At 43.8% G+C, this 69,303-nt stretch overlaps 1 protein-coding gene across 2 annotated transcripts; it reads left to right on the top strand.

Moving 5' to 3' along the window:
- Window positions 1-11,324: 11,324 nt before the first annotated feature.
- On the top strand, window positions 11,325-50,907 carry Mtmr6 (myotubularin related protein 6). 2 transcript variants are annotated; one of them, XM_057786317.1, is made up of 15 exons: window positions 11,325-11,462; window positions 26,648-26,764; window positions 28,694-28,856; window positions 31,202-31,359; window positions 34,607-34,735; window positions 38,735-38,869; window positions 39,859-39,972; window positions 41,179-41,311; window positions 42,149-42,258; window positions 42,610-42,735; window positions 45,152-45,201; window positions 45,567-45,767; window positions 46,890-47,021; window positions 47,633-47,759; window positions 48,837-50,907. In XM_057786317.1, exons 1-15 carry the CDS (start codon window positions 11,439-11,441, stop codon window positions 49,083-49,085), a joined length of 1,968 nt encoding a protein of 655 aa, XP_057642300.1. In that variant the 5' UTR covers window positions 11,325-11,438; the 3' UTR covers window positions 49,086-50,907. The 2 variants fall into 2 exon arrangements, with proteins under 2 accessions (XP_057642300.1, XP_057642299.1); XM_057786316.1 differs by lacking the exon at window positions 39,859-39,972.
- The last annotated feature ends 18,396 nt before the right edge of the window (window positions 50,908-69,303 follow it).

Raw genomic sequence — 69,303 nt, 5'->3', positions numbered from 1 at the left:
CCCAAGGGCAGTTTCTTTCCGCACAGTTGGGAAGGACTTTGGTCACCTCATATTCCTTCAAGGGGGCATCTGGGTTTCGTTGGGTGTCATTGCACCCCATATAAAAGGGTGTGTATTTTCTGATGGTCCGGAAACCCACGGGTTTTAATTCACACACGCTTCCGGCCAGATCCTCTCCTGATGCCCCCTACTCGCTCACGCTGTGCCTCCGGAGGGGCTCTCGAGCGGCGTTGCACTCCCTGTCTCCGCTGCCACTCTGGGGGTGTGGCGGTTGCCATTCTTGGGGACCTTCCCTGGTGGCTGCTTCGTGGTCGCGTGGTTTTCCCACACCTTGGGCTATCTACTGGAGGAAGTGCAAAGTGGAAAATACCGCAACAGAAACGTACTGTCTAAGAATGTTCGGGGACCTGGTGTAACGTGAGCACCAAGAAAAGCTTCCTAGAGGTGGTCTAGAGGCGCCGCCATCATGATGTGGCTCTTAGCTCTCCGTCAGAAGTTGGCGTGTTGTTCCTGCAAATGCTTTGCCTACCTGCAGGGTCACATTCAACGAAGCTGATCCCATCATCCCATCCCTCAGATTTATTCTAAAGCACAATCTACCACGGTTGTACTCTGAACAAAAACTCACAAGCCTCCAGATCTAGCACTCAGTGCCCTCTATATGACAAATTCTTGAAACTTCCTTTCTTACAACTCAATCATAATTCAGCACTTCTTTTGTGTTAACCGTGGGCATTGCGACCTGCAGTGGACTGAATTAGGGCATCATCCAAATCCATAGTATAGTCCTATCCTGTCCCCCAAATACTTATTTTAAGGGTATATAGGCTAAGAATACACCAAAACCAAGATGTCAGCACAAACATTTATTTGTCCCAGTGGGACAGAGGACAGGAAACAAGAGACAAAGACAGAATATAGACAAGGGAGAAGGGAAAAGGCATAAGGAAGAGGGGCAGGAATATTTGTTCCGGAGTGGGACAAAGAACTGGCTCTGAACAGAGAGGAGACAGCATGGCCCATAGAAAAATTGCGGTTTATAAAGGTAAAAGGGGAAACACCGGGTTAGGATGAGCTGTTTAATTTTAATTGGACATGTTAATTAGATGAGCCAAACGGGGCTTTGATTGCTGGACTTCAGTACTTTGACAAATAGACCTTGGTGGTCAGCTTTAGGAGGAGGAAGTGACCAGATAAGGAAACAGACTTTATGGCTAGCTTTCTAAATGTAATGTAGGGGTTTTTAGCAAGGCAGAGGGAGAGAAGGGCAAGGCGAGCCAGAGTCACGTGCTCCAGTGGGCTAGTGTCCCTTCCCTTACAATGTTAACGTGCTGTTCCTCATCATTTCTCTTTGGTAGGTGATTAAAGTTAGATGACATCAGGTGTGTTTTGCGTATGATGAGATTAGTACCCTCTAAGATTACAGAACTCTCCACCTTGGGAGGGGCTTTCTGAAAGGCAGGAATAAGACCATTTGCAGGAACTCAATCTGTGGGCACCTTGATCTTAGTCTTTCAAACTCGAACGCAGTGAGAAGCAAGTATTTTACCACTCTGGTATATTGCATTTGTAAGAACACATTTAGTTACAGTAGCCCAAGCATACTAACATACCATCTATGCCTTGAAAGAGGGGTCCCATAGACTACCAAAACGAAAAGGGCTATTGCCATTTTCTCTTGGTTACTCACCAGAAGTAGTGGTAAGACCCTGTTGGAGAAGATCACACACACGCACGCACACACACACACACACACACACACACACACACACACTTAGATCACAGGATATGAAGGAATAAAGCGGGTACTGACCTGAAAATTTCCTCCCTGCCGGCTAGTGTACATAGTGCCAGAAGGTGCTTTGCAGTCTACTAAGTGAGAAAAAAAAATCATCAACAGTTTCTCAGCCGTGAACCATGCAAGATACAAGAACTAACCTGGCAAGATACTTCTATTGGTACAGTAGTGGCATGAAGGATATAGGGGTAACCAGTCCCTTCTGCTTGAATTTAACATGCAATCCATAGGGTGGAACTCATGCCTGACACTAAAACTGGCCAAGAACCCATGGTTGGCCAAGAGGATAATCTGATATTATGTTGCTAACCAGGCATAGTATCAAACTGCCTTCTAATGCCTAGTTCTGTTTTCAAAGATTAGTGCAGCACTCGATCTTCATCAGAGAGGCTTAATTTTGCAGCAGACAGAAATTAGCATAGACCTGCAGTAGAGTGGAGAAAATGAGTGGTGTTGAAATGCATACTCCTAAATAAGATATTTATATTATCCACCCCCCCACACACACGTAGCTCAGAGAACATCTTGAAGGAGGGGACAGAAAGATAAGAGATGGGTTTAGGAAGGTTGGCTTCTAGACAGGTAAGATCCATTACACTCAGTGGATATGGTTAGCCACACAAGACCTACACAAGATCAAGCAGCCAAAATGCCAGTGCAGGTGAGAGAAGGGCTCGTGAAGTCCTGCTCCTAGCTAGGCAGTTTTGGCAGTTGATAATTTCTGGGGTAGAAGAGTCGGTTTTCTTCAGAGAAGTGCCCTCTATTAGAGCACCCGTGCTCCAGTGTGTGGTCTACACATGCACACAAAGAGAGCGCTGACTGAACTCACTAAGCTGTAAAGTTGGGAGCATGTGGTGGTGGAGGATATTGAAGGAGTTGAACGTGGAATGGGGGGTAGTATGACCTAAACACATTGTCTACATGTATGAAATTATCAAAGAATGAATAAAAATTTATGTTAGAGGAAAAGTAAATAGCACTTGAAACAAAAGTGATAATAGAAATGATTTTTTTTTTAAAGAAAAGGGACGTGAACTGGTACAGGGAAAAATCATAGCTGCTGAAATGGAGAAAACAAATAGTTATTATGTGTTTAAATTCTAGAGAACACCATAGCTAGAGGGTAGGGTAGTGGGACGTCTGTCTTACAATTGAGAATATTTCCTTTTGACTGAAAAAAAAACTTTAAAGATGAGTACATATTTTCATAGAAAGATAGTCTCTTTAATTCTCAAATGTTCTCTTTCCAAAGCTTGAAGATACCAACATAAAATTAGCAAGAGCAACATGTCTGGCACTTAGGACACATGATCAGTGGGAAGAGTTGATTATGTTAAAATATAGTAGAGATGAATAAGTTCATGATTAGAAAAACTGGCTGTGGGCGTATTGGAACAGTCAGTTGTTGTGGAATATGGGTTTAAGATGTGCTACTTTCTTATATGCTGTGGAATATTTGTTTCAATGATGCAAAGATGTGTTGCATTCTTTTATCTACATTTGTTTAACTCTGTGAAGCTGAGTTACTTTGCCTGTCTAAAACACCTGACTGGTCTAATAAAGAGCTGACTGGCCAGTATCTAGGCAGGAGAAAGGACTGGCGAGACTGGCAGGCAGAGAGAATACATAGGAAAATCTAGGAAAAAGAAAGGGAAGATCAAGAAAAAGAGGAGAGGAAGTCACCAGGGACCAGTCACACAGCCACACAGTCAGTCATGGGGTAAGAAGGAAAGAAAAAGATATAAATAAAGAAAGTTAAAAAGCCCAGGGGCAAACTGTAGTTAAAGAGAAATAGAATAATTTAAGTTAGAAAAGCTGGCTAGAAACAAGTCAAGCTAAGGCCGGGCATTCATAAGTACAGATATGTCTCCATGTATTTCTTTGTGAGCTGGGTGGCAGCCCCCGCCCAAAGAAAACAAACAAAAAACAACTACACTCAGTAATCTGTAAATCTATAACTTTAAAATTCAAAGTTTACTGAAAATTTCAACCTAACTCGAATAAAAGGTTTTGCAGAAGGAGGAGAAGGAGAAGAAGTAGAAAAAGAAGAAAAGCTGTGCTTTCAGATGAGCCCTCCAAGTTAACAAGAGACTTATTCTTTCAACTTAATAAAATTTTCAGATATTCTTGTTTGATGTATGGCAAAGTTCAGTTATTCTACAGTGATAAGTGGCCCCATATTCCACCGAGACTCAGGGTGTAGACAAAAACAACCTGGAATGTTTGATCAGAGGTATTACCTATGGCATGCTACCAGGAACAGCAAACTTAAAAAGTCCTGTCTCCATTACTTGAACTTTGTTTTAAGCAGAATGATTTTCTGGCCTCTCATATTACCAATAGATGGAACTTTAATAGGGGTTTTGAAAAGCAAGTCAATATAGAATGTCTTATAAGAACACAGGCTCTGGAGTCAGGCTGTCTGGCTTTCTGCCTTGACTCTTGGCTTTTTCTACTCTGTCATATCAGACAACTTACTTCATTGTATTTCAGCTTTGTCATCTTTGAAATAAGAGAACTAACAGCACTTGCCCCATAACACTGAAATGATACTTAGTGTCTTTTCTGTCACCTAATTTTTTTAAAGGTTTATTTATTTATTATGTAGTATATAGTGTTTTATCTGCACATATGCCTGCAGGCCAGAAGAGGGCACCAGATCTCATTATAGATGGTTGTGAGCCACCATGTGGTTGCTGGGAATTGAACTTAGGACCTTTGGAAGGTTAGCCAGTGCTCTTAACCACTGAGCCATCTCTCCATCCCTCCTGTCACCTTATAATCACAGCAGACATTAGCTAACATCAGGATTACTGCCTGATCATTTGGAAGAGAGAAAATGGGAACTGTCATGAAGTAAGAGGGAGAAGGTGAAAAGCAGAGAAGAGATTGAGATAGAATCAAAACAGCATGAAAAGTTTCCTTGTGGGAGTCTTGCTATATGTTTATGTGCTATGCAGTGGAATTCACCTTTCTGTATTCTCCTCATTTCCATTCTTTGCAGAGCAGGGGGGGTGGCACATGTGTGCCACAGGACATGTATAGAGGTTCTGGGGATTTAACTCGGATTGTTAAATTTTTGTTGCAAGTGCTTTCTGCATTGAGCCACCTAAAAGTACCACTTTCTAACTACGAATGCGAAACTGCTGAGTTAGAAACCTTGAAGGGCATGGAGCAGGCCTCTTCCACCTCTCCACTGGTGCCCTCTAGGGCAGGAAGGAGGACTTTGTTGTGTGGGCTTCTCTGGCACACTGCAGCTGGCTTGGATCCACTAGGTGTCAGTGGTATTATGCCAACCTCCCCAGCCAAGACAACAAAAACACCTTCAGATTTCACCTCCCATGGAAAGAAAATGCTCCTAAATGGTGTCAGAGGAATTACAAAAATTGCCCGTGGTTCTGCTTGCAACCCCTACAAACTATTTTACGGTCTCGTTGAACTTACTGTACTGTGCCTAGCCTTTTGTTCCTGTAGAAATACATCATCGCCGGTTGAGAGAGAGTGAGCTTATGTGTATGAGGTGTGTGTGAGGGGGGAATGCACACACGGAGGCCGGAGGCAGGCATCAGGTGACCACCTCTATCACTCTTACCTCGTTCCTCTGAGGTAAGATTTATCACTGGACTTGAAGGTGGTGTTTTTCGGTGAGGCTGGCAGTCAGCAGACCTTGGCCATCCTGTCTTCATCTGCCCTCAGCTTTGGGTCTACCACATCTGACTTTGATGTGGGTGCTGAAAGCTGAGCTCTGCTTCACAGCGGCGAGTGCTTTTAACTGCTAAGCCACCAATCACCTCTCCAGCCCCAGCCCACCCCCCTACTCCCCCTACAGATCCCCTGCCCCCCACCCCCGCAGCCCTCCTCCCCAGGATCAGTTTTAATGGGTGTCTACCCTAACGTTTGAATGAATGCACTGCAGTTATGAGGAAATGAGGGATTTGTTTCAAATAAAACTACAGTGTCTTATTTCTTTGAAGTAAATCCTAGGGGGTAGTAGAATTGCTTCTCAAACTGAAATGCAAGTGTTTTGGACCAACTGGCTGGGTCCTTTAAATTGACCTGTGCAGACAGATTTTTCTCTGGGCTGCCAACTCACAAAAAGACATGGAGACTTATTAATTATGAAAGCTTGGCCTATGACTTAGGCTTGTCCTGTTAGTTCTTATAACTTAAATTAACCTATTTATATTAATTTACATTTTGCCTCATGTCTTTTTACCTCTTTTGCATTTCCTGTTTCCATGTCCTCTGGCAGCTCTCTTCTGCCTAGATTTATTCTCATATTCTCTCTCTCTCTCTCTCTCTCTCTCTCTCTCTCTCTCTCTCTCTCTCTCTGCCCTCTGCCTGGAAGTACCACCTAACCTCCTGCCTTTTTGACCATTCAGCTCTTTATTAAATCAATCAGAAGGCGCCTTGGCAAAGACACATCTTCACAGTGTACAAAAAGGTTATTCCACCACAGACCTGTGTAGAAATCCTGGAGTGAGCGGGAACAAGCTGGTCTTCTGACAGCCTGTGTAGCCCTCAGCGTCTGATAGCTGAGGACAACTTGGTGAAAGCCTCCGCAGGCAGGAGACACTAAGAGTTAAGTTTCCATGCAGGCTTCAGGTACTGGCATGCAAAGCTGTGTAATTGTCACAGTTCTGGGATGAGCCTAGAAGTAGGGCCCTTTAGCTCCAAAGCCACAGAGAAACCCTGTCTCAAAAAAAAAAAAAAAAAAAAAAGTTATACATTTATGTATGCGGGTGTTTTGACTGCCTGTATGTGTGTACCCCACATGCCTGTGGGGGTCAGAAAAGGCTATTAGATCCCTAAGAACTGGAGTTAGAGATGGTTATAAGCTGTCATGTGGCTGCTGGGAATTGAACCAGGGTCCTCTGAAAGAGCAACCAGTTCTCTTAATTGCTGAGCTACCTTTCCGGCCCCATTTAAATTATTTTTAACTGTTTGAGGAACTCTTTCTCTGGGGAGACATAAACAAATGTCTGCCTCTTCCTTACAGGACACCAACAACAAACCCGAGTGTGATTCCACCAAAGTCTAACCTGACAAACCAGTGAGCGAATTACTTACAGAGCATGGGCGACCCCAGTGCTGCTTCTCATGTTCCCAGCAGCTCTCGCCTCCTACTTCCCCAGATGCACAGATGAAGTCCCTCTGTCAGTGAACCTTCTCACACTACATACTCCAGCATGTCTGGAGACTTGAGACCATGTGCAATTAGGGCAGAAACATACAACAAATGACAATAGGAGGGACTGGAGGGACTGGCTGGAATCTCATGGGCCCATGACCCTCCTTGGTCCTTCCTCCGTTGAGGGCTTGTCAACAGGCCTGAGTGTGCAAGCATTACAGCTGCCCTGATGAAGATGTTAGCTCTTAAGCTCTGAGGATACCGCCCACAGCAGCACTGACTTACTGCGCTTTAAATGTCCACATAGCAAGCAATGCATTTTAAAGGGAGATGACCATGACCATGGTGAAATGAAGAACGGGAAAGGAGAAGAAAAGATAACGCTGAATTCAGCATCTGGACATTTGCCCAATGATGTGCTAGCGACTTTTAAAAAGGGATTTTAAAAAAGTCTGCATAGAAAATGGCAGTGTTAATGGGGGGGAGGTGGTATGAATGATAGCCTCTCACTTCAGAGAAAGCACCAATGACAGACCAAGGTTACAGTTCCACCCAAGTAGAGTGTGGGGCACCAGTGAGTTTTTTGGGCTTCTTTACATGTTGTGTGATATTTTGATCGCATTCTGACAATAAAATTTGCTTTAAATCAAAGGATGGAGTTAGCCACTAGCTGACCAAAATTAACCATAGAGGTTTTGGAGGAATGGGGACAGATAGGAGACAGGAAGTAGTAATGCACGGCTGAGAGAGGGTGGAGGAACGAAATAGGTCACTGATGGCTCCTCTGCCATTCTCTGATCGTTCAGGTTCTTACCCCGATATCTGACTCCTGCTTTTTTATTAAAAATAATTAGATCAAGGCTACACTTACAGGAGCCTGGGTGGAGGTTGAGCGACATGAATATGATGTGGAGGATCCCCAAAAAGCTGCACTGACGATACCCCCTTTCCAGCTGGCCTTCCACACTCTATGCTCCAGCACCACCAAGACTAGCAGTGGGGCCAGAATTACATACAACTGAGATGAAGAAGAGAAAGAAGTGGCTGGACCCTGAGCTGAGGGTCTGACCACTCTCCACCCCCTTTTCCTCCAAGAGGGTCCCTTGCATGTATCACGACTGCCCTGATTAGGATGGTAATCACAGTTGTGCTCAGAGGCCAGCATTCTCCTACGACAGCCTTTTATTGTATAGTGGTATTAGGCTCTGAGTACATTTTATGTGGTCTTTGCTGCCAAGTAGCAGGATGCAACTCTGACAGGCTTTTAGATAAGGCTGAACATTGATATAAGATGCTACATAAGATGCTACCTAAGTGCCTTTTTTTTTTTTATTTGAGAGACATTTGGTAGGGCAGGAGGTAACTGATAACTGATGGCTTATCAGTTAGGAGCACATGCTGCTCTTGCAGATGACCAGCTTGCAGTGCAAGTCAAAGGCTCACAGCCTCCTGCAGCCCCAGTTCCAGGGACCCAACACCCTCTTCCGATCCTCTCTGACACCTTCATATCTGTGGTGTCTACTCACACAGACAAACACATATACATAAACACAAAATCATAAAAAGAAGGTTGTCAGAATTTTACTAATAAATAACAGGACTTCAATCAACTTGATGTTAAAAATAAGAACAGCTGGGTAATGGTAGCACATACCTTTAGTCCCAGCACTTGGGAGGCAGAGGCAGGTGGATCTCTGTGAGTTTGATGCTAGCCTGGTCTACAGAGTGAGTTCCAGGACAGCCAGGGCTGCACACAAAGAAACCCTATCTTAAAAAATCAAACCAAAAACAAAACACCCCCCAAAAAGTGGGAAGAACAATCTTTTTAAATGAGAAATTTACATTTTTGCCACAGATTGTTATATATGATGAATACAAGTTGATGGGCAGGAGTTGGAAATGCCATATTCTTGGATATAAATGAAGGCTTAAAGAGATAAAAACAACTCTCAAAGAGAGTAAAAGTTTATTCTAGAGCTAGGTATGTGTCCAAGGAACACAGGCCCAGGTTACCCCAAATACCATAAGTAGAAAGAATGTTATAAATCAAGCCATTTTGCAGTTAGGTCGGTGGAAACATCCGAAGGGCAGCATACAGCCAGGCAGACTGGGCTGTGCTTTGGTGTCAGGTGCTCTCTGATGACAGTATCGGCCTTGGGTTGGTGGTAGCTAGGGTTCGTTTGTACATCCTAAATGGATAAATGCATCAGATATAATGGTGTCAGGTCACACACAAAAATGGGCAATCAGTAGATTATTTGTTGGGAGCAGTGAACCCCCAGGTCCTGGATTTCTTATACACAACTTGTTTTCCTCTCCTCTGAGACAGCCTGCAGCTGCTCTGAGCATGAGACCCTCAGAAGTTCCTGATGGCAGGAGAGTGGTTTCTGGTGGGTTTGGCTGGGGCGTGGCTATCAGTAAGGATCCCTATATAAGCAGCTCTAGTACACAATAATGGGGACATTTCCTGTTTCAAGGATGACCCGGGTCTCTGTCTGTGTGTCTTTGTGTGTTTAAATCTCCAGGCCCTTGCCCGAGGCTTGGGAATGGTCCTGCAGTGCAGGCACCACAATACAGGAGTAGTACCATATTGTCATATAGTACAGGCGGGCAGTACAATATTTTTAGGGGGCTAAAGACCGCTCATGTTAATTTGGCTGCCACCTCTAAATCAGGTCTGGTTATGTGGCTAGATTCTTACTGAGAATAATTTCATTTCTGCCAAACATTAACTTAATGGCACCTCCCTAAGACTCAAATTATTAAAAGTATCACTTAAGGAGAAAATGAACACAAACCAAAACCAAACAAAAATGTATTGATTGATTCTGGTTTAAGGGTGGCCTGTTTAAAAATCTTTTTAAAACTTTCCTCTTATGACCCATTTTAGCAGAAAAATTGTTGTCCTTGGTTATATAGGCATGTTAAAATAGGTGTACAAATCAGACATTTGCTGATCATATTTTTGTTTGTTCTTTACAGTCTCGCTGTGTGGGTCTGGGTGGCTTGAGACTTAAAGAGAACCACCTGCCTCTACCTTTAGAGCGCTGGGATTAAAGGCATGCCCCAACACACCGGAGCATAAATTGTTTCTTAAAAGGACTAAAAGAGAGATGGGTATGTTTTTCTAATGCAGCTCAAACCAAAGATACACCAATTTGATAAGTGCTAAAGAATGATAACAGGAAAATATAAAAAAATTTCGCTTTCTGTAGTTAAATCACTGTTTCTGTAAGAGCAGAACATTTTGTACAAACGTGAAAACACTTCAATTCATAACATATAGAGATGAAATCTGAGCAGAGGCACTACACTCGGGGTTACTGGCATGAACGGAGTCCACAAAGAGAAGTAATGCCAGAAACAGCTGTATCCTTCGGATTGACTGCATATTTGGTTTTTAATTAAGTTTTGGTCAGCTAACCCCCACCCACGCACAGTTTTTTTGTTTTGTTTTTTCGAGACAGGGTTTCTCTGTGTTGCTTTGGCAGTTTTAAAAGCGTTGGTTTAATTGAAGAGTCTTTTGCAGAAGGCAGCCAGAGGAGCAAGGGTTTACAACTATTAGGAAGTTAAACTGTTTATCCCCAGCTACCTTTGCTTATTTACGGGAAAACAAAACATCAGGAAAGTTTCCAATACAAACTTCACTGATAAACCATCTCTCCGGCCCTGAAAAAAAATGTCTTTCAAATAAAAAAAAAAAAAGCCATTCATGTAGCATCTTTTTTTTTTTTTTTTTTTTGGTTTTTCGAGACAGGGTTTCTCTGTGGCTTTGGAGCCTGTCCTGGAACTAGCTCTTGTAGACCAGGCTGGTCTCGAACTCACAGAGATCCGCCTGCCTCTGCCTCCCGAGTGCTGGGATTAAAGGCATGCGCCACCACCGCCCGGCTTTCATGTAGCATCTTAAGTCAAAGCACAGACGTGTCTACAAACCTCTAAGCGTTATATCCTAACTCTTGGCAACAGAGATCAAATAAAATGTACTCAAATTTAATACTAATAACCGTAATAGATTTTAATAGTTCATTACATCAGCCCAGTGCCCCGTGCGTTTCTAAACGTGATTTAAACTGGCATGGTGATGGAGTTCAGAAACATCCAGTCTCTCCCTTACTGGCCAATTCCTTTCGGACTGATCTTCAAACCTAGAAATGTCTTCTAGCCCCTTAGGGACCCAGCTTTGTTGGTCTTTGGCTGAACAGGGGTCGGCCTTGTCAATGTCAGTCCTCCACCAGGGAGGGCGCTGTAAAATCTGCCACGGCTGCGACCCTGCCAGCGCCCATCTCGGTTGGAGACGCTCTGCTCGCAGCCAGGATCCCCTCGGTGGTTGGGGTTTGCGGAAGTGTTTCTAGGCGACAGCGCTCGCGGACGACGCCTGCGCAGTGGTCGCCGCCGGCGGGCTGGCTGACGCTGGCGGGTTGAGGGAGTTCCTGCCGGTGGCTGTCACCGCCCCGTTTCTCTCCCGATGGTGCGCTCCTGAAGCCAGCTGCCTGCGGGCGTCGCCCCGTGATGGAGCACATCCGGACGACCAAGGTAGCCGACGGAGATCCTCGCGGCCGCCGGGGTCCGTCGGGCGGAGGCGGGCGGGCAGTTTAGGGGTGCGGGGCCTCAGCTGCGGGCCGGCAGTTTGGGGGTGCGGAGGCCGTGAGGATGGCGCAGGCGCCTTGGCAGAGGTGCTTGGGGAGTCGACGGACGGTGGCTGCCCAGCGAGCTCCACTCTCTTGGGCAAGATTGGGGCTGCTTTTTACTTTGGGGTTTCGGCCGATCGCCGACTGGCTCGCCCCCGGCCGGGTGGCTCCTACATCATGTGTCGGGTGAACTGGCCATACTCTAGCTTACGTGCCTCGCCCGCTCATTCGGGGTGCTAATGTTAGAGCGTCCGAGCCCGCTCACTTTTCCAGTCCGCCAGTCACTTAGATCTGGTGCTTCTATGCTTCCAACTTTAGGCATTGTCCTAAGTGTCGGGAGCCAGCTTGACAGCAGTTATGCAGGAGGGGAAAGGCTGTGTCATATTGTAAAAGGTCCATGGAATTTCCCCATAACTGAGCTTGTCAAGTCCGTGCTTCATTTTTCTGTGTGAAAGGAATTTAGACAATGAACGATTTTTTAAAAAATGATTTTTGTTTTAAGTTTAAAAACTAAAATGACACCGGACTGTTACCAACAATGTGTTAGCCAAACTCCAGCTTCATAAGGGACCAATAAGTTTAAATATCATTTTAAGATGGGAAAATTAACTCTCCTGGCTTTACCAAAGCCATACCAGTCACTTGCTAGCTGTCCTAAAGGTCTTAAAGTTACAGGTCATTTGGGAACAAGCTGAATTATCTTCACTGTTCTGCAAAACATTTCACAGCTCTCTATGTTGTGGATAACATAACAGGGACTGTTGTTAGGACTTATTTTGGAGTTTGCCTAACCAGTTTGTAGTAAAATTGGAAGTGCTGATAATTCAGTCCTTTTCCAAGACTTTTATTTTTCTTTAACAAAATAATTGGAGAGGTTAAGCTGCTGACATTTAAAATCTGAAACGGAAAGGTGATTAGATACCCAATAGAAGGCGCTAAGGTAGGGGAGAGAACAGTGGGCATGAGAACCAGTTCTTGTCCCCATCACAGGGCTCTAGCAGCTGTTGGCGCAGAAACTGCCTTCTACTCTATGAACCTCATTGCAGCTCTCATTTGCTTGCTGCTATGAATCACACACACACACACAGTGAAAGCACACTGAATCCACTGAGCAGAACATGCCCTATCTCTAAGTGAATGGCGAGAGTCAACACTGGTGAAAAAATCTCGATGATTCGCTTTATTATTTAAGAAATGCCCTCCTTCAGTTTATGATTGATAAATATCTCTGGCTTTGGGGTGTGTGTGTGTGTGTAACTGGAGCTTTTATGATCTTGAAGACTGTTCTTGATTAAGCCTGACTTTTCATGGCTGGCCCATGCTGGCGTTAGGTAGGCTGCTTTTGCTGGTGTTTGGATAAGGGTCCTTTAAGGTCTTTTTAAAAGCTAAGAGCTTTTTCGCTGGCTTCCTACTGAAGTTGCTTCTCAGGGGAGCTCCTTTGTCACTGTGTGTGATTGTTGTGGCATCCAGTCACTTCTCTGGAATAATCTTAAGTGGGTGTATGTGGACTACAGTGGAACAGAAGTTTGCTAGGTACTATTGTGTACACACTTGACTGACACTAGGCAGACCACAGCAAGATCAACACGAACCTTGCCATGTAGCCTGATACTGTATATATATCATAGAGACTGTACCATTACCGTAAGTACTTGTTTGGAAAAAGAGCATATTCTTACACGATTGCTTTGAACATAGCCAACATTTTTATTTTTGATATGTGTAGTTTTCATCTAGACATATTTAATTTGCTGCAAAAAAAATTGTATTTCAAAGCTGGAAATAGATTGCTGTTTTCAACTCTGCTGTGTAGTTTAGTTAGCTTGGTCCGAAATTGTTTGTAGAGCCGTCAAGATGGCTCAGTGGGTAAAGGCGCCTGCCGCCAAACCTGATAACCTGAACTGGTTCTCCAGAACCCACGTGGTGGAAGGAGAGAACCGATGTCTGAAAGTGGCCCTTTGACCTCCACACATGGCCTGTGCTTGCCCACCCTGCCCCACCCCAAGTAAAAGTAATAAACATTTTTAATTGGCTATAATGCTGTATGACTGTTTAGTGATGTTTTATGTTGTTTAACAGCTGTTTTTGAAAAGTTATAGTTACCTTTTGTTGGCAATTATATCAGTGGACACAGTTATGTAATATTATCATAATTCCCCAATGTTGACATTTTACAAATATGTTAATTCATTAGATATTATGACTATGGTGGTTCCTTTTAATTATCAACATGCCACAGTATAGAATCACTTGGGGAGGGAGGCCCAATGAGGGACTGCCTGGATCATGTTGGCCTGGGAACACGAGGGACAGCCTGGAGCATGTTTGGCCTGGGAACATGGTTGTTCCAGTGAGGGACTGCCTGGATCATGTTGGCTTGATAACATGCTTGTGAGGGGTTTTGTTTTTTCCTAATTGATTTTTTTTTTCTTAATTGGGTTGGGGTAAGAGGTCCATCCTGATGTGGGTAGCAGCATTTTGTGGTCTGGGTTCTGAATGCATAAAGTAGAGAAAGTAAGGGAACAGCTTTCGTGCATTTATTTTCTCTCACTTAAGCCCCTGCTCCTGTGACTTCCCAACAATGGTGGGTTGTGACCTGGAATTTTAAGCCAAATCAACCCTTGCTTCATGTCAGAGTATTTTATCACAGTGACAGAAATGGAACTAGAATAGTCACTGATTTAAGAAAGGACCCTGGCAGTGGTTTTAGAGTCTCCATTTGTAGAGAAGGAAGACATTGATGAGTTTGGATGACCTGCTAGGTTAGCTACATACAGTATGGCAGTCAGAGTTTAAACTGATGTCTTATTTCAAAAGCTAGGTATGCTTTTCCCAGAATGAATAGTTTTAATAAAATTGTTAAATTAGTATTCACTTAGGAAATAATGGCTAAAAGGATTTCCTTTTTAAATTTATAATAAGTAATAGTTTTATATTCTTGTTTTTTCATCATTTAGAGTTATTATTTGCTTTGTGGTCTGCTATTAGAGATTAGTTTTTTAGCTGAGTACTAATTAAATAATTTACTAGCTCCAAAATTCAGTGTTAAGTATGTTGCCCTATTTTTGTCACATTTGCCTCGAAACAGTGTCTCTCACTGAACCAGAAGCTCAACCTTTCAGACAGGCTGGCTGAGCTCCTTTGGTCTCCTGTCTGGCTCCCCCAAGGCTGGGGCCACAGGCATGCGTGACCGTGAAACTTTTTAAGTGGGTGCTGGAAATTCATACTGATGTGGGATGTCCTGTACATGTATTGCTTTTATTAGTTGATGAATAAAGCTGTTTTGGCCAATGGCTTAGCAGAGCAAGGCCTGGCAGGAAATCTGAACAGAGATGTAGAGAAAGAGTAGGCGGAGTCAGAGAGATACCATGTAGTTGCTGAAGGAGACAGACACCGGACCCTTACCAATAAGCCACAGCCTCATGCCGATATGCCGATACACACAGGTAAAGAGAAATGGGTTAATTTAAGATGTAAGAGTTAGTTAGTAAGAAGCCTGAGCTAATAGGCTAAGCAGTGTTGTAATTAATATAGTTTTTGTGTGATTTTTTTGGATCCGGGTGGTTGGCAACAAAAGAGCAGTCTGTTTACAAAATGGTGCCCACATGGGGCTTGAACCGACAACCCCGAGACTGTCTTGTGCTCAGTTACTTGTGCTTGCAGAACAAGTGCTCTTACCCACTGAGCTATCTACCCAGCCGTGCAACCTTAAGGTTTTTTTTATTAGATTTATTTTTTATTTTATTTTTGTGGCACCATCCAGCTGGACTTTATTACTGGTGATGTACTGATGCTAATTATGTGACAGCCGCACCTATTTAACAAATGAAGAAGTCAGGCTGGCCGAAGGAAACACAGTGAACCATAATCGAAGGCTTAGATCTAGAATCCTGATTAGCAAGTACCGTCCTCTGCAAGTCTCAGCTAGAGGCTCCAGATTGGGAAATGACTACTGGCAGGGATGAGGGCAATCCGGAATGTAATTAGTTAAGACCTCCTGGAAACGTAAAAAAATCAATCTAATAAAAATATTTTTTTGAGAATCTCATACATAAGTACTGTATTTGTTTACATAAGCTTTACCCTTCCTTCCAGCTTCTTTCATCCCCCTCCAGTTCCTCCTTTGCCCCATACTCCCAAATTCATGGCCTTCCTATTGTGTGGGGGAGGAGAGAGGGGAGCAGAGAAAAATGTATAGCACAGTAAAAAAAAAGATTTATTTCTTTTACGTGTGAATGTTTGCCCACATATATATTTGTGCACCATGTGTATGCTTGGTGCCCAAGGAGGCCAAGAGGGTTGGATTTCCTGGAACTGGAATTACTGATGGTTGTGAAATGCCATGTGGGTAATGGGCACTGACTCTGGGTCATCTATAAGAGCAACAATGCCCTTACCCCATGGCCCATCTCTCTAGTCCCCAGTTGTGTTTGAAGATTTATTTTTATGTGTATGAGTGCTTTGCCTGCATAGATGTATGTGTTCCACGTGCATGCCTGGTGCCCACAGAGGTCATGTCCTTGAACGGGAGTTAGGGATGAGTGTGGGCAACCGTGTGAACGCTGGGAACCAAAGCCTAGGTCCTCTGTAGGGGCCACAAGTGCTCTTAACCCCAAGCCAGTTCTCCAGCCCCTGAGATCTTAGATTTTGAGACACATTTGAACACTTGCCCCAAGCAGGACACCATTTTGTCTGTCTTTAGTACTATCCCATGTTACAGGTGAGAAACCTACAGTTTGTCAGATTAACTCATCCTGTATCAGCTGTCTGAGAATTATTGGCTCACTGGTTGCTGATAGGCGCTGGGTTCTGCGAGCCAGGTCTTTCTTTTTTTTTTTTTTAATTTTTTTTAATGATTTATTTATCTTTATTTTATGTGCATTGGTGTAAAGGTGTCAGATCCCCTGGAACTGGATTTTTCAGACAGTTGTGAGCTGCCATGTGGGTGATGGGAATTGAACCCGGGTCCTCTGGAAGAGCAGTCAGTGCTCTTAACCGCTGAGCCATTTCTCCATCCCGAGCCAGGTCTTTCTTACAAGGCCTCTCTAACTACCACAGTCACCTGCATAACACAATAGTTACCCAGTGAAGAGGTTAGAGTGTGGGGGCAGGGCAGGGCAGGGCAGCTGAGTAGGGGTGGAGACCGAGAGATGCACGAGACCAGCTAGGCAGCAAGGTTTTGTGTAGTAACCAGTTAGTCTGGAGGTTGTTGAGTGAGGGGAGAGGCTGAGGGAGAGAAGCAGGTGTGGATGTCTAGGTAATCATTGAGAGTCTGTGTAAGAACCCTTTGAGACTCCGTAGAAAAGAGGAGTGTTAGGGCCCAGGGACCCGCAGACAGGTGCATGCCAAAGTCAGGTTGCTGTGAGTGAGATGGCCAGAGAGCTTCGTCCTTGCCCTAACTCCCTTCTCTGTGCCCACTGTGCCCTCTCTGCCGTCTGCTCCGGCCAGGCACTGTCCTACACACTAGGAAACAAGGCCGATGGCAGCGAACTGCACAGACAAAAGCTGCTCTGAGAAAATGTATTTTGAATCAGGAGAGACAACAATAAGTAGAGTTGATGGATCGGGTCTACGCTGCGTTAGGTGGTGGACAATGTGGGAGAGCAAATGAAGCAAGCAGGGACTCTGGAGGTTACCGGGGCGCTGTGGGATGGACAACAGAAATCAGAAGGGTGGGGGGGGGGCAGCAGAGGCAACAACGTTCCCCTTTGCCAGCCTTTGCTGGCCTCGTAGCTAAGAACTAGTTAGTGAGGAAGCCAGAGCGGGGTCGGTAAAGGAGGTTTCTATAGAGTATTAAAATTGGGGGAGGGCAAGCTACTGTAAAACCTTTTTAAGTTTTTAAAGTTGTGTGTATGTGTGTGTGTGTGTGTGAGAGAGAGAGATGAGCACTGCAGTGTATGTATAGAAGTCAAAGGACAACTTTCAGGAGATGTCTCTTCTACCCTTCTCTTCAACCATGGTCCTGAGGATTGAACTCTGGTCATCAGGCTTGGCAGCAAGTGACTTTACCCATGGAGCCACCTCTATAAACCACTGCTTTCTCTCAGAGAAAGGAAGTTCTGTGCTCAACACTGCAGAAGAGCAAAGTGAAATAGAACTGAAAAGTCCCCACTAGACTTATGATCCGAGACTGCTCTTTCCTGTCTTATGAAGTCCGTAATTGCTTTACTGGTAATTTACACTGCCAGTCCTAGCAACTGAGGACACAGAATCGAAGAGGCGGTACCTCACTTAATGTCTGCCGCGTACACACCAGCATAATGTCCTCTTCCTTTCCTACGTCTAGTTCTGCATAAGATGTCTGTGGAACAGTCTGAATGTCTTAGGAGCAGTCTGGCTGGAGGGAGGGAGCAGAGTCCTCCCAGTAGCTAACTGTGGTCTGTGCGCTGGAGCCATTGCCCACAGTGTAGCATAGCTAAGAGTAGCCACAGTTCTTGGTCGCAGAAGTTTGGTCGAAGGAGGCCCTTGGTCCCTTCCCGTCACAGAGAAGGAAGAACAGGCGTTTGAACTTCTTCTACTATAATTTTCTGTTTGTGATGGCCTGTGTTTTTATCTCCAGTGTCTTAATCAGCTGAGTTTGAATTTCTCCTCTAGGCCCTCAGCCTGTAGTTGGCAACAGTTCAGTTAAGTAACGTGGCTGGCACTTATTGCCTCTGGACAAAGTGACCACACCTTCCAGTTTCTTTCTCCTTGCCCCATTACTTTTTCATTCTTTTTCCATTACCTTTTCCCCACTTACTTTTTGCTTTCTAAGGGTCCTGATGCTGTTTTTATGATGCTTCAGTGGTAGTGACCTAAAATAGTTGTAGCTTCCAAAACAGGTACCTTCAGGCGCCCCCAAGAAAAGCTGGGTACTTCCTCCCAGGGCGGGGAAATGGAAAGGAACAGCTGGGCCCTAGTCCGGCTTGTAATTTGTATGCTGATGATTATAGCAGGGAAAATGGTGCACTTCTGTCTTTTGGAGGCCGATTTGCAGCAAAGGACAGAATGATGAGTGTGTTTCCTATAGACCACTCTTATATTCTCCATAACTTTAAGCAGAAAGTAAATATTTTGGCTTAACTTCAGAGTAAATGTCTCCATTTGTAACATCTGTATGCCAAGATGCTGTAGAACCTGCTGGTTATATGTCATTATTTTCACCATTGTAGTCTCTGGTCTGAACGTAACCTGGCCCTTACTAAGGTAGCTATTAACTCTCCATCATCAACCATACTCAAGACTGGCTGTTCTCTGACTCACTTTCCCTTCTCGGTGCCCATTCTGACAAGCTTAAAGGCGACACTAATGAATAAACAAGATTCTTCAGTTTCTCCTTCCTGACATCAGTTTTGCCGTTAGACCAGAATTATCAGACCTCTCTGGTCTGCTTATTTCAGGCCCGATTGTCGCCCTCATCCACACCTGCAGTTCCTTAGTCTCTGATGGTTACCCCGCCCAGCCCAGCGTTTCCCCTCCCTGTTGACACTGGGGCGCTTAAAAGCCGGTTTGTGTTCCTCCATCAGATAAAACGCTGTTGTGGCTCCTCCATCAACAATTCTGTTTGCTCTTCATTACAGCTTAATTAATTAAGTACTAAATTTGCTTTTTAAAAACAAATTATTTTGTGTGTGGGGTGGGTAGGATGAGGAATATATGCTGTGGTACACATTTGCCAGGCATGTGTGTGAAGGTCAAAGAACAACTTGTGCCAGTTCACTCCTTCCACCATGTGTGGGCCTAGGAATTGGCTTCAGCTGGGCATGTCTGCAGAGAAGCAAGCATCTTTACTTGCTGGCCCCTGAATTTGCTCCTTAAACACCATGTACAGTTTTCTTTTCTCTTTTTGAGCTTAGGTAAAATGAGGACATGCAGGCCACAGGCCGCCTTACCAGATAACTGTTGTAATTTTGCAAAGGTTTGTTTCATTTATTTTATTGCCTCTACTTGTAGGACACCCAGGGTATAATACTTGGCATTTACTATATAACCTGTTCCTCCCTTAGTAATAGTTGCTTTTGTGTTACAGGCGAGGGAATGAGACCCAGATGGGTTAGCCTTGAGTTAATAGCCCATAGATTTTTACTGAGAGACCCATTAAGTACCCTTTCTTTAATACTGTGTATTTATGTACATGTTCAGGGACATATGTCTGTGTGTATGTTTAAAGAATTATTTATTATGTATACAGTGTTCTGCCTGCATGTTTGCCTGCAGGCCAGAAGAGGGCACCAGATTTCATTATGGATGGTTGTGAGCCACCATATGGTTGCTGGGAAATGAACTCAGGACCTCTGGAAGAGCAGTCAGTGCTCTTAACCGCTGAGCCATCTCTCCAGCACCCCCAGCAGTGGTGAGAGGCTCGTTGCCCCAGCCCAGTGGTGCCCAGCCTGGTGGAGCTGCCCCAGCTGAGAGAGACTTTGGGAATACTGTGTCTGTAGTGGCTGCTCCGGAATTGCCATCAGCCAGACGGCTGCTGTGGCTATCTTGTATAATGACTATCTTTGCTAGGGCATTTTCCAGATTATTGATATCATATTTGTGCTATGTCCATGCCAGTTGCAAATGAGAGTTTGGGTGATTGCTCAGGTAGCTAATTGTCTCCGTCATATATTGCTTGCTTTGGAAGCTGCTTGGTTGTACTTCCTGCCTGCTCAAGTAATATTATCTCCATTCTAGGCCTTCAATGGGGTTGAAGATAAGATAGTCATAATTACCACCCTCTTATGATCTAGCCAAGCCATTTCCTATAGAAGACTTAGACTCCTTAGGATAGAATGTTTATTAAAACATTTAACATATGCTCCTTGCTTAATATTGTTTTTGCTGATTGTAATTCTAATTATACTTGATATCTGTTCCTAGTATATATAGTTTTATATTGGGTTTGAAACTCTTATTTAAACAAAAGGTGGAGGTGCTGTGAGAGTACATTCTACTGCTTGAGCCAATAGCCTTTAAGATACCAGCCCACTTGGGTGTGGTTTCTGATACTCTAAAAGCAGTTGTAAAGCATGTGCCTGCTCTCTTGCTTCCAGCTCCTGCTTCTGGCTGCTAGACTCGGCTCCTGTTGGTGCAGAGGACTGTTGTCTAGGACAGTGATCTATAAGTTTTCCCCTTAAATAAAAAACCCTTTTATTATTCATAATTCTGAACTGGTGTGGGATTATTTTGTGACTTCCATCATCAGGTGTTGTGTTACATCTGCCATTTGCTTTTCCCTTATGAGAAGTAAGTTCTCAGTGGCAGTTCATCTAGGTCAGTAAACTTTCGTTGTATCAAACATTATTCTAGCCTTTTGGAGGGACTCAGAAGGAAAAAGGAGGCAGTGATTGCTCTGAGATACTTTCTAGTTTTAGTGGGAGAGACAGGCACTGGAAGAGGCGGTCATCTTAGTTCTGTCAGTACTCTGATATTGGTGGGAGGAACAGTACTTGAGTGGGTGAGCGGATGAGTCAGGAAGTCAGTAGGGTGATTTCCAGTGCTGGCGACTTGACAAGGATGGCATAACATAAGTCACGTGTGAAATGCAGAATTAGGGTTGTGTTTGTGAGGGGACGAAGGGGAATCAGCCATTTGTGACTCCTAAGATGTTCAAGTGCAGACAACATAATGCCAGGCCAAGTGCTATAGTTCAGGAGTGAACCCACACAAGGTTGGAACATCTGTCCTGGTTAGCAGCTAGCTGCTGCTAGTTGTGTGTCGGTAGTAAGTCCCCACTGGGCTTGTGAAAATGAAAATAATGGAATGCAAGAATTTATCATACTACTATGTCAGGAAATAAATATTCTGTTTTGTTTTGTTTTGTTTTTTTGAGACAGGGTCTCTCTGTAGCTATGGACCTGTCTTGGGACTTACTCTGTAGATCAGGCTGGCCTCGAACTCACAGAGATCTGCCCGTGTCTGCCTCCTGAGTGCTGGGATTAAAGGTGTGTGCCACCACTGCCCGGTGAGGAAATATTTTTACGTGTATAGCAAACAGTAAGAACTCGGAGGATTCAGTCAGAGTTTGGGGAGTCATTAGCAAATAGATTTGCTAATGATATAGTGATAATATAATATAATGGTAATGGATAAGATTCATATGGGGAATGGACCCTTAGCTGCTCAAGGCAAGGTGTGCCTGTAATGTCTCAATCCCAGGTCTCAGGAGTCTGCATCAAGAAGATGGAAAGGTCCAATGTAACCTTGGCTACGTAGGAAAACTATTCCTGTACCCTCCAAAAAGGAAAATGAGCCTGCGAGCAAAAGTAATAGTGAATAGTAGGTGTAATCTTTATCTGGGTGAATAAGATGCTTCCTATCTTTCTTCTTCCCTCAATTTGAAACTGGCTGTTGATGCACACTAGTTTCCATAGAGACACATGCAGCACTTCCCTGAGTCCGGCACGGCAGGAGGCACAACATAGGATGTATTAGTCCATACTGGGAATGCAGAGCTGCGGGTAGTTAAACTGGAGTGGAAACTGTGGGATTGTCTCCCTCACAGACAAGCTTTGCAAGAAATTGTACCGAATATGAAAAAAAAATGACAGTTTAAGACTGGAGTTAGAGAAGCATTTCTGTCTTTAGACTGGAGTTAGAGAAGCATTTCTGTCTTTAGACTGGAGTTAGAGAAGCATTTCTGTCTTTAGACTGGAGTTAGAGAAGCATTTCTGTCTTTAGACTGGAGTTAGAGAAGCATTTCTGTCTTTAGACTGGAGTTAGAGAAGCATTTCTGTCTTTAGACTGGAGTTAGAGAAGCATTTCTGTCTTTAGACTGGAGTTAGAGAAGCATTTCTGTCTTTAGCTTCACACGGGCTTCCTTTAAAGCAGACTTCCTGTTTGCTCATAGCCATACCCTTTAAAACCCTGTTTTATTTTCTCTGAGGAGCTCTTTGAAGTACTCCAGTCATTGATCTTCCAGTGGTGTTGATACTTTTTAGCTCCATGCATGTTCACTACCGCTCTTGTGAAAGGAAGTGAGGTAAGAGAGAGCCTGCCCTGAGAGCCCACTGTGGTCTGGTCTTGGTTGCCAGCTCTTGACAGTTGGAGAGGAATGTTTATCTTTAAAGGTATATAAATTAAAGTTTCAGTTTTCAGTGTGAGAAAATGAAGCCATATTAATAACATGATTAATAAAAGCCCAGAGACAGAAATTGGGGTTCAGCTTGAAGGTCAGAAGAGCAAAACAGCTGGCCACTGGCTCTTACCTCTACCTCAGTCTGAAATGGCGATCCTACCTCCAGGAACCTCAGAATGAGACTGGGCCTGAGAGCTATCTCCTCCCATTTTATATTCCTCTCTAGTGCCGGGATTAAAGGTGTGCACCACTACCGCCCGGTTTCTTTGGCAAACTTGTATGGCTACTGGGATTAAAGGGATGTGTCACCACTGCCTGGTCTGTAAGACTGATCAGTGTGGCTCTTTTACTCTTTGAACTCCAGCAAGCTTTATTTATTAAAATACAAATGAAATATCACTACACATATTTTTTACTTAAGAAAGAAATTGCCTAGACAGTTAAAGAAATGTTGACCTTTAGGAGAAATCTTCATGGAGCACAAAACTTTCTTACCACCCCCTCCCCATACATTGTTCTTAAACCCCTGATCCTCCTTCCTCAGTCGCTCCAGGGCACTGCCACACCTGGTTTTCCTGTGTTCTTGACAGTCTATGTAAAATGATCACTTGTTATATGTCAGATCCACTGTCAGACCTGAGTTGCATGTTAGATCATATCTCTCAGTTTCCAGTGGGAAGTATCCACAATAAGTTTATTGTCTTAATCACACAAATAAAGTATTGTATTAAACATTTTTTTTTTTTTTTTCGGTTTTTCGAGACAGGGTTTCTCTGTAGCTTTGGTGCCCGTCCCGGAACTAGCTCTTGTAGACCAGGCTGGCCTCGAACTCCCAGAGATCCGCCTGCCTCTGCCTCCCGAGTGCTGGGATTAAAGGCGTGCGCCACCACCGCCCGGCTTGTATTAAACATTTTTAATTACATTGAAGTTTTGACTCATTTGAACAGTGGTATTATAAGTGCTCATTCTTCGTGGAAGAAAATTCTAGAGAGTGAAGAAGGGTGAGATGATCAGCCTTCTGAGTGGTGGCTATTGATTAATCACTTCATAATGGGAGTGTATTGTTCTTGAGCTGGTAGGAGAACAGTAAACATGTCAGGGAAGTATAGAATTAATGATATAATGGTGAGCTCTCTGGTCTGAAGATCTACACAATGTCAATGACAGTCCACAACCTCCTGTGAGAGAGCTGTACATTAAAAGCTTATGTTTTTCCTATAAGATGGATGACATTAAATTTTAAAGTTATAGTCTCCTGACTAGTCCCAGTTCCACTCTGCACTCCTATAGCAGCGCTCTCTCTCTCTCTCTCTCTCTCTCTCTCTCTCTCTCTCTCTCTCTCTCTCTCTCTCTGTGTGTGTGTGTGTGTATACACCAGTATTAATAGACATGAATGCTGTTATACTTCTGTATAACATATTGTGGATCTCAGCATCCTGGATACCATAGGAAGCCAATGCAACTTAGGATAGTTTGTGTTAGAGAACTGAGCAAAGAGACAAGGTGACATAAGTAACAAATTAACTTTCTAAGTAAGAGTTACTTTTGGTGGTAGGGCATTGGTGAGTCTAGGATAGGCTTGTCACTGGACTGAGTGGAAGAGAGTCTTGTAGGAGAGCAAGAGCCAGAGCTGGCTGCACAGCAGCCATGTCTGTGCCGCAGGGAGAATATAGAGCATAAGCTGGAGCTTGCAAACAGTGGTTTCTTGGTTTAATTTGCCCAGTCGTATACTTCTGGAACTTTATATGATGAATAGTGTTGTGTGACAAAACTTCCTGAGGAGACACTACATACATCTCAGCTCAGATAGGGAGCCCACAACAGACCAAAGTACAGGATACCCCCGAAGTCCAACTTGGTGAACCATGAGTTTTATTGTACTTACAGCAATGTAAGTGAAGGATTACTCATAACATCTTACATGGCTCCAAGACAGCTGCATCACCAAACCTGTTGTAGGAGGCTGCTGTTTGTTCCCGGCTGCTCAGCCCTGAAATAACCACACAGGAACTGTATTAATTGAATCACTGCTTGGCTCATTCGCTCTAGCTTCTTATTGGCTAGCTCTTACATCTTAATTTTACCCATTTCTACTCATTTGTGTATTGCCACCTGGCTGTGGCTTACTGGCAAGGTTCCGGCATGTCTGTTCGCAGCAGTGGCTACATGGCATCTCTTGACTCTGCCTTCTTCTCCCAGCATTCAGTTTAGTTTTCCCCTCCTAGCTCTATTCTACCCTATCACAGGCCAAGGCAGATTCTTTATTCATTAATCAATAAAAGTAACACATATACAGAAGGATCTCCCACACCAAAAGCCCATCCCAACACTGGTCACATTACATAAAAGTTGGTACCTGGAACACACTGCACAACCTGCATGCAGCTCAACAGGTTGGAGAGTGCCCATTTTTTGTTTTTGAGACAGGGTTTCTCTGTGTAGCCTTGCCTGTCCTGGAACTTGCTCTGTAGTTGCTTTGTAGACTAGGCTGGCCTCAAGCTCATAGAGATCTGCTTGTCTCTGCTTCTCAGTGCTGGGATTAAAGGTGTGTGCCACCACTGTCCAGCTGAGAGTGTCCCTTCTAAGCGGTTTGGTTGATCTAAACCTTTTTGAGCCAGCTCAGCTGGTTTCTAGTCTCTACTTCTTTCAGGCAGAGGATCTGGGCACAGAGTCTGCTTTGTAGCTTGACTTGTCTGAAGAGTGACTCTCAGCAACTTTATTGCTTACTCTGGAAGGGAGGGGCTTAGTGAATCTGGTCAGTTTCAGGGACTTCCTGAAGCTCTTTTGAGTTGTTTACCTTCTTGATTAAGGAGAATGAGAATGTTTCAATCTTGGAGGAAATTGCTGCACAACAGATACTCCTTGGCAACACATACAGTAAAATGGGCTTTTAGATGTGAAAAGTACTTTGCTCACACAATGCACACTTCTTGTATATTAGTGTTGGTGTTTCTTAAAATCTTCCCTGGTTTGCATTGGCATCTAAATAATATCTGTGTTGCTTGTGACTTTTTTGTGTTCTTCCAAGGACAGATGAAATTTTACCCTGAATATTAATCAACTAACTTCTTGTGTTTGGGGACAAAGAAGAGGAAAAAAACATAATGATGCATGCTGTTTCTGGGCTTAGAAAAATTTCATTTATATTGCTGAAAGGACCTCAGAATTGGGACAAGACACCCCAAGACCAAGTTCTCAGCACAAAGGAGATTTATTTGCTTCAGAGAGTCAGAGGACAGGGAGTAAGAGACAAAGACAGGAGATAGAAGAAGAGGGAGCAAGGGGAAGAGGGCAGGGATATTTGTCCCAGAGGGACAAAGGACTGCCTCTGGTTAGATATAGAAGAGACAGATATAGGCAAATGGCAGTTTATAAAGTTAAACAGGGAAACCCTGTGTTCGGATGAGTTCGTTAATTTTAATTGGACATGTTAATTAGGGTAGTCAAAGGGGGCTTTGATTGCTGGACCTTGGTGGTCAGCCTCAGTAGAAGGAAGTGGCCAAATAAGGGAATGGACCTTGGTGGCTAGCTTTAGGAATGTAATCTAATGGTTTAGCAAGGTAGAGGAAATGGGGGAAGGGCAAGGCCTGCCAGAGCCCTGTTTGCCATGCTCAGGCCTACTAGAGCCCTTCAGCTACTGTCCTGGTGAGCCTGATTGTCCACTTTGCACAGGGTAGGGCCATCCACATGGAGGAATTGCCAGGATGAGATGGCTCTGTGGTCATGTCTTTCAGTCTTGATTGTTAATTGATGTAGAAGGGCCCAGCACACTGTGGGCAGCACCATTCCTTGGGCAGATGGTATTGGGCTGTGTAAGCAAGCCAGCTAAGTCAGCCTGGAAGCATGCGAGCAAGCTAGCTAGCAGCGTTTCTCCGTGGCTTCTGCTTCAGGTTTCTGCCCTGATTTCCCTCAGTGGTGGACTTTGACCTAGAACTTTGACCAAATAAACCTGTTTCTCCCCTATGTTGCTTTTGGTCAGTGTTTTGGTCAGCAACAGAAATAAAAATAATTATATTTGAAATGAAAAATAACATCTTTTTCTTTCTTAGGTTGAACAAGTGAAGTTACTTGACCGGTTTAGTACCAACAACAAGTCACTGACGGGAACCCTGTATCTTACGGCCACACATCTGTTATTTATTGACACTCAGCAAAAAGAAACCTGGGTAAGGTGGACCTTAGCAGGACTGTCTACTGTCGCAGTAACAATGGGCTAACGGCTGTTTAATCACTGGTTATTTATCTTAACCAATTTTTTTTGTTAGTTTTGCTTTTGTTTTTGCACAGGGTCTTGCTAAATGGCCCAGGCTGTCCTTGAATTTGCAGTCTATCAACTTCTGGAGAGCTGGGATTACAGGCCTGTGCTACCACTCACAGATCAATCAAATTTTTTCTTCTCAAGTGACTTCTGCCTCCCTTTTATAGGTCGTTTATGTCATTTGTAATATGGAATTATGTAGAATATTAGACTTTTTTAACATCTGTAAAAAATGCCTCTTTCTTCCTTTAGTTTTTTTTAGAAGTCTAGGTAATGTTTGTGCACATTAATAATCATATGGATTGTATAGCATATTCTATAGCATTTTAATGCCAGATTACAACTAGGAGATTTATTTTTGGGGATCAAAGGGGGCTTTTGATTGCTGGATTTCAATTCTCAGAAGGAGGAAATAACTAAATATTACAGAATAATGTTTACAGTATTAAATATTTAAGTACAGTAATTAAATACAGTAGCTAAACATTGCAGAATAGTTATATAAATAATACATATATGCAGGTTCCTGACTTTTTTTTTCCTTTTGGTTTTTCGAGACAGGGTTTTTCTGTGTAGCATTGGAGCCTGTCCCGAAAATTGCTCTGTAGACTAAGCTGGCCTCAAACTCACAAAGATTTGCCTGTCTCTGTCTCCTGAGTGCTGGGATTAAAGGTGTGCACCACCATTACCTGTCCTGACATTTTTGATATCTTGGTGAAGATGGATTATTGCAAGGAGAGAAGGGAAGGGAATGGCAGACCGAGTGTTTGTGCTTGACACCTCTCTGTGAAGGGCGTGGTATCTATCACTCATCGTGGAACACTTTTGTGAATGTTAAATAAGAGAAAATAGGCAAAGCATCTGTTAAAGTAGCAGCTCAGTAAATCCCAGCTGTTCTTAGCCTTTTCTAAGCAGCAGAACTAAGATGAGATGTCGTGTCTGCCTCCCAGGGAACCACAGACACCTGCGGAACAGCTCAGAGTACGCAGGCTCTTGTTTTCTCTTGTAGAGTTGGCCATCGTTGACGCGTGAGTGCAGTGAGTAAGATAAAGCGTTATCAGATTGAGGGACAGTGAAGAGATGCTGCTGCTCCCCTCTCCTCTGTCTCTCCTGCCTACACTGTCGTAACAGTGTAGCCCACTGGTCTCTCTTGGGGTCTGTGTAGCAGGAGCACTGTGGTCCTAGAAGCAGCCTTTCTGACGCTGGGCCCTTTTTCTCTCTGTACAGATAGGCTTTTCTTTTACACTCACATGATGTCAGGCCCCTTTGTCGCTCTCCAGAAATGATCTGGGGTCTTAGCTGGGATCCTAATTTAGAACTGCTGGAGCTCTTCTGTGACTGAGTTTTTATTGTTCAGGAACCTAAAACCTCTTCTCCAGAAGTTTTTCTTTAAATGTTTTAAGTGGCTAGGCATGGTATTGAGAAAGAGTAAAATTTCTTAGTAGCGAACAAAGTGTCAGTAGCAGTGGAGATGATCTTATGTTTTCAAAATGCCATCAAGCCATAGTCTATAGTGAGACTTTTTTATTCATACACTTGGTAAACATTAAAATTTTTGAGGTGCTTGGGCTGGAAACCAGGACCTTGTGCATGCCAGGTAGGCATTCTGCTGCTGAACTGTGCCCCAGCTCCTCATCCAGCCAGCATATACTGACATGGAAGAAAAAATAGCAAAAATGACAACATAGTCTTGGCTCAGGCATCAAGTCATCAAAATGTGTGAAGTATGATAGCACATAGCATTTGAGGTGTCATTGGAACATTCACATGTATGCACTCGGGAGAAGAGCATGTGTCAGCGCTTTGTGTGTTGATGATGCGGGTGTTTGTGCCGTAGATACTACACCACCATATTGCCTCTGTGGAGAAACTTGCTCTCACCACTTCTGGATGCCCACTCGTGATTCAGTGCAAGAACTTCAGGATTGTGCATTTCATTGTTCCCAGGGAAAGAGATTGCCATGATATCTATAACTCTCTGCTGCAACTGTCAAAACAAGGTATGTGCTTCTTAGAGAGCCAAGCTCTCAATCTCAACTGAGAGGGGTTTTCCAGCGTACTTTAAGGTTATTAATGTTAAGGTAACATTATAGTTACGTTGTATGTACTGTCAACCCCCTCAGTGGTCTAGAAATACCCCACAATGGTTTAGAAATAACAAAAACAATTGCTTTGAACTGTAAGAATAGTGTCCAATGAAGGAACAATATTAAGGGAAGATTTTTATATAATACAGCCTAATGTTACTTTAGATTATATTATTAGATTATATTAGCACTTTGTGTGTGCCCATTTGCCAGCACATGTGTGCATGTGTGTATGGAGGCCAGGGTCCAGTGCCTTTACTTAGGAGACATCCGCTTTGTTGTTTGAGACAGTCATTTGGGACCTGGGACTTGCCAGTCTAGGTGAAGCTGGCTTGCTGCAAGCTCCGCCTTTCCAGCACTGGGTTCCAGCCATGTGCTACCACACCTGGCCTTTCACCTGGGTGCTGGGGATTGAACTCAGGTCTTCTTGTTTTCATAGAAAGCACTTTACTGACCAACCTACCTCCCTAGCTGCTCCTTGTGTTTTAAATGTGGGTGTTCTCTATTAATGAAAGCGGTATTACTAAATGGGAAGTCCCAGAAGGTCATGGTCCTCTAGCAGCAGTGGCTAGGGTGGTGTAGATGTATCAGAGACAAGAGTGAATCCTGTGTTAGTAGATGGAGGGCTGGGAAGGATAGGAGCCCTAAATATGAATCTTAGCATTACCCAGGCCTAGGGCTCTGAAGGCTTCTATGTTGGGGTCCAGCCTTGACGGGGCTTGCATCTTCCAGGGTAGGGACGACTGGATTAGAAAAATTAGGAAGGAAGGACAGAGATACAAAAGGAGTGTAGAGACAAGATAGTACCAGGAGAGCTATCCAGTGAATACTGAATACGTCCGCATTTATTCTCCATATGCTTATACACTCCAATCCAAAAAGGGGGTGGGGAAGAAGGCAAAAGACTGCTTTAACATGACACAAAGGACAAACTAAACAATTTCTTGCTTCAGTACTTGAAATATCAAGCAACTATATCCTTTAGTTTAAGTATTCTGTTAGGCAGGATATGTAATAACCAGTTAGACCAAGTATTCTGTAGGTAGCCACTTCCTGGCTCAAGTCTCTGTCATATCCTTGAAGGAATAGAACGGAGCAGATCCACATCTATGGACCATCTTAATATCCAAAACACCAAGTAACCACACCCTAGGTCAGGAGATCTTGTTTGTAGCCGCTCCTTACATCAGACTTCTTCTCAATGACTTGAAAGAACAAGAGTAGGCCTAAGCTCTCTGACCTTCAGTCAGGTGGAGCAGACCCCCTTCTGTGGGCCCCACACTTCTGCCCCCAGCATGACTTGGGTTACTTGTTAGCATGGATTTCAGTTTAGATGGAGGCCCTCATGAGTGGCCTAGGAGCAGGTCCATGTTCTCTCTGAGCGCACAGAGTCTGATACATTCCATTGTCCTAGTGGAATCAAGGTGTATGTATATAACAGAAATAGCTATGTGCCGATGGCCTTGCTGGTTTGGGTCTCTACTGACCTATACGTATGGGTGATTCTGGGGCTGGAGGAGATGATTCGGTGGTTAAGAGCACTGTCTACTCCTCCAGAGGTCCTGAGTTTGATTCCCAGCATCCACATGATGATTCACAAACATCAATAAATCAGTTCCAGAGGATCCGATGCCCTCTTCTGGCCTGAACAGGTTCTAGGAACAAGTGTCGCACATACTTAGGTAGAAGCAGAACAGCCATACACGTTAGAGTAATTGAGAACAATGTGTAATGCAGTTTCATATTCTCTGCCATCTCCATTCTGCTAGTTGCTGTTTGACCCTTCCCCATTTCTTTCTTAGATGTGCTCTCACTGTGTTGTCTAGGCTGCTCTCAAGCAGAGTCCTGTCTGGGTCTTGTGCATGCTGAGCTTTAGGCAGGTACTACACCTGGCCATTTCTAGTTTTTTGTTATGGTATTTTGTTTGCATTGCATTTGGGGAAAAGGAAGAGTAAGATGTGTCTATTTTTGTTTTAAAAATTTAATATTCAAGAAAAAAGAAAAGCATGCAATAGAAGATTTAACTTTGATGATACATTTTGCAGTGACACAATCTTGGGTCTATACATTTGTCTTTAGCTATAGTCATTGGTTTTATGGAACTCAGAAAATATTAAATTCAGATATGTACATGTCTTAGCCACCTCTTTGTTGAAAATTCTAAAGAAAAAAATAGGAGGGAAAAATCCTGGAAATTAGTTTTGTTTATAGTCTACTGCCTTATAAATTACATTGTATTGATTTTTATTGTTTTACAGCAAAATATGAAGATCTCTATGCATTCTCTTATAATCCTAAACAAAATGATTCTGAACGACTGAAGGGTTGGCAGGTCATTGACCTTGCTAAGGAATATGAGAGGATGGGCGTGCCCAATGAGAACTGGAAACTGTCCGATGCCAACCGAGAGTACAAGGTAAGCCAGCCTCTGGGGCAGGTCAAGACATAGTTCCAGTGGGCAGCATGTGGCAGAGCTCCAGCCATCTGAAGAACAGTGTGCTGCTGTCACTTCTTTAAATGTCTTGAAGTTTTTTGGATTTTTTTTTAAATTATTTATTTATTTATTAAAGATTTCTTCCTTCTCCCCGCCACCACCTCCCATTTCCCTCCCCCTCCCCCATCAAGTCTCCCTCCCTTATCATCCCTAAGAGTAATCCGGGTTCCCTGCCCTGTGGGAAGTCCAAGGATTAAACTTAGCCTTATGGTTTTTGTCTAATTTTTTAATCTCGCCAGTATTTTATGTAGACAGTGCTATGAACTTGCCTCTTAGAACTTCCTTCATTGGGTCCCATATGTTGTTTTATGTCTGAGGCACAGCTGCTACACCCGATCTGCCCTCTGCCTCAGCTGCTGACTAAGCCACTGCAGCCACCGCCTGGCCGCCTCCATTTAGAGAGATGAATGTTGTTTTAACTATGTCTCTGTCCTTCTGTTTTACCAATAAAGACTGAAGAGCCAAATGCTGGGGTGAAAACCTGCTAGCTCAGAAAGGCAGAGGAAGCAGCCATCTGATCTTCCTTCTCTGTTGCCCCAAACCAAAAAGGACTGCCAAACTCAAAGTCCCTCCCTACTATTTCCTGTGCATCTATCCGTCTTCCTGACTCCCTCTGACTCTCTATGACTACTTCCTGTCAACTGGTCGTTTGCTCTGCCTCTTGACCTATGATTGATTTTATTTAATTTTGTTTACCATAAGCAGAAAGCTCTTGGATTAAGGATGTGTACTAGAGCTGGGCCACACTGCAGCTAGAGGCAGGTTTTTCCAGTAAATAACATAATCTTGGGGTCATAGTGTGGTCAAATATTGTGCAACACCTATAAGTTTGGGTATATTGTATATTTTTCCATTCAATTCTAGAAGGTCTAATTTCTTTCTTGACTCATATTAGGTCATGAGTTGTTCAGTTTTCATGAGTTTGCAAGCTTTCAGTTATTTCTGTTATTGATATCCAGCTTTAATTCATGGTGGTTAGATAGGGTGCAAGGTATTATTTCAATTTTCCTGTATTGTTGAGACTTGGCTTTGTGTTGGAGTATGTGGTCAAGTTTAGAGAAATTTGAGATGCAAAGAAAAAGACATGTTTGTTTGTGTGAGCATGAAATGTTCTGTAAATATCCATGAGGTTCATTTGGTTTATAGTGTCCATCAGCTCCGGCATTTCTCTGTTCAATTTTTATCTGGATGACCGGTCTACTTTTAAGAGTAGGATATTGAAGTTTCTCACTCTCAGTGTGTGTGTGGGGTCAATATGTGATTTAAGATATAGTAGTCTTTCTTTTATGGACGTAGGTGTCCTTGTGTTTGGTGCGTCGATGTTAATAATTGCAATGTTCTCTTGTTGAGATTTTCCTTTGATGAGTATGTAGTGTCCTTCCCTTTCTCTTCTGATTAGTTTTGGTTTGAAGTCTATTTTACCAGATATTAAGATGGCTACACTGCTTACTTCTTAGGTTTATTTGCTTGGAATATCTTTTTCTATTTTTTTTCCCTTACTGAGGTGATAGATCCTTGATATTGAGGTGTGTTTCTTGGATGCAGCAGAAGAATGGATCCTGTTTTCCCATCCATTCTGTTAGTCTGTGTATTTTTATTGGGGAAGTGAGACCTTTGATATTGAGAGATATCAGTGACCAATGATTTTTGTTTCCTGCCATTTTAATGGTGGCGGTGGTGCTTTTGTGTGTATGTGTGTGATTATAAGCATGTGCGCACTTTCCCTCTTGATTTTGCTAGTCTGGGATTATTTATTCCTGTGTCTTCTTAGGTGTGGTTAGCCTCTTTAGATTGGCGTCTTCCTTCTATCACCTTTAATATGAGTGGATTTATAGATAAATATTGCTTATATTTGGTTTTATCATGAAATGTCTTATTTTCTCCATCTATGGTGACTTAAAGCTTTGCTGGGTATAATAGTCTGGGCTTGCATCTGTGATCTCTTAGAATCTGCAGAACATCTGTCCAGGTTCTAGTAGCTTTTAGAATCTTCATTGAGAAGTCAGATGTAATTCTAATAGATCAGACTTTATGTGTTACTTGCTCTTTTTCTCTTGCAGTTTTTAATATTTTTCTTCGTTTTGTATATTTAGTATTTTGATTATTGTATGCTGAGGGGACCTTCTGTTCTAGTCTAGTCAGTTTGCTGTTCTGTAGGCTTCTTGTGCTTTGATAGGCATTCCTTTAGGTGAGGGAAATTTTCTTCCAGGATGTTGTTGAAAGTATTTTCTGTGCCCTTTATCTGGGTTTCTTCTTCTGTTCCTAAATTTGGTCTTTTCATAGTGTCCCAGGTTTCCTAGATATTTTGTGCAGGAGTTTCTTTAGCTAACACATTCTTTGACCAATGTATCCATTTCTTCTACCATGTTTTCAATGTCTGAGATTCTCTCTTTCATCTCTTGTATTCTGGTGCTGAAGCTGGCCTCTGACGTTCCTGTTTGAATTCCTGAATTTTTCATTTCCACACTTCTCTAAGTTTGGGTTTTACTTATTAATTCTATTTCCACCTTCAGGTCTTGATCAGTTTTATTTATTTCTAGTGGTTTTTTTTTTTGTGTGTGTGTGTGTGTGTTCATAGATTTCTTTAAGGGATTTACTCATTTCCTCTTAGAAGACTTCTATATTCATGGAGACTGTTTCAAGGTCTTTCTCTTGTGCTTCATCGGTGTTGGAATACTCACAGCCTTCTGGTAGGGTTGCTTTCACTCTGACATCTAGCCATTTGGTTTTGGGGTGATTGTAATTCTAGGTGCTGATGTCTGGTTTTGTCTTTGTTGGGTGTGTGTTTTGTTCCTTGGTTACTGTTTCCTCTCTGGTTCTTAGGAGAATGTGACCACTGTGTGCTGCCTGGTAGGTGTGGTCACTGGGGGTGCAGGTAAAATGTGTTTCTAGGTATTGGGAGCTGACACTTTGGAATGGGGAGGAGGCATGGGTGGGTTCATAGGAGGGAGTAAAGCAGGGTGTTCCACCAGGGTCTGCTTAGCTTCCTGAGAATGTGGGCACAGAGTGAGGGGGACCACAGCAGAAGGCCTGCTGTAGAGCTGGGCATGCGCCTTGGGGACTGCACGTGGATGGACGGAGGAAAGCTCAAGATCTACAGTAAGCCATCTACTTCCACTGTCCTCACAGTTTCCGGTTGGAGTTAAGTACTCTCATTTGATATTTCCAGGTCTGTGAGACTTACCCAAGAGAGCTGTATGTTCCAAAGACAGCCACCCCGCCAATGATCATGGGCAGTTCTAACTTCCGGAGCAAGGGCAGACTTCCGGTCCTTTCCTACTGCCGACAGGGCACTGAGGTAAGAGACTTCTCTAACTTTGTAAGTGCAGTGAACTCAGGTAATGGTCTAAGCATCCAGAAGAACATTAACTTTTTTGTTTGTTTGAGATAAGAGTTTCACTATGTAACTCTAGCTGTTCTAGAACTCACAATGTAGACTAAGCAGGCCTTGAACTCATGAGATCTGTCTGTCTTTGCCTCCTGAGTGCTGGAATTAAAGGCATATGCTAGCACACCGGGCAGTGAATGCTAGCTTTTACTTTACAAGTTTGCCATTAAAATGTTGGTAACAGAAACATGCTGACTTTTCACTATTGTTTTTGAAGTTTTATAAGAAAACTCCCCTGAAATTCTCCTTTCCTATCTTTCTCTTCTAGAAATTCTTTCATAATGGTACCAGTGAATAGATAGGTCTGTTTCTTTTCTGTAGTTTTCCTTTAGACCTATGTATACTTAGAGAAATTGGATCACTTGCTTGTGCCAAGGCAGGCACTGAAAGCAGGAAGGGAACCCAGGGCATCTGGGCTCTGTCTGAACAGTGTGAGCCCTTCCCATGGGAAGAATTTGGTGAGGAGCAGGTAGAGGAGGTATGTCCACACTGCTGCGGTGGCAGGTCACCCTCACCTTCCCAGCTTCCTAAAAGTGGGGGTAGCTTATCCGCTGTGTTAAATGTGTCTTGTGTGCGTCTTCGCAAGCTCAGAAAGCAGGCTTTGCTGATGGCTGAGGTTCAGAGGCAGCTTCTACACGGGTGGGTTGAGTACCTTGTCATTTCTGACTCCCAAGCCTTTGTAAACACACTTTAAACACATTCCCCTCCCCACCCAGAAGGTTTTTTTCCTGGGTTCAGGAATTTCATCGTGATGTTGTTAGTATTCAGGCATCTGTACGGGCCTGCCCTTGGGGTCCTGACAGTTTATGTCCTCAGCTGCTGCCACTAAGAGCACCCCTGTGCACATTTGCTACTCCCCCCCGTCTCTCTCTGTCTCTCTCTGTCTCTGTCTCTCTCTGTCTCTCTCTCTTGTCTTCCACCACTCTTGTCCCCAGGAACTGGTATGTGTTGTGTGTCGTCCCCCTTCCCTCTCCGCCCCCCCCCCCCCCCCCGCTGCTTCTTTGCCCCGTTCTCTCTCCTCTTCCAGTAGACCTATGTGAGGACCTAGTTGCATGGTGTCATGGTGTGGCTTCTCTTCGTGATGTTAAATGAATTACAACAGAGGAGCATGTGCATGTCATTTACAGACGACCCAGAAACTCTGATCTCAGCTTGGAGAAGACACTTCTGACTCTGCAGCATTTTCTTTTCTCTGTTCATTTTCTTTGTATTTTTGATTTTTAAAGTTGACAGGCTTCCAGTGTGGGCCTCCATTTCTGCAGGTTTCCTCCTGCTTTCCATATCTTTCTGTTTTCTGGAAGAGTTTAACTGGATTCTCATCCACCTCTCAGGTTCTTTATTTCTTGTTCTTTCCCTTTTCTGAATTTCTTTAGTTTATTTCCTGTTTCTGATTTGGTGTCAACAGCTCTCAAGCAGACAGGCTTTGTGTGTGTGTGTGTTTATGGAATTTTGTGTGCCTCTCCCTCTCCTTGTGTTCTGTTAGGAGCCTGAAGCCTTTGCACTTTTTATTTTTCTTCTGTGCATTTGCCTTCCTCTCAGTGTGCTTTTGCTGGTGGATCAGCCAAAGGCCTTCGTGTGATGTCACAGTTGCAGGGGTGGTGCGAGCCCACATTCTGCTGGGTAGACTATATTTTATCCTCTTGTTAGGGAAGTTCAAGGCTTCGTTCTCATCCATTGCTGGGTCCAGTCGTGAAGTTAATCCTCTTTGTAGACTAAACTTTGTGTTCAGCGAGGGAAGATCTGGAGGTCACAGCTCATCTTTATGTGTGTTTAGCTGCTTGTCTTTTGAGCTACGCCCTGCTCCAGCAGGTGCCAGCTATGACCTTGCCTTGCTGCTCGATTCCCATGCTCCTTCCTGTAGCAGGCACTTCCTCTGCCAAACTAGTTGCCTGTTGTCAGTCTGCTGTTGCCCCAAATGCCACCACACCTCTGTTGGAATTTCTTTGTCCTTGATTGTCCTGGTGGCTTCATAGGCCTTGTATTTCTTAGAACTTTGTTTAGGTAAATTTTTAAACAAGTTTCTAACTTCTAGTACCTTAAGCCATAAGGAGTTTCTTGGGCACACCCTTTTAGAACACATTGTTTATTGGACAGATGCTAAAAATAGTCAGTGGTTGATTTAGTAATAGAGGCTAGGTGTAAAAGGCGTGTAGAATGTTCTTTTAAAACAACAACAAGAAGTCTGTTTATGCTCAGAGAACTAGGACACCACATTAAACAACAGAAAACTGACTAAAAGTTGTGTATTGTCAGAAAATAGGGGAAAACATTAAAAACAACATCACAGTTCTCATTTTCTTCTGCCATTGTAGTTTTTATGATAGTTTTTTGTGTGTGCAAGAAAAATACACAGACATGATGTACTTGTAACACTTTCCCCCAGTGCTACTCTATTGGAGTGTTTCTGTAGAGTTAAGCTGGTAGGGATATGGAGAAGAGTGAAGAAAGATATATGCTTCTAAATCTTTTAGTTTTTTTAACGAAGTAAAATATAGTAAAAGACAAACCACTGGTTTTTTTTTTTTTTTTTTTTTGGTTTTTTTTTTTTTTTTTGGTTTTTCGAGACAGGGTTTCTCTGTGGCTTTGGAGCCTGTCCTGGAACTAGCTCTGTAGACCAGGCTGGTCTCGAACTCACAGAGATCTGCCTGCCTCTGCCTCCCAAGTGCTGGGATTAAAGGTGTGCGCCACCACTGCCCGGCTAAACCACTGGTTTTTTATAGATATGCCTCCTCTTAGATCATCTTTCCTCATCTTTATGCCTCACCTTATAAAAAGCTTTCTGATTTTTAGTAAGGAAATAAAATTTCAGATGTTGTTAATTTATATTTTAATTCTTATTTACATGTATAGGTGTTTTTCTTGAATGTATGTCTGTGCACCAGATATGTGCCTGGTGCCCATTGTATCCCCTGGAAGTATGTCTGTGCACCAGATATGTGCCTGGTGCCCATTGGATCCCCTGGAACTGGAGTTTCAAAAGGTTGTGAGTTTCTGTGCAGGTGCTGGGAACCAAAACCTGGTCCTCTGGAAGAACAGTAGGTGCTCTGAACTGCTGAGTCATCTCTCCAGCCCAAGGTGTTGTTAATTTAAAAGTTCCTTTAAGGGCAGAATAGATGGCTCATGATTAAGAGGGCTTCCTGCTCATTCAGAGGACTTGAGTTCAGTGCCCAGCACCCGCAGTATTCCCAGCAGCATCTTAGAATTTTCTGTTCCATATGTATTGCTGGCCCATCTTCTTTAATTGAACTTGAGCTGAAAGTTATTTGTAGCTCATAGAACCCCTGGAATACAGGTGTTTCCTCCTTGATAGACAGTTGACCAAGTGCTGCTTCTTGGGGCCATGGTGTTTTTAATTTAGGGTGTGTGTGTGTGTGTGTGAACAAACTAGGTATGGAAACATTTAGTTTTCTTAGGAGAAAAGAATATTGGGAAGTGCCCTAGGTCTTATTGCTGTAAAGAGACACCATAAGCACTGCTACTCTTATATAGGACAGCATTTAATTGGGGCTGGCCTACAGGTTCAGAGGTTTAGTCCATTTTGTCATTGTGGGGAACATGGTGGCATGCAGGAAGACATGGTGCTGGAGAAGGAGCTGAGAGTTCTGCATCCAGATCAGTAGGAATGGGAAGAGAGTGTGACACTGAGCCTGGCTTGACTATCTAAACCCTCAAAGCCCAGTGACACACTTTCCCAAGGCGACACCTCCCTGTGAGTCTGTGGGAGCCATTTTCATCAAACACCAAAGGAAATGCAGACAACACCTAGATTCTGACAGGCGTCTAAAAGTTAATGTCTTCTTATTTTCCTGCTGACTTTAACATATATAGTGTGTTTGGTTTTCACACTTTAGGCCCTTTTCAAAACTTCTAAGAGTCTTTGTATAATCTGGTTTGTCTTTTTAAAATTAGGCTGCCATTTGTCGATGTAGCCAGCCATTGTCAGGCTTCAGTGCCAGGTGCGTGGAGGATGAGAAGTTGCTTAAAGCCATTAGTGCAGCCAACTCAGGAAACCATTACATGTATGTTGTGGATACCAGGCCCAAGGTATGTATCCAAGTGCAGTCTCTTATCTTTATTGTTTCTGTCTTTAATTGATGGGAATAAATATTTGTGCCCAGAGATACTTGAATTGTAGTTTTAAATTAACAGAGACTAATGTTATGAAGAAAATCAATCTTCTGAAGAATACTAATTAGGAGACCAGTTCTCAGTTCTTAGTGCCCTAAGTCATGATTTCTTCTGTCTCCTGAAATATACCCACACAGGCACACACACACACACACACACACATATCTGTACGTACCTATATGGAATTCTGTTTTGTTTCTGCTTTTGTTTTTTCATGACAAGCTATCGCTATGTAGCTCTGACTGTCCTAGAACTCGCTCTGTAGACCAGGCTGACCTAACTCACAGAGATCTTCCTGTCTCTGCCTCCCAAGTGCTGGGATTAAAGCTGTGTGAAAGGTGTGTACTACCACGCCCCGCCACATATGGAGCTCTTGAAGATGTATTAAGTCTTATCTTAATACTGCATACTACTCTCCCCTAGTTTTCTTCTTCTTTTTTTCTTTTTCTTTCTTTCTTTATTTTTGGTTGTTGTTGTTGTTGTTTTAGTTTTTTTTTTTTCACAAGGTCTCACTTACATTTGTACTGTGTAGCTAAGGATTGTGGTCATTCTGCCTCTACTCCCAAATGCCGGGGTTATAGACCCCAGCTGATTACTCTCTTTGTTACTAGAACTGTCCATTGACAAAACACTTAGTATTAAAATAATTTGGCCATAATTTGAAAGATTAAAAACTCGAGGAAACAATTATCTAATGTAGGAAACACTGAACTAGCGAACTGTAATGAACAGGAAATTGCTGCTCTCCTGGCATCTGTGGTATGAGGCTAAATTTTTATTATTGAGAACGAATCTGAGTCTGTACTCCTATGCACAGTAGAGAGCTGATTCTCATAGGACCGTGAAATTAGAGTGATTATAGTCTTCAGCAGTGACAGCTAACTTTATTCTGATTTCTGTTATAGCATCGCATGCAGAGCTGGTGGGATACACAAAAGGACATTGGCAGAATTATAGTGAGGATCTCTTCAAAGATCTGGAATGATGAGAAAATAAGAGAAAGCGATGAGAGAAAGCGAGTGAGCACTGTAGACCTCGCGCGATTTTAGGCAGACTGTGAAGGGACACGGTGTTTCCCAGTGATGCTCACTCACGCTGTGCAGCCTCACCCAAGACCGTGGGACTAGGGACGATGAGGATAGCGCGAGTAAATTAGAAAGTATTAACAATTAGAAGTTGGTATTGATAATCTTTTGTTAAATATAAAAGACTTTCTGAGGGCTCAAGAGCTGGTAATGTCTCATAAGAAAAACTGTGTTCCCTTGTTACTAGAGACTTATAATCTAATGAACCAAAATTTAGGCGATGTTAGATATAAAGATGACTCTAATATGTACATTTTGAAGATGAAGTCCTACTGTGATTTGCAGCTTAAGACCTAATAGTTTTTATTTATCTAATTGTCTTTGATACAGAAAATACTCATTTTTTTCACTTGCTTTTCTACATTAAAATTAAGTAGTGGTGATGTGGAAACATTTTAAATTTTACTTCAGCCATAGATGCTGGTAACTCATGAGTCAGTGGGTCCAATTGCCCTGTACTTGTTACCAACCCAAAGCCTATTCACTTAATGAAAAATTAGTTTCAGCCAGTTTAGATCATTTTATTTCTTCATACTCCTATGAGAAGAATGCTAATTATAGTAACATATTGTACAACAGAAGCCAGCAAGCCGAATCCTAAGGGTCTCCGATGAGTCACCAGTCTGGTTTTCCTCTAGAGACCAGTTTATGAGAGGCACGATTCTCGGAGCTTTGCCAGACTGTGGGTGATGCTGCACACAACACAGCTGGAGCACAGCGATGATTCTCCATGCACAAGCTTCATGGCATGGCGCCATAGTCCACATCTGGCTCTCAGGGCACCTGTGCTTTGAGCTCACAGTCTGGTTCTGCAATCCAAGCTCTCCAGGAACTATTCCTTTCGTTCCAATTCTGAGTTGTTATGGAAACATGGAAAGCTGATGAGAATGTAGATGAATTCTCTACTGAATTGGCGAGTCTGCTGGACTAGACTTTTCTGTGTGGCAGCCACATTTCCCCACACACTGCCCTTCATCACTGCTTGGGATATGGCAGTTTTGTTTGTTAAAAAGTAGTAGCTAACTCAATTTTGATGAGTTTCTTTAAATGCTCTCCTGCCTAAAATGTGTGATTTAGTGTTTTTGGTAAACTAAAGATAAAAATAATTTGATTGTAAATTTCTAAAATTTTGAATTTTAGCTGAATGCAATGGCTAACAGAGCAGCCGGAAAAGGTTATGAAAATGAAGACAACTATTCTAATATTAGATTTCAGTTTGTTGGAATAGAAAATATTCATGTCATGAGATCCAGTCTTCAGAAATTACTAGAAGGTATGATTGTTGTACACCTTTTAGAAAACTTTGTGAGATAGAAATACAGTAGTGGTCACATAGGGCTTTGAATTCTCTGTCAGCCACACTCCTAAAGTAAAGAGAACATGGGATTGATGCTGATAATATACGTAAGAGGTAAAAGTATTATTTTAGTATGTAGTCAGTATAGAAACTGGTAGACTAGTCCTCTCCCATCCCCTCCTTCTTCCTTTCCTCCCCTTCTCTTTCTCTATCTCCCCCTTCTCCCTCCCTCTCTCTCTTTCTCACTCAGTTGCTTGCTCATATCTTTTTGAGAAGGGTTTTATTCGATTCATGGTTTCTGTGAACTCACTCTGTAGCCAAGGCTTGCCTTGAAGTCCTGGTCCTCTTGCTTAAGTGTCTCAGGTGTTGGGATTCCAGGTCTGCACAGCCACAGCCAGCACCATCTTTCCTTGTCATCGAGTCCTAGATAGCAGTGATGTTTTTATACTTATTGCTCACTTTGGCCTAGCCACATTTCAGGTGCTCAGTGGCCCCATTGTGGGTGGTAGCTGCTCTATCTGCACAGTTCTAATGGTTTTTCAAATCACTGTTGTTAGAAATCATTGAATATTCAGCACATCTTAGTTATGATGTAATTAAAAAAAATTTAAACATTTGCACTACGATTTTTAAGGTGATTGAACATTGCTTTTCCACCTAAGGACTGAACAGTGTCCCCCAAGTGTTATTCAGCCTCTAAAGCACTTCTCAGTTATTTGCATTCTCTTCAATTCACTCCCTTGAGATGTCCCGAAAGGATGAATGGGAGCTCTAGCCCCATCCTAATCGAAAACCTTCCTCCCTATTTCATAGTGAATGGCAACAAGGGGCTGTCTGTCAACGATTTCTACTCTGGTTTGGAGAGCTCGGGATGGCTTCGCCATATCAAGGCTGTTTTGGATGCTGCAATCTTCTTAGCCAAGGTAACTGTCTTGCATTGGTTTGGGGTTTGTCATGTTTGGGAAGGAATGGACTTAGCCTTGGTACAGGGGTTTGTTCTTCTCAAACAACCTCTGCTTGCTCTTCTTCACCTCTTTAATGGAGTTCACTTCAGTTTGAAGTGGTACCTAATACAGAGGTTTACAATCCCCAAGTACTTAGAAACAACATTTTGTTTGTTTGCTTTTTGTTGTTTTAATTGCTGTGGCCACAGTGTCAGTGCAGGGCCAGCTCTTCTTTATAATGTATACCTTCTGGTGTGTGTTTCAGTCCAAGCCTTGCTGATTTGTGTGAAGGGTGTTTTACAGGACTCTGAACGTGTCGTTTCCTCTCAGGCAATAGTGGTTGAAAATGCAAGCGTGCTGGTGCATTGTTCGGATGGCTGGGATCGGACTTCCCAAGTTTGTTCCCTGGGTTCGCTTTTGTTGGAGCCTTACTACAGGACGATGGAAGGATTCATGGTAAGGACTTACCATCTGCCCAGGGGATGCTTGGCAGTATTAAAGACAGTTTTATACTAAGGTCGTACAGCTGGGAGATGCTGCTGGGCATTTGACCCTGCATAGGACAGCTCTGGTTAAAGATCCTGGGGCCCTTGGTGTCGGCGCTTCTACGGCAGAGGACCTGCGCTTAGACTGATCTCCATTTGTGCCACATTTTTTTGGCAAAACACTTGAGTTCTAGGGTTGGTATGCATCGTCCCCGTCTCCCCACCACAGCCACCATCCTAAATTGTTACCAGCAAAACTGTTGATGTTTTCCCCCACATGTTCATTTACATCACCATGATGATAAGGGAAACACCACGGTGTCATTTTTTTCTGTGAAACCAAATTTCTAGTTGAACAGTTTTCTTCAAGTCAGGATTTTATCTTCTGTTATGTATTTGATTAGATTTACTTTCAAATTTTACATTTAAGCCAGCTGTATTAAGCTAGGCCTGCAAGCATAGCATTTGGGAGGTGAAGACAGGTGTCAGTTCACGGTCATCCTTTACTATGTTATCAGTGTGCGACCAGCCTGAGCTACCTGAAACCTTGTCTAAAGCCAAAACAAAAATTTACATAGAAATACATGGTGAGTATGTGACAGGACATTAGAGAAGTTTTTAAGCTTCTAATTATTAAATAGTGTCCTGTGACAAGGGTCAACACTGTTATTTGGCTCAACTATCATACTGAATCAAATGGAAATAACAAGCTAACTGGAACTGGGAAACTACATGGAAATGGTGCTAATAACAATACAATTAAGCTTACTTTGTGAATATAAGTGACAAGTGTTATTCTTAGCTCATTGCCGGGCAATTGGATGAAGCTGTGTAAGAAATGACCAGGAGCACAGCAGAGCCCTTTTAGGAGATATAGGTATGCGTGAGGGAGTGTGAGAGTAAGCCTGGTACCCAGGAATTGTAGGGTGGGAGTCTGAGGAAGAGGATGCTGGGATGTGTACTTCCCCCTGGGCACTGAGAGCTATTAAGTAATACAAAAAAGCTACAGTTGCTTGATGAGAGATAGATGCTCTGTAAAAAGTTACCTTGGCATCTTGAAGTCAGAAGGGAGTGGGATGGAGGCTGGGGGTCCGGGATAGCAGCTATTAGGCCCACTGAAGAGGGAGAATTGAAAGTAAGGCAGCAGAGCACATACAAGTAGACAGAGGTGACGGGCTCAGGGGACATGGCAAAGGAGGACCAGTGCAGCCATGGATTAATGAGAGTGGAGGAACGGAGTCCTCGCCTAAGTTTCCAGGCTGCTGAGTCAGCATCTGCTGGTCCCTGCTCTTCCCTGAGCTAAGGAGAGCAGCAGGCTTGAGAGGATACTAAGTTAGGATGCATAGGATGGTGGAGGCCCAGGGTGATATCCATATTCCCACCCGTGGTCACAGGGTGGAGGTGACAAAGCCATCCCTGATAGAGCTGGGAATGTGCTTGAGAAGCTGCATCCATGAACAGTTAAATGGATTTAAGACAGCACTGGCAATGCCACAAAAGATGAGCCTCTTGACAAGAGTGTGCTTGGCGGCTGTGTGGTAAGAGTGTAAGAAGTTGCTTCAGATCTGACTGGACACACTAGAGACGTGTTCCCTCACTGGCTGTGGTGGTGCATATCTTCAGTTCCTGCACTTGGGAAGCTCAGACAGGAGGATAGAGCATTCAGGCCAACCTAGGTTTTATATTGAGAAGCTGGTTCAAAAAAGAAAGAAAGGAAAGGAAAAGCTTTTATTTTGGTGGGATTATTCAGTAGAGAATCCATGACATAAAGACTCAAGTGTGTAGTTCAACCAGATATGGACATCAGCTCTGGGATCTGAGTAAAAGCTGTCACTTTTATTGACTTTGGTTTGTTTTCCAAGAGACGGAGTCTTGCTCTTCATTTTCTTACATGTTTTATGTAAACAATGTGCAAATAAGCCAAATGGCTTAAAACACCCACCCTCCTGTACTACTCAGAGTTGGCCATTATTAGAGCTTTAGTTTACATTCTCCTAGTTCCCCTCTCCCAGCCCTCTCCTATTTGAGGTCAGGGTTTCCCTATAAAGCCCCGGATGGTCTTGAATTCTCTATTCTCCTGCCTGAGCCTCTGAGTGCTGGGTCATACATGGCTTTTCCTAGCCTTTTTGGTGTCATTTTTATAGGTACAAAAATGTCATTCTGCCCTACCAGGTGTGCTCTTAAATACAACAGGAATAGTCTGTCCTGAGCCCATTTCGTGTGGATCTTCACTCTCCTGTATCCCTTACTCCAGTCTAGGGTCTGGCCATGTTTTTACCTGTAGTATTTTATCTTTTTATTTCTGTTCTTAGCAGAATTGTCACAACATTTTTTTACATTGAAAATAGTTTTATATATATATAGTTGCTTTTGCTTTCTCTCATTAGGTTTTAATAGAAAAAGACTGGATATCGTTTGGGCATAAATTTTCAGAGAGGTGAGTAGCAATTATATCTTTGCAAAATCGTACCATTGTGTTCCTTTTCTTGGGAATTTCGCATCTCTGTGGTACGAGAACTGTAGCTATGAATTGAATGGAGCCAGATGTAATGTCTCTGTTAGTTCTCATGGCCATTGAGCTTTTTCTGAGACAAAGACAGTCTTGTAGCAATGCTGTCCTTGTACTTCTGGTCCTCCTGCAGTGGTTACAGATGTGCACTAAAATGATGGTTACAAGTGTTTTTATATGTCTGTATTATGTGTAATGTATATATTAGTGTTGTGTGTTTACATTGGCAATACCTAAGTAGTGAACGTCTTTCAGAGGCATTTTTAAAAGCATGTGCTCTCTGCGGGGGCTAGGTGTGGCCATTTGGACGGTGACCCGAAGGAAGTCTCCCCGGTGTTTACTCAGTTCTTGGAGTGTGTGTGGCATCTGACTGAGCAGTTCCCACAAGCCTTTGAGTTCAACGAAGCATTTCTCCTTCAGATCCACGAGCATGTTCATTCATGCCAGTTCGGGAACTTCATTGGGAACTGTCAGAAGGAAAGAGAGGAACTCAAGTAAGTGGGTGATAAAATGGGCCTTTTCCTCCTGCACACCCCAAGTCAGCCCACCCTAGTCATGGCTGCAGAATGAAAGGCCTCCACAGTTTCAGACAGGCCTGAATTTACTTCAGAGTTTATCATCTGTAGTTTTGAAGTTAAAGTACCCTACTAATGTCTTCCCAGGTAATAGGAAAAATACATTTTGAAATATATTTTGAAGTATAATAGTATTCAAAAGAGTGCATGTAGGATATGTAGCCAGCTCAGTAAATCTCACTGCTTACCTGTGTGATCTTTCCTAATGAGATTGTGTTTTGGGTTTGGATTTGGAGTTTAGATTTATTACAGTAACAGTGAATCTAGATCTCTCAAGTGACATAGAGAGGGGCTGGCCCTGGTTGTAGGTGGAAACAGCCACATGCCCACACTTCCAGGAGAGCTGACAGCAGAACCGAGGAGACATGGGAAATTCTAAAGGTGTGCAGGGAGTAAGAGATGAGTGCATTGTGCAATTAGCTTTGCGTATTAGCCAGCTGACTTTTCTTGGGGCACAAAAATCTATTTTAGGAAAACCTTCTCAATTGGTACCAAACATCCTCAAACAATGAGAAGAGGAAAATAACAATGGATATTTCTTAGTAGTTGTTCTTATAACATACATCTTAGGGCATATGGCACTGGTACATGCCTGTAGCATCTGTAAGGCTCACCTGCTGTGTAGATGCCTCCTCTGCAGCCAGCTGTCTGTGTGCTTTAGACAAGCATGTAACTGGCATTTCAAATTCTTCCCCAAAAATGTGTTTCTGTCCCGTGTAATAGCTCTCATGGCCCAGTATGGGGTTGTGAGAACAAGGGGGAGCAGCTGCATCAGTGCCCTGTGGTGGGGCCGGGCATTCCTGGTACGTGAGAAGAATCCCCGAGTGGACATGGGTGAGAAACAGTGCTTGACCTGTGTTGTGCTCAGGACACATCTGTCACACGTAGTCACAAATGAGAAAGAAAACCTGGGGAAAGGAGAGCTCAGACAGGAGCGATTAGTCTACAGCTGGAAGTCACTGGAAGTGACGGCCTCGTCTGTAGAGTTCACGGCATGCTGTGCACCTGGGTGAGACTTCCGTGTTGTCCTTGTTCTCGAAGGTTGAAGGAGAAGACGTACTCCCTGTGGCCCTTTCTTTTGGATGACAGACAGAAGTACTTAAATCCTCTCTACAGTTCCAAATCTGAGAGACTGACAGTCTTGGAGCCAAATACGGTTTCTTTCAATTTTAAGTAAGTTGGCACCTTTGAAGCATTTATATGTGATTTTCTAAAACAAATTTTAGGGACTTTAAAAAGTATTTATTTTATTATTATTATTTGCATGAGTATTTTGCCTGTGTGGGTATCTGTACACTCTGTGTGTGTGTGTAGCCTATGGAAGCCAGAAGAGGGCGTCAGACTCCCTGTAACTGGAATTACAGACAGTCGTGCGCTTCTGTGTGGGTGCTGGGAACTTAACCCAGGGCCTCTGGAAGAACAGCCAGTGCTTTTCACCACTGAGCCATCTCTCCAGCCCCGAAAACTATTACATTAATTAAACATATTTATGGGGTGCAATGTGATTGTTGAATGACCAAATGAAGACAGCATTCCGATGCTTTTACATTGTTCTCTTGATTTTAATGAACAAACAGTGTATGTTTATAAACAGTGTGTTATTTTAGAACCTGGGTACAGCATGTCCTAATCAGACTGAGCATCATTACTGTGTGTGAGTTACTTTCAGTTGTTTATAGAGCTCAGAACAGGCCGTGTGAGCTGTTCCCACTCGGCTGTGCTGAGAGCCTCAGAGCTCACTATTCTATCCAATGGTGTTTGGTAAAAACTTCTTTGTCTTAAAGGTTTTGGAGAAACATGTACCACCAGTTTGATCGGACGCTCCATCCTCGACAGTCTGTATTGAATATAATTATGAATATGAATGAGCAAAACAAGCAGTTAGAGGAAGACATTAAAGACCTAGAAGCTGTAAGTATTTTGGGTTGTCTAATAAAACATTTGTTTAATGTACTGCATGAAGGTGTCTTCCATTTTGGGTTTCCCCAATTGCAGATGAAGAAAGTTGATTGGACATTTACTTCCTTCTGTTGAGAATAAACTTCCAAATTGTCTCACTTTCTCTTGGCCTGTTTGCCTTTTTTCGTTATGATTTTTCAGGGTTCCTTATTATACAAGGCACTAATTCTCTGCTCAGTTTAATGAAAATAGCTTTGTTCGGCCTATTCTCCTTTCTACCTTGCTGTTGTTATCTTTATGCTCTGTTATGTGTGTATTAAATCTGTCTCCATGATAAGATTTTCCTATAATCATTTCTCTGCCATCATATATTAACTAAATGAACAAATATGTCTGTCTGTATGTATCTGTATACATATACACATATATATGTTTAAATGCTCGACAGTTGTTTCTGTTTAGGGGACTGTCCTGTCTGCCACTGAGGCAGCTGTAGGGACATGTTAGTGTTAAGGCAAGGAGGGACAAGACAGACAGCATGACACAGTGGTCTGGAGATAGTTGATTTGGAGAGTGTGATGCCCTGCCAAAGGGGACTTTAAATCTTATGCTTAAAAAAAGAAAGAAAAAAATGTAAAAAGATTGTGTGACCTCCCAAAGGTCACTTTGCGGCCCTTAGTGAGAGAGACCCTCCAGGAATCTTGTCATGATCAGCAGAACCCTTAGCTGAATAATGTGTGATCATTGTTCTGTTATAATGACTTCAGGTTGAGCATGTCCTCTACATCCGAGTCCTTATAATATGATTGCTTGTTAAACTTAAGTATATGTGTGCTCTGGCATGTGAAAACCTAACGATCTTTCCAGCCAAATCTGCTTGACTCAATTGACAAATGTAAAAAGTTAATGAAGTTTTCTTTGATAAATTTTCTTTGATACATTTTAAACTATTGGGATTTTTAGTTGCTGAGTTTATAATTGTGTCTCATGTACAAGGGGAACATTTGCAAAAGCAGATTTTCTTCATTTAACCTAGACTGATCACCTAGTATCTGTAGTTACTAATGTTTTCTCCATGTTCTGTCTTAGAAAATTACACAGTGCAAAAATGGCATCCTAACGAAGGACTTGCTGCTTGGCGTTCACCCTGAATCGCCTGCCCTCAAAACCTCCCTGTGTCTGAAAGAGCAGAGTCTGCTCCCAGTGAACGACACGCTTCGCGCCATAGAGGGCAGCAGCCCAGCGGATAATCGGTACTGCGACTACCCCGAGGAGTTCTCCAAGTCGGAGCCTGCTGTGGTCAGCTTGGAGTATGGTGTGGCAAGAATGACTTGTTAGACCCTTCAGTGTTGCCTGGACTGACTGTCGTGTAAGAAATGTGCTCTGTACACGTGGCAGGGGGATTTCTCTAATGACTTTGGGCTTAACAGCAGGTGAATAGTTGAGAAAGGGTTCATGACTGCTCTTGAGAAGAAGAAGTCAGCTAAGTGCCATTTGTAGCAAGAGCGATAGTCATTTCTGTGGGAAGTGGGTGGTACTGGGTGCACTTACTGAAAAAGGTTTACACGGTACACCAGTGAGCGACAGGCTGTTGATTCAGATGTTAATTACAACCAAGCTCGAGCAGCTTTCCTTAAGTGTAATTTACCTCTGAGAAAACAGGCCTGACAGTGTGACCCCTGAATGATTGACGCAGCATGTGCTTTCAGGGCTGGAGATGTGTGACTGTTTGTGTATTTTGCCACGTAGTGACATTTTAACATCGAAGTGCCATGAGAAGTACTTCTGAGACAGCCTTAAAGTAAATTCTCAGCTTTTTCTTTTGGTGTTACAACCACGGACAAGATGTCTGATTTCTCCTTAGCCAGCCTTACTTCATGAAAAGAACTGCACTCTCATTCCCTGATGGTCGCACGCTGTGGCGCACTCCTGCTTAGAGAGCCTAGACTCTGGTAGTTTGCAATTGACCAAGCCCACCCATGTTCAGCGCTAAGGCCTCCGAGGGCTTTGTTCTGGTTGTCATTGGTTCTAGCTGCAGCTGACAGTTCATTATTTACAGCTTAGAGGACTGATTCCTTAGACTAGTATAAGCACATTTGGCATTTACTTTCGGATTACTGCATTCTCTTAATTCTTGCTTCGTGGTTGGCTTTAATCCTTTGATAACTGTACGTTTAAAGTGGCAAAGCTCTACCGTGTTCTGAGTACTAACTACATTTTGAACTGCCTGATCTCCTAGAACATTTCCCTGGCGTGTACCTGCCTACAAACTTTCAGGTGAAGTAAAAAGGGGCGGACTGGTAGTGGGGGACTTTGCTTGGTTATGTGAATTTTGAAGCAATCATTTTTATGTGGAATATGTTTCCTTTCTTTTAAAATATCGACGGAACAGAAAGGGAGCACTGAGGGGAGCCAGTTAATGTCCAACAAAAGCAGCTTTAGCTCTGGGAAGGGTTTGTTTTCTTTGTTACAGTCATTGTTTATTCTGTGCACTAGGGTGTACACATCTTTTCCAAAAATCACCTCCAATTGACAGTATTAGCAGCTGGCTTTAAAACAGAGTCTAATACCATGGAAGACATGAGGTTCAAGAGCACTAAGAAGTCTACATAAGTTATCATACATATCTCCTGATTACACCTGTATCTGTAATATTTCTTGTATTAGTTTTGAACATATGTATCTGTTTTTGAAAAAGAAGAAAGCTTTATTGTATGTGATTTTTCTCTAGTCCTGTTTATTTTTACAATTCACTTCCGTAAAACCTATGTAATAAAAACACTGCATTTTAAAAAGTAACAGAAATGTACTATAAAAATATAACATATAATCAATGGTGTTTAGACATTGGGGAAGGAAACTTAATCTCTGTGGCCACAACAGGAAGCTTTTGTGCCTTGGTTCTATCAGGTTGTGGTTTTAGACTCCTCTATGGCAGACTTCCTGTACTCATCATTTTGGTTCATTATGCTAATCTCCAGCTTCACATACACACATGTGTTTGCGTGCTCACACACAGATAACATCCTGGGTGACGTACAGGGCATATGTTGGCAAAAGGCTGTGTGGATGTCTTATAAAATTGGATTTATGTTCATTGTGTTTTGGGATGTATAGCATGTAAATTATTTCATGTATTATTTAAAGGCAATTAAATGTTCATGTTTTACTTTGAATGTTTTTCTTTTGGGAAAAAGCAAGTGAGGGTCTTAGAGGAGAGCCCAGTACTGTCACGTTACTAAACCAGCGTGATTCCTGGCTGTGTGCTGAGTGCTTGTCTTTTGCCCGCAGATCAGTTTCTCTCTCATTCCTCATGAAGGAAACTTCTCTGTGTAGCAGAGGGAGGCCATAACAGAAATCCACAACTGACCATGGGGTGCCCAGTCCCCATCAACACAGCTGCAGCACAGCCCCAGATGTCAGGCCTAAGGAACAAAGCAGAAATGGGGTGCACAGAAAGAGTGTAAGAGTTGGAAGAGCCAGGGGACCAGGCCGTCAGCTCTGAGAGTGTGGTACTTAGAAATGGCACAAACTACACCTATCGTACCATAACGATGTGGCTGCCTAAACAAGACCTGAACCCTGACAGCACAGCTGGCCTGGCAGCGTGGATGGGGAACATCTCACAGGATCACACTGACACAGAGCTCCAGGAAACTAATGATTGCTGAGAGAGGGAGACTCAGTCTGCCTCAGGAGTGAGCCCGGGAAATGGTTATTCAATTGCAAATGGCCAGCTCTGAAATCATGTACATCCAAGCAAGTCTAAACAGAAGACATGTGGCACCAAGTTGTAGTATTGTCTTCTTCACTTGGACAAAGAGTCATATACAGTATTACCTTACCATCATAGTGAAGTTTTTAGCATTTCATTTTCCAAAGGTTGTTGATAAATCCCTTGCATATGCAAAAATGCTTTCTGAATAATTAACCCAGGTGAGCGGTGGACAAGTCCAGTAGAGAGTGGTGACAGTTGTGGGAAGTCCCTTCCTCGGTGGTGTGTGTTCTGTGCCACTGCCTGCTTGCAGGGGAAGGCGGGGTTCACCAAGTAGACCCATTCGAGGTGAACTGTCTCAGGGATGGGCTTGCAGGCCAGTGTAGAGAGGAAATCATGGGCCAAGAAATGGGCAGCTTTGTTAGAAGGGTTTGGAAGCAGGTTTCTGGGTGAGAAGCAATGTGGGGAACCATGAGAAAAGAGATGGCATGATCTCCCTCTCCCTCCTTCCCTCTGTCACTGTTAATCTGATGAGACGGATGTGGGAGGAGCTTCTCTTATGAAAATTTTCTGCTTGTCAGCGTTTCTGAGTTACCCACGTAACCATTTAGGTATGTTCTGCTGCCTGTGGGCCTCATCTCCAGGGTGGGTATGACCATAGCCCACCACATATGTAGATGACAGTGTCATATTGCAAAAAAAGGTAAGATCCCCTCACCCAATGACTTTTAAGGACATCACTTCCCATTTTATTGGCCAAATCTTAATTATTGTCTTTATTTTTCCATGTACAAGTCTGAGTGTTAGCACAACTCAGGTATGTATGCAACTCTTAAACTTTAGGAAGTCTGTCTGGAAGAAAGACAGCCTACAGCCTAGAGCAGTTAAAGACTGTACATCGTGTGCTTGAGATATGAAAACGGGAAACCTGGTGTTTCTAGGAAAGTGAAATGTCCCCATGCACAGCAGCAGTGGGGTTCAGGAGATAGGCTCTCAAGTCCCCATCTCATCCATGGGTTTATGTTGGGACTCGGGAGTGGTAAGCGTTGGATAGGAATGTGTGTTGGAATTTAGCATTGTTAGGACTGGAGATGTGTTCAGTTTCCAGCAACCCATGTTGAATGACTCACAACAGCTCCAGGGGTTCTGACTCCCTCGTCTAGCTCTCCCATGTACCCACAAACACATGGCGTGTGCACATAGGCACACACACTCAAACGAAAGGACAAAGTTGGAAAATCATCGCGTTTTTCTTGCCGCTCTGATAAAATACCCGAAGAAGCGACTTGAGAGAGTAAGGACTTATTTTGTTTCATGGTTTGAGAAAATGCAGTGAGTTCCGGTGGGGAAGGCACGGCAGAATTCACACCTTGTGGCTATGGCAGGAGTGTGAAGCAGCTAATTCATGAGTGAGACATCTTCAGCTGGCAGGAACAGGGCCGACTATAGTCCGTTAGCCTTGCTCCTACTGCCCAAGGTCTGCCTACTACACTCTATACCCACAGTGTTCTACAAACTCCCGAAGCAGTGACACTGGCTGGGGACTGCTCACATTCTGGCTGTGACAGTTTTGTGATACCCAGTGAAGTGACCGGCTATTGTGAATGGGTAACCAACTGTGACTTCACCCTTTTAACCAGGGGGATGACATTTAGAAACTCAACTACATTCTAGTGTGCTTCTTGCTAAAGGAGTATCATTGCTTCACGTATTTAATATTTTCAAGTATCTGGTTGATCTAGATAGAATTTGTGTTTGTATATACAAAGAAGAATGGATCCAAACTTTTTTTCCCAAAATAACTGATTTTTAATTAACTATCTTCTTGTTCACAATACATCACTTCTATGTAATTCTGGAATCTTCTGTAGCATTTGTTTTTGTCTATATGCCAGGGCCCTGTACAGCCAGGCATGGTGGTAGAAACCTGCAGTCACAACCCTCTTGACACAGAGACAGGTGGATTTTGAACTCAAGGCCAGTTTGGACTACATAAAACTCAGCAACAACAACAAAAAAATCAAACCAAAACAAAGCAAAATGCCCCATATGGTGACACAGTTGTTATCAAGGCTGATTTTACCTCTTCTCTCAGGGTCTCGGGGCTTTCTTTGCCATCCTTCTCATCCCATAGAGCAAAGTTGCAAAGACAGTTGGTAATGCTTTTTTCAAGAATAAGATACTGATCCCATGCACTCAGGAGATGGAAGCCAGAAGAACATAGTACATTTGTGGCCAGCCTGAGCTACATAAGACCATGTCTCAGGAAAGGAGGCAGGGGTCCAGTCTGGAATAACATGTTGAATTTGGCTTCCACATGTCTTTAGTGTCTTCAATCAGAACAAGTTTCTGGGGATGTGGTTCAGTTGGCAGAATGCTTTTCTTTTTATATATCCTACTACAGAAATACTTGTATATCCTTGGTATTGCTGCTCTACACAATAGTAAAGACAGGCAGCATAGGAATGGATGAAAATGATGAAACTGGAAAATACAGTAAGTAAAGTAGCTTAGGCTTTGTAAGACAACAGTGCATGTTCTTTCTCCTTTCTGGACCCCAGCTTCTTTTCTATGTGTGATGTGGGGTTCCCCTTTGTATGCCGTGAATATGTTTTATTACCATTGGTTAATAAAGAAGCTGCTTTGGCCTATGGCAGGGCAGAGTAGAGCTAGGTGGGAAAACCAAACTGAATGCTGGGAGAAAGAAGGCAGAGTCAAAGCAGACACCATATATATGCCAAAGGAGAAAGATGCCAGAACCTTACCGGTAGGCCACAACCTTGTGGCGATACAGAGATGAATAGAAATGACTAATTTAAAATGTAAGAGCTAGCTAGGAATGTGCCTGAGTCAATTACATATGTGTGTATTTCTGTAGGAGTGAGTGTGTGTCTGGAGCTCAGGAAAGAAGAAAGGGGCGCATGAGAAGGGGGAACCATTCTTTAGTGTGGGGAGGGTAGTGGAACAATGACAGATGAAAGGGAAAAGGAGAATACTGGAGACGGAAAGGCTAGGGCAGAAAGCGGGGATGATGGAGAATCAAAACTAATGGTTATGAAAAAGTCACATACCTGATTCTTGATAAGTTAATCAAATCATAAAGGAGGAAACACACACAAAAAAATTGAATAAGGGTAACTGTACCTTTATCAGTGGATAAAGCTGCTCCCAGTAGCAGGGTGGTGGTGGCACACGTATTTAATTCCAGTGCTCAGAAGACGGGCAGGCAGGTCTCTGTGAGTTTCAGGCCAGCATGATCAATAAGAGCTAGGTCTAGGTTAGTTGGGCTGTTACACAGAGAAACCCTGTCTCCAAAACAAACAAACAAAAACAAAAAGCAAACAAAAAAGCTGCTCCCAGAAGCCATAGTTTATTCAATGAAAACCCCAGTGCCAAGAGTGGCCTGCCTTCCTAGGAGTTGGTCAGAGTGACCCCAGAAGCATCCAAAACAATACAGGCAATTGGCTCTCAGAACCAGCAGCAAAACCTACTGCTGAAGGTACCACATGCCTTGGTTACAGGACAGGAAAATCAAGCTGACACTGGGAACTAGGCACGGATGCCTCTTCCCTGCTGGCTAGCCCCCACAGTGCCGGAAGGTGCTGTTGATTGCCAGGAGAGCACTGCCAGCCTGGACCTGGTCTGCAGCAATGCTGACTAACCAGGCAAGCCACGTCCACTGGGGCCACAGAGATTTCAGTGTTTTTAAATTAATGCATTTCACAAACGCCTGACATGACTACCATGTATTACTAGGAGATGGGTACAAAAGAGGACAAAGAATGAAAAGTTCCTATCCTTGGGACACTCTCTTTGTAGGGGCAGCAAGGAGGAGGGAGGACGCAGTATGATATGATTGTCACCCTGACTGTATTAAGTAACATCCAGGGTGTCTGGTGAGACACATCTTTGGGCGTCTGTTGGCATTCCTTGTATTAACTGAAGGCAGAGCACAAACCTTGAATGTGAGTGGCTGTATCACATTAGTGCCAGTCTAGATGAGAAGGAAAAGGGAGAAAGCTAACTGCTGGCTAGTTTTGTTTTGTTTTCTGTTCCATTGAGATGTCAGCAAGCAGCCACCACAAGCTCCTGCCAACTGGCCCATGCCTTGCCACATGGTGAGCTGTCTCCTCAGGCTGTAAGCCCAAACACACTCTCCATTAGGTTGCTTTTTGCCAGTTATTTGTCACAGAAGTGGGAAAAACATTTAATAAAGATGGGGCCCTCCTTGGCTGGAGGGGGAATCCGCTGGTTCACTATTGTGCCCTGCTGATATGGATGGGCACCTGTGCCTCTAAGCTGGGCGCCCTCCATCTCTAACGGCAAACAGCTTCCTTGAGATGACTCAGCCATGCTAAACTTCATCTTCTTTCAGTGCCCGTTTCCGTGTATATGGAATTGGTGTGGAGCAGTGACGTCAAAGATGCGATACTTGACCTCAGCTTTGTAAGACAGGGGCTCAGATCTCTCCCACATCAGCTGAAGGCAGTGGCGCTCACAGGAAAGAAGAAAGGGTGTTGCTTGGTTTTGTTTTGTTTTGTTCTTGGGTCAAGGTTCCTCTCTGTAGCCCAGGCTGGCCTCACTCCCATGTGCCCGGCTGACAGGAGTGTGGCGTCATACCTGGCCACAAGTCTCTCACATTTCTTGCGTTTCATTTGGGGTTACTCATCGTGTTCTGCTGATCCCAGATTGTCCTTGAGTGGATCAAGAGGCTTCCTCTGAAGAATTCCTTAAGGCTTTGTTCTTTAAGGAAATTCTGTCCAGATATATGCAAGTGTTGGCTGCTTTCACAGCCATCACTTCCGTCCAGCCCAAACGTTCCTGTCCTCTCCCTCCGTGAAGCTTCTTCCCAGGAGCAAACTGTTCTTTCCTTTTTCTGATAATGGAAAGAAGGAAATCAGCCTCTCTCTCTCTCTCTCTCTCTCTCTCTCTCTCTCTCTCTCTCTCTGTGTGTGTGTGTGTGCACATCTGCATATATGAATGCATATGTGAGTGTACACTTGTGTGTATATGTGCACACACACGTGTATGTGTATGCATGTACAAGTGCCCGTGGAGGGGCCAGAGGTCAGTGTCTGTTTTCTCTGGTTGGTTTCTCCACCTTGGTCTTTGAGACAGGTCTCTCACTGAACCAGGAACAGTTAGAGGAAAAAGCACAAGAAGAGGTGAAATATGAAATATAAGAGATGATTATGATAAGTGGGTCAGAAGGTGTTCACATGAGCTGTCATAGGGATGAAACAGGGTGGAGGAAGATGCTGAGAGCCATCCAACCCTGGCCAACGATTTGAGTCAGGTCACTGCGGTGGGAATGTCAGTGAAAAGTTTGGTTCTTGCTCATTTACAGCAGAAAACGATGCAGTGTATGATATCCTGGAACAAAAGCTAAGTCCTGTCACCAGGAATATAGAGTTTCCTACCCTCCATCACCGTTGGTCTCCATAGCAACTTCAGCGGGTTGAAGTCAGCTGTCTGGTACATTTGATTCACATAATCATATTTGGTGCTGGTATTTGATATTTCAAAATCATAAAACTACCTTACTAGTACTACATGTGTCAGGTGGCTGGGAGGGGAGCCAGTTATCGCAGTGACTTTCAGAAGATGGTTCCTGATCAGCTGTCTTAGCTGTATACTAATACTTAGATGTATTGTTAAAATGGGGACTCTTGAGCCCAGTCCCAAATCACTTGGTCTGAATGTTGGCACACGTTTTCAGCTCAGCACTTCGAGAGGTCCACAGGTGACTTGGTATCTTTTGTTGTGAGCCCCATGGTGATGGAGGAAGGTCATTGGTTAGTTAATAAATAAACTGCTTGGTCTCATAGGTTAGAACATAGGTGGGTGGAGTAAACAGAACAGAATGCTGGGAGGAAGAGGAAGTGAGCTCAGATGCAGGGCAGCTCCTCTCAGAAGCAGACGTGATGAAGCTCCAACCCAGGATGGACGTAGGCTAGAATCTTCCCGGTAAGCGCACCTTGGGGTGCTACGCAGATTATTAGAAATGGGCTAAATTAATACATGAGAATTAGCCTAGAAGAGGCTAGATGTAATGGGCCAAGCAGTGTTTAAAAGAATACAGTTTGTGTGTTGTTATTTTGGAGCATAAGCTAGCCAGGCGACCAGGAGCTGGGGCGACAGGAACACAGCCCGCAGCTCCCACAACACCATGGTGTCTAACTGGCCGTGGATACGAGTTAGTTGTTGCCTTGTCTCTCCCCATACCGTCCCCATATGTGCAAGGGCTGTAGTTTTTACTACTCAGACGTTAAAAAAAAAAAAAATCCTAACCCAAGGCTTGGGAGATGGAGAGCAAAGTGGTTACTGAGCAAGCATGAGAGCCTGTGGTTCACACTCTCAACAGCTATAGAAAGGCCTGGTGTGGTGGCAGGCACCTGCAACCTCTGCACTGCGGGATGGAGGCCAGCAGTTCCCGGACACTCACTGACCCACCCCTTGAGACAAAAGTAGAGGCTCCAGGTTCAGTGAAGAATCACGGCTTTGACAGTCTTAGGTGGGGAACAATCAAGGAAGACACTTGTCAACTTCTGGCCTCCACTCGCACCCTCACACTCACGTGCACGTGTGTGCACGCACACGCACGCGCGCACACATACACACACACACGCTGCTTGAGAAAGGCTACCCAGTGCTTCCCTTTCAGTTGTCCATGTGTAGAGAGACAGGAAATACAAGAGAAATTGATTCTGGGTAGCCTGCAATGGGGTCACCATGGGAATGTAGGTCCAGATAGAGGTGGTTGATAGGATCACGTGGAGGAAGATGGAAATGTTTTCACACAAAGCCCGTTCTGCCTGCTGTCCCGCAGACCAGTCATCAAGGCTACACATTTCACAGAGGAATTGCTCACTGGGTGGCCAGATAGAGAGCTGTGGGAGCGCGGAGGCTCAGCTCCCACCCTGAGGACAGGGCAGGAATGTTTACAGGAAGAAGCAGCAGGACGGACTGTCTGAAGCACAGGGATAAGAGAGGTCAGCGGTGCAGGGTTCTGCCAATGTGCAAAGTTGCTGGATCTTCAGAGGAGCATGGTTTCTTTGTTTGTTTGTTTGTTTCTTAAATGGCTGTGTTAGTGTGCTCTAAGGGTGAATGTTTCGGCCCCTGAGGTCAAAGGTCATCCATCAGACTCTTGCACAGAACTAAGTGAAAGGCGGGAGGTTTCAGTTGATTTGATGCAGACAAAAGTAGCCCTTAGTGCACCTGATAGATACCATTGAGATCTACATGTTTGGGTACCTTCAGCTGCACAGAAAGTAGCCTCTAAAAAATGGGGCTGAAATGGGGGATTAAAGCTACAGGAGCAGGGCTTGTCCTTGGTTTCAGTTAGGAGCTGGAGATGGTTGTCACTGAGAGAGAAAGACAGTGACCAGACTTAAATGTCTGGACCCAGGCATGAGCACAGGAAAAATCAGGAATGGAGCCAGGGCTGCCAAAGTAGATCAGTACAGGTTGAGGGGGAGGGAGTCCGGTTTCAGGTGTGTGGTGTTGGCGACATCCAGGGGGCACCGAGGAGGGCTATTTTATGACACTTGGGATATGGAACTGGTGTTAGGGGAAGAGACCTCAATTACAGATGGAATCCGGAACCCACCAGTTTACAGTAGGGAATTAAGCTAAGGAAGTGTGTACAATTTCCCGGACATCTTAGAATAAGGCAGGTGATCTGAGTATCCGAGTGTGCAGTCCTGGTAGGCAGACCGGGAGCTGGGGCAGGCAGAACCCTGGAAAACCGAGAAACTCAACTAGGCAGAAGGTTACTAACAATCTCAAATGCCACCTAGTGGTCATTTCATTTTAACACTAGGTTAGCAGTCAATTGTCTCATTGCTTTGGCAAAATACCTAACAAAAACAATTTGGGTAAGAAGAGAAGGTTTGTTTGGATCACAGTTCCAGGGGACACAGTCCATCATGGCAGGGAAGTTATTGTGACATGAGGTAGCTGGTCACATTCAGGGCATTTGGGGGTGTACCATCCCATTTCAGTTGACCTAATTTATGCCCCCCCCCCACACACAGAAGAAAAAGAGGAGGAGGAGAGGGGAGGAGGAAGAGGAAGAAGAACCCCTCACAGTCATTCCCAGATGCTTGTATCCTTAGTGACAATCACTTGCTCCTAGTTGACAATCAAAATTAAGCATCACAAGCAGGGCTTCTTCATGTCCTCACTGTTTGGTGAAATCAGTTCCAGCAATAAGTAGTAGAGACAGAAAGAAAATTTCCACGGCTTTGTAATCCATAGAGATGAGCAGATAGGATGAATATGGGGAGAAAACCATGCCTTAACTTACCCGTGTAACTTTTCCACTATGATTATATGAAAGACCGTCAAAACAGAAAACTTGACTGAGTATGTCCTGGAGATTGGATATGGAAAAGAAAAGATACTTCATGGGGAATTGTGTTTTGTCCTGAGTTATAACCTAAACTTTTTTGTCAGGAAGGATTGTTTTTTCATTCAAGGATTAAACACAATGCCTAGTACTCAACAGTAGGCCTATACTATACTCAAGGATGTATGGATGGACGGGTGAGTGGATGGATGGAATATGGATGGATGGATGGATGGATGGATGGATGGATGGATGGGCAAATGGACGGGCAAACGGACAGATGGGTGGATGGATGGATGGATGGATGGATGGATGGATGGATGGATGGGCGAACGGACAGATGGGTGGATGGATGGATGGATGGATGGATGGATGTTGGATAGGAGGATGAGTGGGTGGATGAATGGATGAATTACTGGGTGGATGGATGGATGGGAGAATAACTGGCAGATGAATGGATGGGTTGCTAAGTGGATGGATGGATGGATGGATGGATGGATGGATGGATGGATGAGGTGGGTAGGTAAGGGGACTGGAGAGATGATAAATAGCTAGGAGGATGTAGATAAATGACTCCAGACATCTCAGGGTCATTTATCGCTAATTTAAAATGAAGTTAAAGGAGAAGGAATTAAAGAGAGCCATGTTAAAATATCGATGCACACCAAATATATTATTCTTTTAATTCTTAACTAGCCTGGGCTTTTTCAGCTCACTAGAATTTCTCTTTTAATACTTCCTTCCTTCCCTCATAATTGTAGACAAGTATTTAATCCATATATCTTAGTGCCTTGTATAATTGGAAATGAATTGGAACTTTAAAATGTGAATGTTGACCACAGACACCAAGGAAATATTGGATAATGGAGATGTCTTAACAGTGCTACAGGCCCCTGTGCTGTCTGACATAAAAGCTGGCCCTTAGCAAGCCTGTGCACTCTGAAGCAGCCAGCAGGGCCTCAACACTAGGAGGCAGGCCAAGTGGTGCTTTGCCAAATGGTTCTGAAAATGGGCAGCGTTAATAAATGTTTCATGTTCCTTCTTCCTATGCAGCTGCTAGAGAAGAGGCTTCCTCTTTGTGAAAAGCTTAGGTTTGGCTGTTTTCTCAATTTTTCCCATTGACTGTTTTGACCCAATATATATATTTTTTTTTGCCCTGCCATTTTCTCCCTTACCCTTTCCCAGGGCCTCTGACATCAAAGCCTCTCATTTAGCATTCCATTTTGAGTTCCTGGGGTTTTGATTTGAGCTAATAAAATTTATAGCAGTTGCCCTTCCAGAACTGTAATTTAATGGGTAAAATATAAAAGGAAAAGATAAAGCTGCTTCCACCGGTAGAGCAGGGCGAATGGAGAGGAACCGAAGCCCTAGTTATTTAAAGCCACTTCCTTGTGCATTTAATGCCTTTGCTGCGCACTGGCTTCTGGTGCATGTTATCTGAACACATTTCTATGTCCTCCACACTGTAAAGTGGTGTGTGCGTTAAACACGCAGCAAAGCACCTGAACAAGTGACCAACTCATGCGTCATTCTTAAAGAATACCTAGTGAATGACCTATGGGTCAGATATTGTATAAGGACTAAACATAGAAAAATAAATAGAACATTGTGATCTCTGCCCTACAGTCTCATGAGATAGCATGTAATACAATGAAGCCGTACATGGGATCTGTCTGTCACATTTACTCATGATGGTTTCCATAGAGACCCAGGAGAGAGCACTCCCTGTGAGCCAGGGGAGGACATGTGATAGGAGTCAGGGAGATTGTAGGGGTACAGCTGCAGCTGGACTAGGTAGGTAGGGATCCACTCATGGAAGAGGAGGAACATTTAAGAGGGAGAGGTGGACGAGCACAAAGGACTGAGATAGACCATGCCAGTCCAGTGCACTTCAGGTGCTTTGACGGCTGGGACCATCACGTTTATGGGGTGGAAGGTGGGTGATGAAATCAGGCACAAGGGGGTGGCCGTATTCTGTGGCCTTTCCTCTGCGAGGTGTGGGAGCTGGGTTGTAAGTCTCATTGACCTGGAGGATTTTAAAAATGTGTGCACGTGTCACACATGGAGCTTTTCACCTTAGAAAGTCATTTTGAATAGTTGTGAATTGGATTGACAAGTATGTACCCCTTCTTACATGGCTGTGGAACAATCTTTGTACACTGTAAATATGTATTTCTCTCGTTAATAAAAAGCTGATTGGCCAATAGCTGGGCAGGAGGAGATAGGGCTAGACAGCCTGACACAGAGAGAATGCTGGGAAGAGGAGGGGTGGAGTCTGGAGTCTCTGGCAGACACAGGGAGAAGCAAGCTGAGCATGTAGTAGTGAAACTACACCACTATACCACGCCATGTAGCAGAGTATAGTTAAGAAATATGGGTTAAGTTAAATATAAGAGTTAGTTAATAGCAAGCCTGAGCTATGGGCCGAGCATTTGTAATATTAAGACTCTGAATAGTTATTCAAGAATGGCTGCAGGCACAGGAAACTCTGCCTACACTATGCCACTCTCACTTTCCCAGCAGTGGGCACTTCTGCAGCTCGGGCACACCCACACCAAAGCTTTATTCAAAGGCGTGACTCAAACTTCGTGTTCTCCACCCTGGGTGTTTGTCTTAGTTAGGGTTTCTATTTCTGTGAAAAGACATCATGACCACACAACTCTTATAAGGGAAAGCATTTAACTGTGGTTGCTTACAGTGGTTTAGTCCATTATCATCATGGTGGGACATGGTGGCATGCAGGCAGACCTGGTGCTAGAGAAGGAGCTGAGAGTTTTTGCAGGCAACAGGAAGTGGTCTGTCTCACTGGGCATGGCTTGAGCATGTATGAGACCTTAAAGCTTACCTCCACAAAATAATACACTTCCTCCAACAAGACCACACCTATTCCATAGTGCCACTCCTTTTGGGGGGCATTTTCTTTCAAACCACCACAGTGTTCTTCAGAGTCCTAACCCAGCTCAGAACTCTAGGACATTTGACCTCCTCAGGAATGATTTGGGCAGTGAGTAAATGTTCTCCTGGCTCACCTTCAGGAAGGAATGCTTCAGTAAGGCCGCTGTGGGCAACTTTCTGTTGCTTCAGCATATTCTGGATATAATAAACAATTTAGAAGCAGGGATCCAGTCCAGCCCCCACTGCTTTTAGACCTGTGGTAGGGATATTGGGTACACATCACAGCAAGGACATGTGGCACATTTTTTATGACCAGGAAAAGGGAGGGGGAGGAATGAGGAAGGTACCACCAGGGTCCTGTGGCTCCCTTCAAGATTATCTTCCATCACCTAAATGCCTCTCATTAAGACCCACCTCTCAAAGCTCCCACGCTTCCAAATAGCACCTCCTCCAGGCACCAAACTTTTACCACATGGGCCTGAGGGGCTGTTCCCAGAAAAACAATAGCCAGGCAGCCTGTTGTGCTTGAGGAGGTCCCGAACAGGATCAAGGCTCAGGTGCCCTCAGAGGTGGTCTTAGTAACCCACTGCTCTATTGATGCCATTCTATCCTCTTCCTCCTTATTCCTGCTGCCAAAGCAACTCCAGTCTTCCAGGTTCTGCTCATCCTCAGCTCTGGGGGAGGGAGGAAAGGGGTTCTGACTGGACGGCAGGTGTCGGAGGGGCAGTGAGACGACACAAAAGTAACACTGTGTACCCGATGTCAGGTAGGGAAAGGAAGGAGGAGGGTTACTGTGGTGGTTGTGGGGACCAAAGAAACAAAGGACTTAGAGACCAATTTGATACGAGGGTAAGGAAGAAGACAGACAGCTCTCGGGGATGGTCACATGATCGCCCAAGATGAGGATTAAAGCTGCGAGAGCACAGTGTGCGCAGGGGCTGACCCTGGGCTCCTCTTCTCACGGAGGTGCAGGCAAAGTGTGGAAATCAGCAGTGTTGACTGTAGGAGTGTGTACTCAAGGGTGTGGAGCTCAAAAGAGAGGGCTTTGCCCGGCAGTTTTGTGATTCCCGAGTGTACAAGGCGCCTGACTTCACTAGGGACCAGTCATTACACAGCTATAGCTCTTCCTACATTTGTCGGTGGTTGACTGTGCTCCCAAATCCCTGTTTTTCTACATTTCACTTCTATTTCTTTATCACTTATTTATTTATGTATTTATTGCTTATTTCTAAGAAAGTACCCCCCCCCCTTTTTTACAGTGTCTTTGCTAGTCCAGGCTGGCTTCAATCTTACTATATAGATATAGTTGACTATGGACTTCTGATCCTCCTGCCTCCACCCCCCAAGTGATGGAAATACACATGGAAACAGGCATGTATTACTATGCCTGGTTATATGTGGGTCAGACCCAGCGCCTTCGGCATGATAGGCAAACTTGCTATTAGCTGAACCACATCCCCAACTCATTAAAAAAAATCTGTATTGCTATAGTCTTAATACTCAGTTTTGTCTTCTAAAAAACAAGGGCTCAAATAAAGCTTGTAGTCCCCACCTTTGTGGAAAAAAAAGGCAAGAGGGGCAAGCTGGATAGGAAGCCAGCAAAGAGCCCACCTGTTCAGCAGCGTGGGTGTGAGTTAAAGACGTCTGTCTGAATGTAGGGAAGTGGGTTGGCTTTGCCGTGTAACCCATGTCCTTACTGTGCCCCACTTGGCCTTTTTTTAAACTAACTTCTGTAAATCTTTTCTATTTTGTCTCAAGACAACGGGGTTCATATAAACCTAGAGCTTCATTACACTGTAATACAGTGGCTCTTTAGTGTTCCCAAAGGCACGTGTGTTAAGCACTTGGCCACTGTTAGAAAAAGGAGAAGTGTTTAAGAGGTGGGGCATTCCCTTGAAGGGGGTATGAGATGTCCATGCCCATCCTTCCTGTGTCCATTCACATTTACTAGTAATAAATGCATGGTCACCAACAATGCAGCAGTATCACATAAAGGAATCAAAGCCCTTTCTCTTGGTTTGTTTAACTGAGAATGGGCCCTGATTTGAATTCTCTACTTTACCCTCGCTGTGTCTCCCATCACCCTTGTCTGTCTGTTGTATGTATCTGAATCTGTGCCTGCCTGAAGGATGTCTTGTGAACCTGCCCTTGTCCCTCACAAAGGCTTTGCTTTCTCTTTTGTTGGATTACACAGAAAGCATCACGTTGGGGGAAGAATGAGGAGTGCTTCACAGCAATCTTCAACAGACATTTTTAAAATAAGAGATTAAGTCACTCAACCTAACCAACCCCAGTTCTCACAGATGACAAACAAACACTATTAAGCAGTATCAGTATGCTGCTTTCAACATTCACGGATATTCATTTTGTAAGATTGCTTTTGACCTATATTTGATATTTACAGCAAACGTCTGTCTCAGGTATTTCATCACAGCAATGAAGAGCCAACTAACACTCAGCACATAATGAGGCGTGTAAAAAGATGTTTCCCACCATGAGTTGACCGCTCTTTAAGGACAAGGACTTAAGGCTTCTTTCATCTTTGTAGCCCCAGACACCCATGCCAGGCACTAAATCACAAGAAGAAACAAGTATTACACCTACTTAAAAAAAGATGTCAACAGATCTAATTTTAAAGATCTTAACTGGTTACATCTGAGATTATAGAAATGGTGGTCATTCAAACCCAAATGTAGTTCAGAATGTGCCACCTCACACACGGGCGGGTTATGTTTATAGTCAGGCGGAAAGAAGAAACAAACAGAAAAGAGAAGTGAGGTTGTCCCTCTGTGCTTCCTTCACTGAGTTTGTTGAGCAGTTGGCGGCTTTGACTGACTCAGCGGCTTCATACAAGAGTAGGTTACAGTCTTTGCATGACGTCATGTTAGGTTGTAGTTCACGAGGTACTTAAAGTATCAGCTTCAACCCAAACTTAGCACACCCGAGGGACCATAAAAGGCAGGACAAGAGGTGCCCGGGTGCCCTGGTTGCTGGGAGAATCAGCAGGTGCTATAGTCAAGTTACTGAGGCTAGCTAATGTGTGGTGGAAACCGAGGGATGGTACGGAAAAACCACTCCTCGGGCTTAGGAGGAAGGGAAGGCTGTGTGTACAGAGAGTGCCATGGCCTCACCTAGGAGGAAAAACAGGGTGGGAGGGGGCACTGGTAAGAAGCAAACCCCAGTTGGAAAGAGTGATGGGCAAGACAGTGAGTAAGAGATGCTGGTGTCTCTGTGGTCCCTTCTCTTGCCCACGTTTTTTTAGAACATCTTCAGTAGAGCACAGGCGATGCTTTTAGTCTGTCAGGATGCTCGCCTGAACATGTAGTCCACTAGAACAGGCGTGTGCACGTGTGTGATGTCACTCAGCAGCCTAAGACACAGCGGACAATGAGTTAGGGGTTGTTGTCCAGAAAGTCAAGACAAGAGATTTGGAAGGGAGAGCAACCATGGACATGTGAAGGACATTGGAAGGCATCAGAGATCTTAGTATATGACAGGTAACTTGATTACTTACAGGTCACTGGGGGAAGAACCAGCTTCTGAATTATAGGCTGTGTTGGTGTGAGTCTACAATTAAACCACACTTAGCTTCCACTGGTCACTTCATTTCCCCCTGAAAGCTGCGTTTTCTGCCCTTGGGTTTGAATTCGTATGGGCTCTGATGAAACTAAAGTCATAAATAATTGGTTCTCATCTGTTTGAATTACTGTATACTCATGCACTTGTGCATGTGTGTACATACATGTGTGTGCACATGCGAGTGTGTGTGTGTGTCTGTGTGTGTGTGTCTTGCCTGAGGTTAACCTTGGGTGCTGTTCCTCTGGAGCCGTCTAACATGTTTTTAGAGACAGGGCCTCTCTCCAGGACACAAGGCTCACTGATTAAGATGAACTGGAGTCAGCGAGCACCAGGAATCCTTCTGCCTCCAACTCCCCGAGCCGAGGTTACAAGCATTCTCCGCCATGCCCAGCTTTGTACATTGGTGATAGAGCTAGAACCTGGGTCCTTACTGTGTAGTTAGCCTCAATCTATTCTGTAGATTTCAGTTCATAGGTTTGACTTTTAATTTACTTCGTTTCTATAATTGTACATTATAAAATTGAGGCTAACTACACAGAGGTTCCTGATGGGGGTACACTAAAAATGTGGGTTCCCTGGGAGGCAGGAGACAGGTATGTGGGATGGGTATGTGGGATAGCCTTCATAAGTTCTTAGGGACTTAAGGGGATATATGGGAGGCTATCTCCATCTTATAATCCCCATCTATATGTCCATATCAGTGACACTCAAGTAATTTGAAATCAAATTAAGCTAAATTATACTCACAGAAGATGAAACTACACCCAAGTCTCAGGCATGCAAAGCCCAGTCCCTATGGGGTCACCCATGTCTGCCCAAGCTAGACCGTCTGGGGGTTCTGAGAATCTCTCAGCTACTAGGGGGTTCTAGGGCTGGCCTAGTGCTGGCACCAGAGTTCTGTGCAGGGTTTTTTGGTTTTTTTTAACTCTTATTTTAGAATTCTCCAAAGAAAATCCACACATGTGTGTAAGAATTTTACTGCTATGAAAATATTCAAATGCTGGGGATGTTTGCAAAGGCGGAGAAATCTCAAAAGGCGCTGAGCTCAGAAGCCGACAGCCTCTTCTCAGTGCCTGCCATGGACATTCTTCCTGGGGTCTCCAGCTTCTTCCCTGCTTGGCAATGGGACAGGCTTCCTTCTCTATTCATTGAGAGTGGAAATGGCACTGGAAGGAACACCTAAGCTTCTGCTCCTCGCCTCCACTCTGAGGACCAGGGTCCGCTGCTCCTTGTATCTGGCTCATGGTCTTAGTTAGGGTTTCTATTGCCGTGAAGAGACACCATGACCCTGGCAACTCTTCATAAGCAAACTGTTTAACTGGGGCTGGCTTGCAGTTCAGAGGTTTAGTTCATTATGGTCATGGCAGGAAGACATGGTGCTGGAGAGGTAGCTGAGAGTTCTACATCCAGATTGGCGGGAAGCAGGAGGAGACTGTGAAACACTAGACCTGGCTCGAGCATCTGGAACCTCAAAGCCCATTTCCAGTGACACACTTTCTCCAACAAGCCGCACCTCCTAACAGCGCTACTCATTCAAAGCATCACACTCATTCAGAACTCTTGGTGTGCTTGGTTGGCCCTGTTTCACAGCACGTTTGGCCTCCGGCTTCCGGGCACCTCATCTCTACAGCGCGTGGCCGTGGCTCTTACTGTCCCTGAGCTCTGGCTGTCTGGACCTTTATCCTAGCACAGCGGAAGCTAGCAAAATATATGATATTTTCATTGAAGGTAGAGTTCTGTTTTTATTGTGGGGAGTTTCTCAAACATAAGCAGGTTAAAACAAGATGGCAATTGTTTCTGTTGAACCTTGACCTGAAATAAATGTGAGTCATTGATGTGAGACCAAGACACAGAATACTGCTGATGTCTGCTGAAATTAAGGCTTTACTGCCTTTCAGGTTTGTGGGATACGTGGAAATCTGTGTTTTAAGGAAAGCAATGAGTTAGTGAGCTAAACCTAAGATCAGAAATAAGGAAAAGCAGAAAGAAAAAACAAAACAAAACAGAGAGAGAGAAAGAGAGAGAGAGAGAGAGAGAGAGAGAGAGAGAGAGAGAGAGAGAGAGAACAACTTCAGGGTTAAAAACATCATCACTGAATTCTTGAAAAATAAATCAGAAATCAAGAGCCCAAGAGCTGTTTCTTAGACAACCATGAGTCAGGTAAACTTTCAGAACATCTATTCAAAGGGGAAATGACAAACTGAGCCAACAAGAGAAGGACAACACCGTAACTTCCCAAGACAGGGACTGCCACAGAAGCCTGCTCTCTCGGTTCTCCTGTCTCCCGACCAGTCTTCAGGTGTCAGGACCAATGTGCTTTCGTGGGAGGCGTGAGGAGGTGAGCACGGCCTTTGGGAGCTCATTAAACCAAGTGGGTCTGCCCTTATGACCTGGATAGTGCACTGGCAAGCGGCTCAGGAGAGCGCCATGGCCCCTTCCCCTCCACCGTGTGTGGGCAGAAGGGACCTGCCGTCTAGAAGAAATAGAGGCTGAACATGGGATTTACTGGGTGTCCGACCTCCAGAATGGTGGGCAATACATTTCTGCTCCACAACTCCAAGTGACTTCCGCTGAGGATAGAGTGTGCTTCCAGCACGCAATCCTTCTGTTACCCTTAGATATGTCTAGCCTGGACTCCACACCCTGGAGGCCCTGTGTTTCCACTGTGCCTCTTTGCATCCTTTGTCACTGCTAGTCTTTATTCCTGCCCTTTATTTTGTTCTTTAACCTGCCATGTTTGCTCTGGCTTGGGAACCATGGTGCTATGGGGTTTACCTAGCCAAGAAATGCTCATCGCCAACCTTGCCAAGTGGGCTTCCCTTAGGTCTTTACTCCTTCCCTGGTCAGAGATCTTATCTATGGCCTCTGGGACAACAGCCACACTCACCTGTGGCTGCTGTCTAGCATCAAGCAAGCTCAGAATAGGACTTTGCCAGTTTCCCATAGCACTGGGGTCAGCAAACTCAGCCAGCATCGGACAATTAAACCCCTAAGACAAGTTCTCCAAGGCAGAACAA

Source organism: Chionomys nivalis, chromosome 12, assembly GCF_950005125.1.
Source record: "Chionomys nivalis chromosome 12, mChiNiv1.1, whole genome shotgun sequence".
Taxonomy (NCBI): Eukaryota; Metazoa; Chordata; class Mammalia; order Rodentia; family Cricetidae; genus Chionomys; species Chionomys nivalis.
The sequence above is the reverse complement of the archived record's forward strand: the minus strand, read 5'-3'. Positions and strand labels throughout refer to the sequence as shown.

Bases quoted from the DNA above. Each gene is read 5' to 3' on its own strand.
- Mtmr6 (XM_057786317.1), top strand. From the start codon at position 11,439: ATGGAGCACATCCGGACGACCAAG. The intron at 39,973-41,178 runs GTGAGCACTGTA...TTTGAATTTTAG, and splicing joins AAAGCGATGAGAGAAAGCGA to CTGAATGCAATGGCTAACAG. The intron at 42,259-42,609 runs GTAACTGTCTTG...GTTTCCTCTCAG, and splicing joins CTGCAATCTTCTTAGCCAAG to GCAATAGTGGTTGAAAATGC.